Below are 72,089 nucleotides of genomic sequence, written 5' to 3'. Positions count from 1 at the left end.
CTGAAAAGATAGGCATCATCAAGGAAACTGTTTTTTTTTTTTGTTTTTTTTTAATCTTCAACAAACTCTGGCTTCTTTCTGACCCAATTTACCCTCAATTAGGGCTTGGTTATACAGCCTTACCCAGTGTTCTCCCAAGCGCCTTTTAGTCGGGCACACCACCCAGTACTTTGGGTCAAAATACAGGGGCCACCACCCACCTACAGCTTCTTCCCACTCAGCTTTAAAAAAAAAAAAAGTATAGGGAAAATACTGACCTAGGCCCCAATAAAAGGGAAAATGCATCAGAAAGTAGCCAGTGTCCGTCAGGATGTCATATCTCCAATAGAGATGGAATCTCTTTCCAGTTTTTAGTGCAATATTACCCCTGAATGAGAGTCCTTGCTTTCTTTTCCTCCTACCCTACCTCCAGAAAGACATATACCCTCCAATACCTAACCAGTGCCCCTCCAAAATATGCATACATAACAAAGAGGACCAATATTATCCCTAGATCAATGGAAGGCCTGGGATAGCTGATGCAATGGCTATAAGGGACATTGCAATAGCTATGAGACATGTCAGAGTGTAGAAAGCCAAACATCAAATGTACAATATTAGCAGGTATGGAAACTCTTATTATTACTAATTGAGGGTGAGAATAAAAAACTGCAGTAAAAGAAAGAAAGCTCCTCAGGAACCATTTTTCTAAGCTGAGATAAGCACCACCCCATCCTTCTTCCAAAAAAAAAAAAAAAAACTGCCATTGGCTGCTATGGTAGAAGTGTAAAAGGTTTCCTGGTTAGGGATCCTGAGCAGCAAAGTTGGACCAGTATCAAAGGGGACACAAAAAGCTTTCTGGCTCGCAAAAGTTACCAGGCAGGATTTTCATTTTTAAAAGTTTTACATAGATGCAGCTTCCCTTTAAGTACAGGGAAAATCACTTACCTTTTAAACCTTTAAAGCTAAGGCAAAATACCTTTCATTGAAATATAATATTTATTAGCTACAAGTAAAATGAATGCATTTTTGTGCACCAAATGCCATTGTAAATCCAGATACAGTAGAACCCCGGTTATGCGGAACTCAGATAACCGGCACCCGACAGCTCCGCTGTGGCATGTAATCTGCATCCAAGAACACATATCACAGCTCCGCTAGGGTTGCGGGAGCAATCAGGAGAGCGGAGCTGCCAGGAGAGCAGAGCAGAACTCCACTGATTGTTCCACTCTGTGATTGGCTAAGAAAAGAAAAACCCTAATGACGGCTCAAGTGTCATCAGGGTTTCCCTTTTCTCAGCCATTCAGCACTAGAGGTGAATAGGGCAAGTCTCCACATTTAAGTCTAGTGCTGAATGGCTGGGAAACCTTCGTTTCAAAGTAACCTCAGTTAACCGGAAACTACACTTACCCGGAATCGGCTATGTCCGTGGGTTCCGGATAACCGAGGTTATACTGTATTACTTGTAAATGCAGCAGTGACATCAACAAAAGGGCTGCATATAGGCAGTGCAGTGAACTGAGCTTTACCATGGACCCAGCAGGCCTACCCACTACAACGTGCATGTAGACTACAGGAAAACCTGGTTTTGTATTACTCTGTAGGGTGTAGGTACATGATCAGTCATGCTGCAAAAGTAGATATGGAGCAGTAGTGACCAGTCTGCATTACAGGAAGTTACAAAGAGTTGTGTCTTTCATGCTGTATTATTGCAGAGATCTGGGGAAAAAAAACAAGATTCAAGTAGAAATACACATGGCTCTTGTATTTATACAATATTGGATTTGCACAGAACTTAACATTAACCCTTGCAGGCCTGTTGGTGTTTCTCCCACAAACCCAGGCCTGCTTTTAGTACATTATACAGGAAACAATGGATCCCTTCCTTATCCCCAGGGGGGTTTTGCCTAACAATATTTCTTTATGACTATGTTGCACCAGGCGTTACACACCCACTCGACAAGTATTATAAATAACCACTCCTCCCCATAACTCTATGATCTTTGAGAATTCTCCATTAACAAAATTAGAACAGAGAAGTGAAAAAGAAGTGAAAGCCACTGAGGAGTTACAAATATCAATTAGGAAATACTGAAAAACAAGTTGAAAGACGCCATCCATTAGAATACCTCCAAATACTCATTACACTCAGAACACATCAGTCACATAGAAATTGTTCATTTGCTGCTTTTTAAAATCACAAAATGGTCAAAGTCAGACAAAGATCTGTTTTGTCCATAGCTCAATTAGACACAAATAATTAACATTAAGGTAATAAAAATAAAGAGTAATGAATCCCTCCATCCCTGAGTGCTGGAGCCCTAGTGCTCAGTTACTATCAACCCACTAAATAACGGTTTTAGGACTGGCACAAAGGAATTCATACCCGGCACAAATCTTGCACAGATGTAAAACTCATTGACAGAGGATCCCGCTCGATCTTTGCTTTTTAGTTGGTCGATTCAGTCGGAGTCTTAAATATATTTGTGTGCTATCGTCAAACAGGAAAACAAAACGGAGCACCCTGTAGGCTGCTGTGGGTGTCTAAAAGATAAGCAAGGTTTATTTGCCAGCACTGGGGAAGGTTTTAAAAGTACAAAGTTTAAAAAGTGGGTAACCCAGGCCAATGTTGGCATTTTCTGCACTAGTACGACACACAAATCATTTTCTGAAAAATACAACAGTTCCAAAGAAGGGCCCAGCAACAAGGGAGAAAAAAATAAAGATAACCAACGTGGCACAGCACCCGTCAGTCAGCAGGAGTTAAAAATATGGCAGCAGGGGACGGACTTCATTTTCCACCCACTTGGCTTAACGCCCCAGTGTGACCCTGTGTTTGGCAGGTGATGGGTGTGGGCTGGCTGACGCGCCGAGTGTGGACTGCAGGTAGACGGTCTTGTGAAAAAGTCGGTTACTGAGGAAGACTACCAGCGAGAAGAGGCGCAGCTGGAAGTGACTGTGAAAAAAACAAATTGAAGATTAATCAGACTATATAATCTTAACATTTCAATAATAACGTTACTGTGATGTTGTCTTTACAAAGGCCACAAACTGTTAAGCTATTGCAAGCATAGACAATACCAGATAGTTCCAGGTAGGGGAGAACATGCAACTTACTCCATGTGACAGTGCTGGAGTGATCACCAGTCCTCTATGGAGTAAGTTATATGGGGAGAGTCCCCTGCCCTGTGCCCAGGGTTTCAACTAAATCAATTAAAGCTTTACACGGGTTCTGATTTTGTCCCTTGGACAAGACAGAAGGTTCACTTTGACTATAGGTATTTGTAAAAACCAAGTTCTCAATATAAGCTGCTGGAAGTTTAATATCTGTAAAGTCAAGCAATATTTTCCTTTATCCTTTGTATTATTTTACAGGAACTGAAAATTCAGTTGTTTGGGCAAAGCAACCGTGTTTTATTAGTGTATACACAAACAAAGAATATGGGTCTTATGGGTTGTACAGCCATAGCAGGGAGCACCTTTTTTTTATACTATGCAGCTATACTTTGCCCATATCAAAGTAGCATAATATTATTACATAGTATTTATATAGCGCCATCATATTCCACAGTGCTGTACTGCGTTCATAGTCATGTTCATAGTCATGTCACTAGCAGTCCCTCAAAGGGGCTCACAATCTAATGTTCCTACCACAGTCATATGTCATAAATACAGTCCAAGGTCAATTTTGGGGGTAGACAATTAACATAACTGCATGTTTTTTTTTAATATGGGAGGAAACCAGTGTACCCAGAGAAAACTCACAGAGACACGGGGAGAACCTGCAAATTCCATGCAGATAGTGTCCTGGCTGAGATTCGAACCTGGGACCTAGCGCTGCAAAGGCCAGACTGCTAACCTCTGAGCTACCGTGTATAAGCCTGACATTGTACAGCTTTTTTTTAACCTGTGTCTGTTCTTTTTATTTCCACAGCATAAATAGGAAACAGGGAGAAAAATCAGCAAAGCGAGTTGAGGCTAATGAGAGTGCACCATAATCTTTGCTCATGGTCATGGCCCTGTAATGGGATCAGCAGTCCTACATAATAAGGACACACAGAGCCCACCCCTCACATGGCACATCAAAGGGAAGAGAAAAGCACCATTTACTGGAGAAGCAAATTTTAACTCAAAATAAGCTATTTTCGGAAGCTAGTTCTTTGCTTTATGAAGCTCCTCCATCACTGTCACCTATAGAAGTGTTTGTATTGTTCTTCTTCAATATTGCCTGATTAAGGTTGTCAATCATATGTCCCTACTGGAAGATTTCCCTAACAACCTGTTCTGGTAGCAGTACTGTAGTCAATTTGTCTGTCACCATCTTTCCTGTCTTTTTGTTCATACAAGAAATGTTTAGCAGTTGCCAATGGAACAAAAAAAAGACACAGGCAGCAAAAACATATTGCTTAACCCATCCGCACGCTATTAAAAATGTTTTTTTTTTCTGTGTTCCAATTTATGAGAGTTTACAACAGTTGAACCTCCCAATAGGGACACAGACAGCAACAACAACTTGAGGGGCTCTGATCATTCCCAGTGCCTCCCAAGATTTTGAGTTTTGACTGGTGGTGTTCTTAGACTACAGTTTAGGAAAGTCATAAATGGTAAGGAGACATGTGGCATCTTTTCTTCTAGGTAGGTGTGAATTGAAGTATACATAGGCTCAGAAATACTTACTACACTTTGTTAGGCGTTCTTGCTTCATTAGCACTGATAATGAAAAGTGGGAAGAGGATGGAGAATAGACAGCCACTGGAAGAGAACAAAACAGTTTCAGTCATTGCACAAAACCAAACCTAAGCAAAGCTGCATACATCGTTTTTCTTGAAAATGTGTGGTGATTACTCCTGGTGTAAAGTATGAATGTTATGCTGGATCAGCTCATGACTATCATATGCTTGATCACTTTGGCTCATTGTCAAGTCTATTTGCAATATACTAAACTGTATTCCGATATGCCTAAAAAAGTTATTCTTATTAATAAACAGTATTTAAATATGCCTTAACATATTACACAGCGCTGTGGGGGTTGCAAATGACAGACAGATACAGACAGTGACAAATGAGGAGAGGACCCTCCCCCCAAGAGCTTACATTCAGAACTACCTTTTCAGCCAGCCTGTGTGATGCAATCCATTGGAAGAGTGTGTATATGTGTATATATATATATATATATATATATATATATATATATATATATATATGAGTAGTGTAGACTATGTAAAGTCTTTTCATTACTTCCTAGACCCAAGACTGTTATAAAGTAAAAAGAATCAGGGACTTAAGTGGTCAAAGTATACTTTAGTATAGACACTGTATCTGGATTGTCAATTACAGCACAGAAATGACCAATAAACTGCTGACTCTTGACCAGCAGCATAGATAATAATAATTGTCCAAAATGTAAGCACAAAGCTACAGATCGCATAATTATCTATGGCTTTGCTAGGTGACCAGTGGCATTTACGTAAGCAGGAATCTAGGTCATTTGCATGTGAAGTCTGTATTATGAATGTCAACTAGATAAAGAAGCATTGGGGCACTAGCTACACAATTCATATTAATAAATTAGACTTAGCATAAAGCATTACATTTACCTGATGATATAAGAGGACTGCAAGGCTGTCAAGGAGGCCAAGGGTAAACCGAATCCAAAGTAATAAGGCCAGTTGCGTTCAATGTTGGATAACCGTTGGTGCATTTCGACTCCTACAGATGAGACAGCAAAGGATTATCACAAAGGGCATAAATACAAAAATAATACCCTTTTTCCCCTCTCAATATATTAATGGTGAAGAAATTACCTTTATTAAACCATCGATACTCAAAGCAGTACAATGAGTAGAGCAGAGACATGTGGAGAAGACTGATGAGCTGTCCAATCACATCAATCGGGAACAGACTGACGAACATGCCCTAAAGTACAAAAATATATGTGAATTTATAATACCATGGTGTTACAAAACTGCTTTAAAACTGAACCAATTTAAAAAAAAAAAATTGCGAGGCGATTGCAGGAAGACGAAACATGCCACATCCTGCCCGGCAAAAACATATTCTATCCTTCCACCTCCAGCAAATTTCTGCATACACTCCATAGCATGTCTCATGTTGATAACACTCCTAGTTCATTTCAGGATGTCATAAAGGGGTAGGCTGCCAAGGATGATATATGTTATTTGAGCATCCAATGTGCAATCACATTGCGCAACAGACATCGCAACAGTACCTTTACCAAGAAGTCCACAAAAAAACAAATCCCCAGAGAGCCAGTTTAATCTACAAGATTACTTGAATGGAAAGTTACTAAAAGATACCTGGATCAGGAAGAGAGCCTGGAGCAGGAGATTGAACAACATGTCGGCAATAATTTTACTGACACTAGGGAAAGGCTGTGCTTTTCTGCCGGACATTTCAAATGCCAAATCCGCTATGTCCTGCAAAACAAAACACATTGCAAGGATTTAATGTTAGTATTACCAGTAATTGGGCAAATTGTGTGATTTTAAAGAGAATGAGGTCACCCACCTGAAACCAAATGGCATTGACCACTTTACTCAAAACAAAGAGTGGCAGGACCCAGAGGGCACTAAACACCGATGTGAGGATAAATTCCAACCATGACCAGACATCACCATGCAAGGATGGATCACCTGCAAAGACACAATGGAATGAGGACATGCAGAGATACTTTCCCTCTGACCACAAACAATCGATTGTTAAGTGGGTCACTTTGACCTGCTAAAAGCACCTGATTGAAGGCACAGAGTCACTATGAGTTAGTGTTCATCAAAGTTCCCTAGTTCTTTCCATGATGAAATCACTGCACTTTACATCTAATTTGCTTTGTGTGAATGAAGGGCTTTACTGTTAATGGCAGATTGGCAATCAAGCTATTTGTAATACAGACCTAGAAATACTTCTTAGTGGACTATTAGGCTTTAGAATCTATGCAAAGCATAGTTATATAGGCAGTTTTTGTTTCATGCTACAGTGGGTGTGTTTATCCTAAGATAAAGTTAAGCGAAGCTGAAGTAAGTCTCAATATACAGCGCCAATGATATTTACCAATAATGCGAGCAGTGACAGACTGCAGCAAGGGGATGAACATCCGGTAGAACAAAAACAGACTCAACTGCAAAACAAAGTGAAGATAAGTTAGATGCATGGCTAAGAGATGGCTAACATGAAAATGTATATTAGCTATAACAGAATAAAAAACTGAACATGAGACAAGGAATAAAACTACATACCCAGAAGACGCCACCATTCCAGGCACAACACTGAAATATCCGGGTGACAATACGCGGTTCACTAAAGATGCAAGTGAAAATTGTTATTAAAAAGGCAACTACATGAAATGCTATCAATTTCATCTGAGCATATCATAAAAAAAAAACAAAAAACAAAAAAAACACATAAAAGCAATCAGTAGATTCCATTATCAATGGCTGAATTAAAGTTCAAATGCTGAATTCTTCAGTAAAAGTTGCACTCGGCTCTGCTCCTGTCAAAAAAGGTCTCCTATCAAATATTAGGACCAATAAAGGGGAAAGGAGCACGGAGCAGGGCAACTTTTTCAGGTTGAGATCTGTATATAACTTCATGCCATCAATATTATTATTGGAGAATCATTTTGTCCCACAAAAAGCCATGTTTGCTAAGGATTTTTATAAAGATTTGGTCTGCAGGATAAATATTCATTGTGCAGAGTTTTTTAATACAGATCCGATCTACTCACTTCTCCGGCTTCCTCTCTTCACTCTGAGCTCTCCGCTGGGCCAGGGCGCTACTTGCCCGCCTTTTTCTCTGCTCCTCTCTCCTCTGCTGTATTCGAGCATCGAGTTTAGAGATTGTACAAATTCCCCAAATAGAATCTTTAATACCCTACACAAAATAAATGTTTTTAATTATTACCTGCAATGTTCGTCAAGAATCGGTTCCTAAAATTTTAAGATTCAAAAACGGAAAAACACTGCACTGCAAATCCAGCATACTACAACAGTGACAAAGGTATGGATGAGTCCATCTAATTTATCAGTATTTTTGTGCAATGTATTGCAGCCACATTTCACAAAACTCCTCACTGCGTGGGATGGATGTGTCTGCCTCCTCTGCGCAATGTAATGATCGGCCATTTTTAAATCTGCAGCTTTCAAAATGCCTAGTGATCATCAAATGTACTTCCTGTTATAGAGTGAAAAAGCTTTGTGACTACACTTCTTGTCTCCCAGTTGAGCTCCTGCATTTCTAACTATTACACAGGCTTTCTATGCAGACTAGAAGTGGATCACACAACATGCAGGTATAGCCATGATCTAGTTGGAATCTATGAAGAAATAGTTACCGGTAAGTGGAACTAAAAACCACGATACCTGTCCTCATTTCATCTCAGGGTGCCGCCATATTCTTCCTTGAGACTATTTTTGACCATCTTGATTGGCCGAGCCAGGATGACATAACTGCACTGGTTGCTGACCGGCTGCACTGGTTGCTGCTTGCGCAGCTCACCAAAATGTGACGTCTGGCCAGCGATCAGTTATTGCAGAAGGAACATTGCCTGTCCTTTTCTACAATAGCCACCTACATGATCATGGATTTTAGAAAGTGGGACTTTAGTTCCACTTCCTGGTCATGGTGCAGCTGTTGCAGAGAAGTTATAATAAGAAAATTGGTAAAGAGCTCTTTAATTAGTCCCTATAAGCACAGAGAGCAGAGACCCATGGACTCGGCTCAATGCCATCAAGCTATTTGATGATATTGGTTAATTTTTTTCCCCAGAAGCATCAAGGCTGGTAGGCTGGAAGAGAATCCGCAGCTTTTTCTACTGAAGGTCCACAGCTACACCCCAGACATATCATCAGCTGCGGTGATCACATCAATTTCCATCTTTGCAGATTGCAAGAGGCAATGCCATTGCCTTGCTGGAGAACACAACAGCAGTCTGAGATGCCAGAGGAAAGTTTGTACCACAGTCTTCTGCAAAGGTATAATCATTAAAGAAAACTATTTTATAATGAATCCTCTGCCTCAATTCATCATTGACGATGGGTCTCCCCAGAGATTGCCATGACTATCAGTAGTTAAAGGAAAGGAGTTGTTTTCGAACTGGAGGTGCATGTACGCTGTATAACATCCCTTTAGATCTCCTTTCTTAGTCGTATGTGGAAATGTGATATTTGACACGGTCCACTCTTTCTACTGCTGCTGTGCTGGTTGCCGCAATGTTGAAGGACCAATTTTGATTAGCATGCAACTGCTTACATAGTTGGTCAGGTTGAAATAAAGAATAAGTCCATCAAATTCAACCTCTAGCGAAATAAATATATTCCAAATAAAAACCCTAAAGTCTTAGTTGATCCAGAGGAAGGCAAAAAAACAAACCCTGGTACAATTTGTTCCAACAGGGGAAAAAAATGTTCCCTGCATCAACAGTCTCTGTTATTTTCACTTTGAAGCTTTAATCCCCAGTTATATTTTGTGCTTCCAGCTTTTTCTTAAAGCAATCTATAGTAGTTGCTGAAACTACTTCCTGAGGGAGCCGATTCCACATTGTCACAAACCTTACAGTGAAGAATCCCTTCCTTATCCGGAGCTTAAACTTCTTTTCCTTAAGGCACAAAGAGCGCCCCCTTGTCCTTTGTAATTATCTTAACCTGAATAATACTTGATTGTGAATATATCAATACTTGATAGCTTTTATCCCACTTATTTACTGAGGAAGCAGACAGTGGTCTGCGAAACGCGTCAAAATAAACATTAACTGGGAATCATGTTTGAGATGTCGTGATTTTAATTATGATGTATGTTTTATCCTTTAATAAAAACTTATTTGGCTTTTTTTCTTTGTGGATTTGATGCACTAAAAGTTACTAACTCTGTTTATTTTTGTTATGCTGGAAAAGTTGGGATGTAGCATGTTTTTTATTAGGTATTTCATTATTGCTGGGGAACATTTCTGGAATTATCTGATGATGATCTCTGTAAATACATCCCTAAATCTCTGACGTGTGCACTGGGAACTGTACTTCCGCCATGAAGACCTGCAAGAGTCCTATGAAAGCTCTGATCAATTCACCAGGCCCCTGGTCATCTCCTTTGTCCTGGAACAAAAGTACCCCACGCTGGGGAAAGCAACTCTTAAAAGGGATCAGAGCACTTGTGGAGCACTAGTGGGGGAGGGAATGGAGAATAAAGAAGGGAGAAAATGAAAAGGGTACAACTTATAGACAAAGAAGAAATCCAAGGGGTAATGGAAGGGGGGTGTGCAGGGTGGGGGAAGGATTGTGCCAAAGGGCTTTTCTGGTGTGAGCCTTTCTTAATATCCCATGAAGGAAAACATGGGAATATCAGGACAAAGAAGGGAGAATAGGAAAGTAGTACAACTGATAGGAGAAGGATGGATCCAGGTGGAGGGGAGTATGGAGGGGAAGCCCCAAGGCTTCATTGACATGGAACTTCCTTAATATCCCATAAAGGAAAACATAAGAATATGCTGCAGCCATACTCATCCATCCTTCCCACCTCTTCTGCTGCCTCTCTTTGTAGTTCTCTTCATTGGCTTCCATTTCACCTTCAATTTCAAATTCCTGATTCCCCCCCCCAGCCGCTCACTACACTGCTTCACTACTCCAATGACCTACTAATGACTTCCTCACTCATAACCTCATCACACGCACGGCTCCAAGACTTTTCTAGAGCTGCCCCAACTTTCTGGAATGGTCTTCCCTGTCCTATTCCACTTGCTCCTACTTTTTGCTCTTTTAAAAGAGCCCTTGAAACCCAACGTTTCAACCTCACCCACCCACCTTCTTCTGTCTCCTAAACCCTCACTTCTTCCCACCACTTCATATTTCCCCTCTTATTGTGTGATACTTCCCCACCTCCTAGATTGTAAGCTCTTTGGGGCAGGGTCCTCTCCTCCTCCTGTGTCATTGTCTGTATGTCTGTCATTTTAAACCTCTTTTAATATAATAAGAATATCAGGATGGTTGCAAGCAATGCCGGAATAGTACCGGAATATAGACAAACGCAACTTTGATGTTCTCCCCAACCCCTTTTTAGCTGGGCGCACCCCCTGACACTTTTCAGTGACCACCTGGCTTTTTTTGGGTGGTTACTGAAGGGTTGGATCACAATATAAGGGCTGGTAGGGTATGTTCCCTGTATGTATCAATTCTCCATTAATGTGTCAAATGACTCCACCTAAAATGTTGCATTTGTGCATTCTTGTATGACCAGTTCATCCTGTATGTACAACACAACAGAAAAATATCCACATTTAAACTCCTCCTCCTCCTAAAATAGAAGATTGACTTACCCGAACAATGTCCTGGAGAAAGATTTTCAAGCTGTCGGCCATTTTTCACCTCTCTACACATCGACTGCTTGACTATCAGCTAAAATGGGAAAGGAAAACTAGAAGGCCACAAGCAACCATGATGGGGAAGCTTGCACACCTCTGGGCCCTACAAACAGGAATAAAGGAAGAATAAGAGCAGTGAGATCTGGGATTCAGTAGTTAGCATTCATTATGTAAAACAGAAATAACAATTGGCAGCGATCTAATAGGTTGCTCAATTTTCTGGTGCAAGGATGTGGCCCCTTGGTTCCCTATGTGTAGCCCTTGGGACCCCCAGGGCTCTCTTTCCTAATCTTTATAACAAAGGAGAACCCTTCAAGTAACCTTCAGATCTTTGGGAACCCCGGCCATAATTACTTTATACACAGCTCACAGTGTATATAGTATTAGTGTAGTGGTCAGTAGGAAAAATTCCTCTTACATTGCTCTCCAGTGGGAAGATGGTCACCCCTACAGATAGCAAATGGTTATAGGATCTTTTTAGCTATCGCAAACCCAACCCTCACCCAAAAAAACAAACTTAATCCAACAAAACTACACACAGACAACATAACAAAACACACAAAGTATACAAATGCTGCAACAAGTACAATGGCTGCAGATAGCAAAGTGCTGAAAACATTAGAAAGCGTCTTTGCAACAACATGTAATGTATTCTCTATGGAGGGGTCAGCATGCAAGTAGCATGTGTAATCGCTTCCATTGGAAAACTCATACAGACAATACGATCCCCATACACAACATACGATCCCCATACACAACAACACCGACATAACAAATCACACAACTGCAATGTATTCTCTATGGAGGGGTCAGCATGCAAGTAGCATGTGTAATCACTTCCATTGGAAAACTCAGACTTGCGACCCCCATACACAACAACACCGACATAACAAATCACACAACTGCAATGTATTCTCTATGGAGGCCTCAGCATACATGTTGTGTTGGAATTAAAGCAAAGGAAGGCTGAAGCATCCATGGAAGCTGTACTATCAATTCTATTAGAAAGCATAGACAGCCAATGTAATCCAGCTACACAACAACACCACCGACATAAAAATACACACGAAGTACATATCACCATAACATCCGCAATGCATCCTCTATAGAGGCGTCAGGACAAACGTTGTGTTGAATTGAAGTGAAGCAAAGGAAAACTAAAGCAGTAATGGAAACTGTACAATCACTTCCATTGGAAAACTTAGAAAGACAATGTGATCCACAAAACATCAACATAACAAAACACACAATGCATTCTCTATAGAGGTATAAGAACCAACTCTGTGTTGGAACTGAAGCAAAGCAAAGATGAAGCGTCCATGGAAGCTGTACAATCATTTCCCATGGAAAGCATAGACAAACAATGCAATCCACTGATACAACAATAACACCAACATAACAATACACACAAAGCACACAACTGCAATGTATTCTCTATGGAGGGGTCAGCATGCATGTTGTGTTGTAATTGAAGCAAAGCAAGGCTGAAGCATCCATGGAAGCTGTACAATTGTTTCCATTAGAAAGCATAGACAGCCAATGTGATCCAGCTATACAACAACACCACCGACATAACAATACACATCAACACAACAACCGCAATGATTTCTCTATAGAGTCGTCAGGACAAACATTGCATTGGAATTGAAGCAAAGCATCCATGGAGGTTGTACAATCATATCCATTGGAAAGCCTAGACAAACAATGCAATCCAGCTATACAACAATACCATCAACATAACAAAACACACAACTGCAATGCATTCTTTATGAAGGCATCAGGATCAACGCTGCGTTGGAATTGAAGCAAAGCAAAGTTGAAGCATCCATGGAAGCTTTAGAATCGATTCCATTAGAAAGCATAGACAGCCAACGTGATCCAGATATACAACAACACCACCGACATACCAAAACACACAAAGCTCACAACAACATGCAATGAATTCTCTATGGAGACGTCAGGACAAATGCTACACTGGAATTAAAGCAAAGCAAAGCTGAAGCATATATAGAAGCTGTACAATCCCTTCCATTGGAAAGCATAGACAAACAATGCGATCCACAGATACAACATCATAACAAAACACACAAAAGACACAACAACTCCAATAATACACAAAACAAACCCAATATATAAAGGTAAACACACAATGATACATGAAGATAAAAAAGTGAAGCACAATACCCAGCAGCACAATCACACACAATAATAAAAAAGATATAAATGGGAAGCACAATACACAGCAGCACAATAACACACAATAATAATAAAGATATAACTGAGAAGCACAATGCCCAGCAGCAGCACAATCACACACAATAATAAAAAAGATATAAAAGTAAAGCACAATACACGGCAGCACAACAATCACAATTTGGGGACACTCAGCAGCTGTTTGGCTGCAGCCATTATCATTAGTATATGATAATAAAACTTTCCACAATTCTAATACACATTGTCAGTGACAGTTCCAGCCTCCCCACACTATTATTGACGCTAATAAAGGTTATCACACAATTTTCATGGATGAATCTTGGGTGAAAGGTTTTGTAAACAGACCCCTCTCCCCCTCTCCCCCTCCCTTTGGCTGAAGTCTGCATAACAGGCACACAGGGCTTACACAGAGCTGCTGGTCTAACTCAGGGGTACATGTTTTTAGCCCTGGGGTTGCCCCTAGGAATTACCCACCTGGCTGGAGGAACCCCAATACCATCACAATACCAGCTCACCTAGAGCAGTCCCTTGGTTAGAACAATCAGGCCCTGTCCGTACTGCGCATGCCTGAACTCGCGTTGCCTGCTGGGAGTTGGAGTCCTGGTGACCATGCGCTGCATGTTGGGATTTGGAGTCCTAATGACCGCGCGGTGCACGCTGGGGTTTGAAGTGTTACAGTGTAATTGGTACTGGCATGCCATATAAAAAAAGGGCTAGGGGTGCAGAATAAAATGGCCATGGCACATATATTGCCCAGAGCCTAACCCCTTCAGGTTCCTTACCCCAAAAGTAGCAAATCTGAGGGTCTATTGGCAAGGTGCAGCGCACAATTGTGTGTTGTACAGGTTGACATCCGGCAACTTCTGGACCTGACCTGAATTCCAGATTTTTTACGGTTATATATGCTGTATACATTTAACAGAAAATCACTACCTGTACAATTCTTTTCAATGGATGCTGAATCCATAATGGGGCTATACAGCAGCAAATAAATGAGAAGGAATGAGGAAAGTACGTGTAAGCAAGACCCCCAGCTGATTCTGGAGTACAGTGTTATCAAAACATAAACGGCGCCTCCAGAAAACAGAGTAAATTTGAAAATGCGCTCCGAAATCCTTGAATGTCAACCTGTAGTAACGGACACAGCGCTGCACCATACAGATGTGACTTAGAACTAAGTAAACCTGTCATTCAACTCCTATTTTTAATTTTTTATTAAAAACTATAAACTGTATTGGATTTTTATTGATGTTTGTCAAGGAGGTTTTACATCATGGTGTGGTTTTTGTAACACCAAGGCTAAAAATTAGGAAAATGGCTTAATTATGTTATTTATATTATAGTAGACAACCCTTTTGTAAAGTAAAAATTCTGTGTGTTTGCAACACTCTTTTTTTTTTTTAAAAAGGGTGCAGCACCGCCCTCTAATTTTTGATCACCTAGGCGGTCGAGAATGAATGAGAGTGCAAAGCCTCCCGGGATACCAACGTCACGCATCCCGGGAGGGTCTTGGGTCTTGCATGCGCAGTGAGATCGGCAAATATGTGTTTTTGTCCTACGTCACCCAATCTCGCGCCTGGGTCGGGTGACGTAGGATGAAGAACTGGAAAAGGCGAAGATGGAGGCATCTGAAACGCCGGCCCTGGGACAGATGTCGGGGCAACGCGGGACTCGATGCAGCACACCGCCAGAGCGATTGGACTGCCCTGCGGGATTGAAGGTAAGTTAATTTTGTTTTTGCAGTTTTGGGTTTAGTTACCCGTCTTCCATGTTGATTCCCCTAGAGCAGCGGTCGCCAACCAGTAGTCCACAGAATAATTTGGACATTTTTTGCAATTTTATTAATAATTAAAACAAAAAGAATATTCTAATAAATTCTTATATTCTAAATGACAATTTTCGCCTCACTAACTGTACTAAAGGCAGAAAAACAAGGGAGGCGCAGCGTGACGTCAGTGTAGTGTTAAGTTGTATGAGGCAACCATGGCCGAGCCGTACACTTCAATATTGTTTCCACCATTACAACAGTCACCCCGCTCCGCCAAAACCGATTCTTATCCGATTGTTTTATTTTACTTGTTTATTTCTCAGAAGCTCTTTTAGGTAAGTATGACCTTAACTGTGTATTTTCTGTAACTGTTATATTTAATGGCATCAAATAGTTTGACTTTGATAACGCTCATTTCTTGTTTGGTCCTAGATTCCAATAAAATAATCCCATAATGAGTGAGAAAAAGCAAACAAATATTTTGCATTTTTTTATTAATACCAAAGATAATACAACTAATGATAATAGTAACAATAGTAATACTTCCCTTAACCGTGAGCTGATTAATGAATCAGAACCTCCACAGTCCTCGCCAGGCACCATTAGGACCATTATCTTTTTTAAAAAATTCATATTAATGGTCCGTGGGATTTAAAAGTATGAATTTAGTGGACCGTGAGGTCCAAAAGGTTGGCGACTGCTGTCCTAGAGTGTGCGGAAAGACAAAAGCCTTAGACTACATACACGCGTCAGATGGTTCTCATCTGATATTCTGCACAGAGCTGATATTGGATGAAAATCTGTCGTGTGTACAGCGTTCAACATCCATAGTTCCGTTGACCGTCCTGTCGAAACTACGGACAATGAATGACAAACGATCATAATGAAAGTGAAGAGGAGAGAGAGCAGTGGGGTGCCGCTCTGTCGCTCTGCATCTCCCCTCTCCATTGAGCAGAATAGCGCTATATGTACAACTCTCATTCATGCATCATGCAGTCTTTTGTTGTTTGAAAGAATCGTGAAAGATCCTTTCCAATGACAATTATTGCACGTGTGTACCCAGCCTTAGTCTGCTTTTTATATACTGGTCCATCTTCAATCTCAAAACACCACAATATACTGAATGTCGGGAGATTATAAAAATACATACTTCACACCCAGCTACAACAATGACTCCTCCAGCAAGACCCTGGGAACTTTGAGTACCTGAAATATCATGAGAAGGTTTGGCTTTTGGATCACCTTCTCACGAAATTTGGGATTCTTGGCATTCCTAGGATCTCACTTGAAGGACAAGCCTTTCCCAAACTTTGTACCCCAATTACAGGTAAAATACCCCTTAAGTTAGTGGTCAGTTGGAAAGATGGCTAAATGCCACCCCCTAAACAAAGCTAAAGTGACCTTGGAAAAAAATAAAAGGTTTATGTGGATAGAATTGGTTTGCACCATATCCCTTGGAAAATCATAGCAAAATTGTATAAAACAATGGAACTTTAAGGCTGCGTACACACGTGCAATAATTATTGTTAGAGTTACCAAAAAAGTGCACAACAACGCAGATGAACGTAGATTGTTGCTGGAGACGAACAACCGTCCCGGCGGATCTGATTGGGTGCCAAATTGTTTGCAATCTATTATGTGTACAGTAGTTCAGTGATCGTGGATGGTTCTGCAGTACACTTCCTCCTTTACATGTCACTTCCGTTCAAACGATCGTATCAAGCGTGCGTACATCATTGGTGGATTATATTTGAACAATCGTATTGTTACAGCATGTACAGAATTTTGCACAATATGATCGTTCAAAATAATCGTTGATCTGTCATTAGTAGTTCGATAATTATTGCACGCGTGTACCTAGCTTAAGGGTCCTTTAAAGTCTCATTGTTTGTACAATTTGGTAAAGTGAACTTTGCTGACTCTATTGACTTAAGACCTATACACAGAGGTCAATCATCCACAGGTAACAAACTTCTAGCAACTTCTAGCAACTTCCTAGAGTTCCAAAGATTGCTAAGGGTTCCTTGCAAAATTGCAGACTCACCTTCCATCCATTCCAGTGCCTGCAAAGTTCTGGAGCTAACATATACCATAATCAGTAATATGCCACCAATGATATTTTAACATTTTTGTAAGGTCGGCAATCTTCTTAGTTCTTTGATTATTACCAGTATTTATATAGCGGCAACATATTATGCAGCACTTTACAAAGACCATGGCTACGTCACTAGTTGTCCCTCATACGGGCTCACAATCTAATACCAACCATAGTCATATCTCCTTAATACAGTCTAAGATCAGTTTTTGAGGAAAAGCCGATTAACCTAACTGCATGATTTTTTTTAAGATGTTGGGGGAAACCCACACAAACATGGAGAGAACATACAAACTCCATGCAGATAGTGTCCTGTCTGGGATTCGAACTTGAGACCTAGTGCTGCACAGGCCAGAGTGCTAACCATTGCGCAAACCGTGCTGCCCTGTTCCTTATGTTTTTTTGTATTTTAAAGATAATATTATTATCTTTCATTGTAATTTTGTCATTCCTAATTTTAAAATGATCCACTATGACTATAAATAAAGTCAGGGATTGCATGCCTGAAAAAGGCTTCCCGGTACTTTACTACTTTTGGTATTTATCGAATCTGATGAAGGAAAAAAAACTGCTATGGTTGTAAATCACTTTGCTCACAATGCAGGGCTTGTGGTGAAGTTGCAATGCGGTTACCGTTTCCTCACAACCTTTAATGACTTCTGTTCATAGAATAAATGGGGGTGGTAGTGAAGAACCAGTGCAATGGTGGTGGTGGTGGGGGGCACCTTGCCAGCCACCAGGAGCCAAATGGGAACTGTTGTGCACACTGCCAGTCTAAACAAGTCCTAAAGTCCTGCCGTACAATTTGTTACCTGGATGCCAGGTATGAGAACAAGAAAAAAGTTGGCAAATGCACCAAAAACCCCTCTGGGGCATGAATGCCTGCACATGCCCCTCATCAAAATAGTTAAGAGATGTTTCCATTGTACCTTTCTTTTATGTATGCATATACTAAAGCCACTGTTGATTCTCAGACCTTGTTACTGAAGCTGGCCACATGCAATTATTTTTATTACACAGTATTTATATAACACCCACATATTACACAGCGCTGTACAAAGTCCATACTCATGTCCCTACCATAATCATATGTCATTACCACAGTCTAAGGTCAATTTTGCAGGAAGACAATTAACCTAACTGCATGTTTTTGGAATGTGGGAGGTAATCAGCATACCTGGAGGAAACCCACAAGAACAGGGAGACAAACTCCATGCAGATAGTGTCCTGGCCCAAGATTCAAACCTGGGACCTAGCGCTTCAAAGGCCAAAGTGCTAACCACTATGCCACTGTAGATGTTCCTTTTGTATTGTAGAACTTAAAAAAAAAAACAATGACCATGTAGTGAATGAACAATTACATTATACATTCAATAAACATTCATCAAGGTCAGATAGACTATTGGTTACATTGGTTTATCTAACATCCAAAAACTACCTAACTAACTTCATAACAATTTTTGTGTTAATTGAACTCCATAACACATTTTACAGCACCATGTTCTGGATTTCAGGAGTGCACACAATACATTGAGATTTCATCAGGTCTCCCATAGCTTCTGTTCAGTCTTTTCCTGAGCACGGCCTATAGGTGGCGTCTTCTCTCCTATATCATCCATATATTGCTTACATATTGTATACACAACTGTACCAAACCTAATACACACTATAAAAGAAATAACAATAATTAACAGTATTTATATAGCGCCAAAAAATAACACAGCGGGGTACATTAGATAGGGGTTGCAAATGACAGACAGATTCAGACAGTGAAACAGGAGGAGGAAAGGACCCTGCCCTGAAGAGCTTACAATCTATTTATATACTGTATATAGTGACCTCAGAAAGTATTCAGATGCCCTTCATTTTTTTACAGTTTGGATACGTTACAATTAATCAAAGTGAAAGTGAAAACGGAATTATGAACAATTTAGTAAATTTCTAAAAAGAAAAATCTGAAATATCACATTTATATACCGGCAGCAATTACAGCCTCAGGTCTTTTTGGCTTGTTGCTGTTTTTTTTACATAAATACACTATATATATATATATAAAAACACACAGTCAGCATATGACCATATCTATTGATGGTATGTTAAAATACTGTTTGCACAGAATTTTGCAAGCATCTTTTATTACCACTGCTTAAAATGTTAGATTGCAAAAAAGGAAGTTAGGATATTTATATCAAATCATCATCGAATTATATAAAATCTCATCCTATGTAGTATTCTCTCTAGAATTTTTTTAAGGTGAATGGGGAGAAGCTGTAGATGGGGGGTGGCTCCTGTATCGTGTTCCAACTCATCAGTAACCACCCAAAAACAGACGGGCAGTTACTGAAAAGTTCTGGGTGGTGCGCCTAGCTAAAAGGGGCCAGGGAGAACCCTGCTATATGCAAATGCAATTGAGACAGATGTTTGTCTCAACATATTATTAGGCAGCATGGTGTCAGTTACTGTATGAATTCCTCACTGTAAGTTAATCACAAACAAAGCAAAAAAAATTTTGGAGCCTAGACATTCATTAACTTCTGAAACAAGATGTTTTGATATGCAAAAAGAAACAACTGCAGAGTTTGTCTTGGTAATTAAAGAGGTACAAGAGCTTGCAGAATAGCAAAAGATTTCTTCTGCAAATCATTCGAACCACCCCCAACCCCCCATCAAGCCTCGGTCCTGTACACAAACAAGCAGGGAAGCCCGTTCATATCTAGGAGTCGTCTGTATGTTGGATATCCTTAATTCGGGGACTATCTGTACAGGTAAATCAACCACATTTCCTAATGAATAAGTGTATGCAAAGAACGGCAAATGCTGCTGTACATATAGCAAAGATACGATAGTCCACATAGCTCATAGACCACTGTACTGATTGCAGATGTGATCACTTAACGATTACACGCCTAAGGGCCATCATTTGTGGTCATCATGATCATTTGTTGCCTAACAACATTTGTAAACATGATATAGGATGACAGATAATCCTCAAAATAAATCCGTCAGCATGGATCATTTCCTGCACCCAAGAATCATCGTAGATTGTCATTTTTTGAAATTGGACAATTTTTTTTAACAATTTTTCAGTAATCATTTATCTTCAATATTCTAGCCTGTGTAGATAGCTTCGTTTTATATAAATGTCCAAAGCGCTCCTCCGATAGACACATGATGCTGATCAAGTGAGATATCACCAACGGTGCAGAACTAGGCCCGTGCATGACCTGTGCATCCCCCAATTTATTCCTATGGGGTATTTGTGCTCTTTAAGATACCATGTTTTGTTTCGGTTGGGTTAGGTTATTTATTTTGTGTATTACCTTTGATCTATTATCGGCTGTGCATAGAATGGCTTTTATAAACAAACTCATATGCTGTTTTTTGGGCCTTTTGAGGTGAAAAGCTGGTGATGTAATGGGAGACTGGAACAATACGAGGGGTTAGTGTGCAGTTTGCATTTCCCAGTGTGACTCTGGTGGGCCTTGTTTGGCTTGAACACCTTCAGGGATTTTCATATCCATGGAAACTGAGCCATGGGGGCCTGGTGGTTGAGAATGCAGCGCCGAATGCAAATGTGAACATTGCAATCCAGAAAATTACATGGCAGACACCTTGGGAAGAGCACAAATCAGCTGACGAAATATTATAGTATTATGGAATCATCAGCCTTTTATTTTTACAATGTCAGCATATTACTCACCTGTGAATATGCAGCAGTTGTTTCATGACAGTCTTTAAATCACATTCATCTCTTCTTCAGTGCAGCTTACGCTCTAAATCAGCCCTTTTCAACCTAGTTGATTGCTAGGGGGTTCTTTGAGAGCTTGCTAGGGGTCCCTCCAGAGATTTCTAAGGGTTCCTCCAAATATTGCTTGTGGTTCTTCTAGAGAATGCTAGGGGTTCCTCCAGAACATGCTATGAGTTTTTTTCAGAGATTGTTTGTGGTTCCCCTGGAGATTGCTATGGGTTTTTTTCCAGACTTTTTTCCAGACATTTTTTTTAGAACTTGCTAAAGGTTATTCCAAAGATTGCTTTTGGTTCCCCTAGAGCAGCGGTCAGCAACTGGTGGCTCTGGCCAATGGCCGGTCAGGAGAAGGACCCCGCTGGGCCTCTGTATGGATAACAGGCTCAGGAAAATGGGCCAGTTGTGACTCTGGTTCTGGCATCATGATGTCATTATGGGGGAATTTTCTTCCCTTTGAGTGACACCTGGCTCCCCGCATATGCGCAGTCCAGAGCCGGTAAATTTAGTGGTCTGTTGGTCCGAAAAGGTTGGCGACCACTGCCCTAGAGCTTCCGCCGAAGATTGCTAGTAATCCCTCTAGGGATTGCTTGATGTTCCACCAAAGCTTTCTAGGGATTCCTTCAAAGCTTGCTGAGGGTTTCTTCAGAGATTGATTGTGGTTCCCACAGAGCTTGCTAGGGATTATTTAAGAGATTTCTAGTAATTCCTGCAGAGATTGATTTTGGTTCCTCCGGAGCTTGCTATGAGTTCCTCCAGAGGTTGATATTCCAGAGCTTGCTAGGGGTTCCACTATAGATTACTAGGGGTTCTTCCAGACCTTGTTAAGGCTTCCTCCAGAGGTTGATAGTAGTTCCTCCAGAACTTGCTAATAAATTCTTCCAGAGATTCCTAGTGGTCCCTCCAGAACTTTCTAAGAGTGCCTCCAGAGATTGCTAGTCGTTCCTGCAAAGCTTGTTTAGAGTTCCTCCAAAGCTTGTTAGGGACTTATTGTCCTCTGGAGCAAGAGGGTCCCTCTCCCACTGATCATCAACATAAGAGAACCTACACTGCCCATCAAGTGATCACAACAAAAATAGCCTTCAATAGCCATTCCTCTTGGTGCATTTTGCACAAAAGTGTTTATTCATAAAGAAGGAAGATCACTCCTGATGGCTGTTGACAATAAAAAAATGAAGGGTCAATGGAGATTGTTAAGGTTCATTCTTTCTTTTATATGTGTGAGTACAAAACAGCGCAGCCACTTTGGGAAACAACAGAGACTGCAGTGGGGTATGTATGGTCACCCTTCTAGAGTCCCCATAGCTGTTTGCTTTATGTTGCATAGTTAAATAGTAAGTCAGGTTGAAAAAAGACATAAGACCGTCAAGTTCAACGCCTATCGAAATAAACATATCTCAGATATAAAACCTTATGGACATAGATGATCCAGAGAAAGCCAAAAAAAACCCTGGTACATTTTGCTCCAACAGGGAAAAAACATTTCTTCCTGATTCCATGAGATCCATGTTGATTAGGTGATCCCTGCCCTAGGTGCCCATATTAAATAAATTGTTTGATAATTTTGTCTAGATGTTGTGTGGTACATACATATTTGAAATTACACTGTTATCACCCAAAAAACATTTTATTATTAGGTCCCTGCAAAAAGAGAAGGGATTATTCTTACCCCCCCAAAGTCTCCTGTCTTTTCTTTATTGAAAAAACACAGCCTCTAACATTTTATACTTTCTAGGGCAGTGTTTCTTTATTTTAAATCTTTTTAACATGGAGGAACCCTTGAAATATCCCTTGGGAAGAATGCCACCCTTAGGCTACATACACGCATTCTAAGGAACGGATCCTTTCCAACGACAAAAGGCTGAACGAGCGCTGTACATACAGCATCATTCTACTCTATGGAGAGGGTAGGGGGGGAACGATGGAGCGGCGCCCAGCTGTGCTCTCCTCCCTTCACTTGCATTACAATCGTCATTCCTGGATCCGCCAGGATGGACCCATGAACGAGGTCAGACGTCAGATTCGCGTCCGATACTAGCCCTGAGGCAATTACCGGACAAGAATCATCTCATGTATGTACGTAACCTTAGATCATTGGCAGATAGACGGAACTGAGAGGTACAAATTACTCATTGCTCCACGAACCCCTAGCAACCTCTGCAGGATCCATAGATTTCAATGGGACCCTGGTTGAGAAATACCGGTCTGGGGTGTCAGACGCTTGTGTACCCCCATCCTTTGACCCCTACATTCATATTGCATCTTTTAATGATGTATAGATTGGAGAATGGAGCCAAGGGCATCTGACATTTGCATGCGTTGAAATCTATAGACTGAATAGAGGTTGCAATGCAAAGATGTAGGATGCATGGGCCTTCAAAAAGTTGAGTATAATTTAAATTTTTAGATTATTTTTTTTTTTTTAATTTCCCACAATGTCCTTTCAGTATGAGAACAAAAAGTACCTTCCTGGCCACACAAAGGCAGACAGAACAATTCCGTGCATCAAATATTTTCTTAATACTGCATACAGATAGCTGTAAAAATAATTACACCATTTTGTTTTTTAATAAAACGCGTAATGTGTGTCATTTGCGTTTCCCAGCGTGACTCCGGTGGGCCTTGTTTGGCTTGAACACCTTCGGGGATTTTCGTATCCATGGTAACCGAACCATGGAGGCCTGATGTATGAGAGTGCAGCACTGAATGCAAATATAAACATTGCAATACAGAGCGACATGGGCCGATCTGAGACACCCTGTGAGGAACACAAATCAGCTGACGATTAGTAATTTGGAGGTCTTGTCAGCAGAATAAAATGATCAGCCTCAATTTATACGTCAGCTGTTGTTTCTGATAACATGTCCGTCCCTCCTTCATTGCAACTTACAAATCTTTTGCGCTATACATAACAACAGGAATGAACACGCATTCAGAACATTTATTTATATTAGTCTGATCTCTTATAAAAGACCTAATTAATTAAAGCCCCCAGAGACTGAAGAAGATAAACTATCATGGGAGACCTGGGTGATCCAGCAAACCTGGAATAGATTTTTGCAATTAGGTAGCAAATCAGCAAGTTAGTTTTCAATCATGGACCAGACCCATTCCAGGTTTGCTGGATCACCCAGTTTCACCCATGATAGTCTATAGTCTCAAGTCTTTGAAAGCTTTAAAAATCAGGCCTAGTATGTACAAATTATGATAAAATATTAAATTCCCCTTAACAGTACCCTGTCACTATGTTAACGTTCCCCAGGAAAGCTATATCCAGATAGATGGATGTTCTGTGCAGCTGGTCAGAGACTTATATGCTATGTGTGGCTTGTAGGGGTTAAGACCCATGTGTTGCTTGTAGCTGCTCAGGGGTGAGATCCACATGTTGTATGTAGCTGGCTGGGGGTGAGATCCACATGTTGTATGTAGCTAGCCAGGGGTGAGATGCACATGTTGTATGTACCTGGCTGGGGGGGAGATCCACATGTTGTATGTAGCTGGTCAGGGGTGAGATCCACATGTTGTATGCAGCTGGCTGGGGGTGGGATCCACATGTTGTATGTAGCTGGTCAGTAGCTGGTCAGGGGTGAGATCCACATGTTGTATGCAGCTGGCTGGGGGTGGGATCCACATGTTGTATGTAGCTGGTCAGGGGTGAGATCCACATCTTGTATATAGCTGGTCAGGGGTGAGATCCACATGTCGTATGTAGCTGGCTGGGGGTGAGATCCACATGTTGTATGCTGCTAGTCGGCAGTGGGATCCACATATGGTATCCAGCTGGTCGTGGCTGAGATCCACATGTTATATGTAGCTGGCTGGGGGTGAGATCCACATGTTGTATCTAGCTGGCCAGGGGTGAGATCCACATGTTGTATCCAGCTGGTCAGGGGTGAGATCCACATGTTGTATGTAGCTAGTCGGCGGAGAGATCCACATCCACTTGTATGAAGCTGATCAAGGTTGGGACCAGTGTTGGTGCTTTTTGTAGCTGGTCAGTGGTGAGACCCACATGTTAGACCCACATGTTCTTAGAACCAATATCCTGCCATGCTTTTGCCCTTCTGAAAGCCTCTACACGTTTCACAGTTTCTTCCACTGCTTTTTCAAGAGGAGAAAGGGAGCTAATGTACAATAATTACTCTTGGCAATTCAGTATTAATATAGACATATTAAAAGGTACTTTTACCTTTTGAGATTCACATGTTGTATGTAGCTTGCTGGGGGTGAGATTCACATGTTGTATGTAGGTGGTCAGGGGTGGAATCCATACGTTGTATGTAGCTGGTCAGTGGTGAGAACCACTTGTTGTATGTAGCTGGTCTGGGGTGAGATCCACATGTTGTATGTAGCTGTACTGGGGTGAGATCCACATGTTGTATGTAGCTGGTCTAGGGTGAGATCCACATGTTGTATGTAGCTGGTCTGGGGTGAGAACCACTTGTTGTATGTAGCTGGTCTGGGGTGAGATCCACATGTTGTATGTAGCGGGTCTGGGGTGAGATCCACATGTTGTATGTAGCTGGTCTAGGGTGAGATCCACATGTTGTGTGTAGCTGGCTGGGTGTGAGATCCACATGTTGTATGTAGCTGGTCTGGGGTGAGATCCACATGTTGTATGTAGCTGGTGGGGGGTGAGATCCATATGTTGTATGTAGCTTGCTGGGGGTGAGATTCACATGTTGTATGCAGCTGGTCAGCGGTAATATCCACATGTTGTGTGGAGCTGGTGAGATCCACATGTTGTATGTAGCTGGCTGGGGGTGAGATCCACATGTTGTATGTAGCTGGCTGGGGGTGAGATCCACATGTTGTGCGTAGCTGGCGGGGGGTGAGATTCACATGTTGTATGCAGCTGGTCAGTATTGAGGTCCACATGTTGTATGTTGTATGCTCAAGGTTGAGAAGCGTGCTGTTTGTAGCTGGTCAGAGGTGAGATCCACATGCTGGTAATCAGGACCTCCATCAGAAATGTATGGGCCCCATACTAAGTAACTGGGACCCCCATGTGTAAAAGTTCCCGCATTGCAGAAGTCAAGCTTATTTCATCAGGGTCCAGTACAGACGTGCCTCTTGCCCCCTTCCTGATGGCAGACCTGCTGGTAATATCTGGTTAGGGGTAAGACTCACAAGCAGCTGATTTTGGTTGATTAATCTGATTTTAGCTGTATGCACCAACCACTTTCAATACCTTTCAATAAATAAACAGGGTCTCTTTATTATTTGATATCTAAATAAGTCAGTTGTAAGAAGAGACATCTGCAACTAAAATGTCTTTTATTCACTATGTTTTGTGGAGGGGGTGGGGGCAAGTACAGACAAATTTTATTAGGTTGACTCATATAAGCACCCTCCTCCAGGTAACCCCTCCTTCCCCGACCCCTAAAATAAAATTGTATATCTTATTTACAATAATATATATAAATTACATATTATTTATGTAACATAATAAAAATAGATAGGTATTACATTTAAAACAATATTCTTATCCATAACAGTTCTGATCAGAAGCTGGATGCAAACTCTTCCCAACATTTTTGGTTAATTTGCAGTATATTCTGAAATGAAATCAAAAGAATTTTAAAGCAGACATTGTTCCCTATCCTGCAAGCAAGCATCAAGTTGTTTTTGGTGTCTGATCATGGCTTTGTGGCTGTTTTATTAGCCAGCCTTAGGGGTATGTATGACCGCTCCGAATAAATGGCTTCTCTGACCCTGATTCCTATTTCCAGCATATGATTCATACTTCCTGTGCTAGCAAACCTTGTTATCTGTGCGGCTGAATGCTCTGATACTGGCAAATCCTTTTTTTTTTTGCTACTGTTCTGTGTCCTCCTTTATGCCTGACTATGGGAAGTGATTACTGCTGCCATTTATCATGGAAATGCATAGCTAAAATAGAACTATCCTGGGGTGATAGAACAGATAGAACTCTATTCTGATCTGATTGATGACCTCTGCCTTTCAACCCATTCCCTCCGAGTCCAGCTAGAGTTCCGCTCTGTGAATGGGAGGAATAAGGAACAAGGATCAGGGTGATCAATAAATAATTTCACGGTGAGTAATGGACAGCAATGGACAAAAATTGCCCCAGATGCCCCAGTACTTTGATCACATGACAAACTTTGCTTTATACATGCGTTACATTTTTTGAAACTAATAAAAACAATTCAAAGGAAAAAATGGCAAATGGCCAGTTGTTAGTAGGGGGAGAAATAATGCCCCAATATTGGTATCAGTTGGAGGAACAGTGCCACATCAGTCGTGTTGATGGGAGGAATAGTTTTCCTATCTTTAGTATCAGTGGAAGGAATAGTGCCCATCATTAGTGTTCAGTGGAAGGAGCAGTGCCCTATCAATGTTAGGCTATGTACACATGCCAAATGATTCTCATCCGATAATCGCCTCAGGGCTGATGTTGGATGAGAATCTGGCATCTGTACAGCGCTCATTAATGAACGAAAAAGGATCGTAATGAAAGTGAAGGGGAGAGTGCCGCTCCATCATTCTCCATCCTCCCCTCTTCATAGAGCAGAACGGCTCTGTATGTACAACGCTCGTTCATACATCGTGCAGTCTTTTGTCTTTGGAAAGGATTGTGAAAGATCCTTTCCAACAATAGTTATTGCACGTGTGTACGCAGCTTTAGTTGGAGAAATATTACCCCATCATTTGTGAGAAATAATGCTCAATATTGGTGTCTAGCTGATGGAAAATTGCCCCTTCATTGGTGTAAATGGAAGTAATAGTGCACCATCTTTGCTGCAGGGGGAGGAATAGTTCTTCATCATTGGAGTCAGTGGGAGAATAGGATCTCATTCTTGGTGTCAGTGGGAGGAATTTGCCCCATCATTGGTGTAAGTGAGAGAAATAGTGCCCCGTCATTGGTGTTAACGGGAAGAAAAGTGCCCCATTATTGGTCTCAGTAACAGTCTGCCCCATCGTTGGTGTCATTGGGAGGAACAGTGTGCCCTATCAGTGGTGTCATTGGGAGAAATAGTGCCCATCATCAGTGACAGTAGAAATATTAGTGCCCCGAGGCAAGCAAAGGGCTTTTGGGGAACACAGTTTGGAGACCACTATGTTACTGCTTTGTGAATTGAACCTATAAGATCCACAGTGAATTCAACAGCTGGCCATTGGTAAGCAACCAATTTGTGGGTCCTCCATCAGAAAAATTAGACTAGTAAATATTAATTAAAGCTCCATAATACCAGCTGCATCACATGTATGAATGATCAAGCAAATTCACATGTCCTATGATTTACCCCACCCCATGAATGCCATGATTTCAGAATTCTGACTGATCAACCGCCCAGTTGAGCACAAAATTGGCAGCAGACCTACTATTCCTTAGTGCCATTACCAAATATGTTCTGCCTTATTTGTTGTTAGTTGTCCCTCATATTACAGAGGGTTGCTAATTCTTTAGGGGATTGTGATTTTTAAGATTTTAAATAAACTGTATTGTGTACGGCCAATTTTCCAATTAAAACCAAAAGTCCTGAAGGCACTTTTCTTTCCCATGTAAAAAAAAAAAAAAAGCAAATTGCAATAATTGGTTACATGTATCATTTATTTGTTATTAGATATGAATAGAGGAAACTAAAAGAGGCTACATTGTTGCTGGAGCACCATGATTTATTCCACTTATTATTGGATATGGACAGAGGAAACTAAAAGTTGCTACATTGTTACTGGAGAGTCATGATATATTCCATTTATTATTGGATATGGATAGAGGAAATTAAGAGTTTCTACATTGTTGCAGGAGCGCCATGATATATTCCACTTATTTTTGGATATGGATAGAGAAAATTAAATGTGGCTACATCCTCTCCTCCTGTATCACTGTCTGTATTAGTCTGTCATTTGCAATCCCTATTTAATGTACAGCGCTGCGTAATATGTTGGCGCTATATAAATCCTGTTTAATAATAATATTAATAATAATTGTTGCAGGAGCCCTAAGATTTGTTCCACTTATTATTGGATATGGATAGAGGAAACTAAAAGTTGCTACATTGTTACTGGAGAGTCATGATATATTCCATTTATTATTGGATATGGATAGAGGAAACTAAAAGTTGCTACATTGTTGCAGGAGCCCTAAGATTTGTTCCACTTAAAATTGGATATGGATAGAGGAAACTAAAAGTTGCTATATTGTTGCTGGAGTGCCATGATTTATTCCACCGGCATGTCCACCTCAGAGCTTCCGATACACCTAAATCTTTAACTCTACATGTTAACGATATGATGAATGGGCCTGGGCTCAGAAATGACTGCTTTACCCATTTAGCAAAGCATTTTTCATGCTTTAGTGGTGCAGCTTGTACCACAAAGGCCCCAAATTCCACCATCCAGTCTAGCAATTTTGCCCTATGACCATCACCAGGCCGTGCACTTCCATTGGTGTGTCAGTCTAAGATTGATGGCCTTCCCCGGGTTGCAACCCCTTCTCTCATTGAGGACAATCGAGGCTGTGATTGCAGTGAATTAGACACATCTCACTGGTTCTATCTGCAGCTATTCATGCTCCTGCCTATCTCTAGCCTGCCCTGGGAGTGACTATACTCTTGTCAACAGTGTGATGGAGGTTATTGAATATTCATGAGCAGCTGAGGCAGGGCTGTGCCGCTGGATTGCTTCTCCTAGGCAAAGACTGAGCCATCATCACCATTGTATGCTGTATCTGTGTTTTTTGTTGTTGTTTTTGCAGGGAATATACTAGACAACAGCAGGAGAAAATACATGGAATAGGATGCTCGACTAGCAAGGACGCCTATTGTTTACTGCAGCCTTTATTCTGATGCGGAGAAGATTGTGACCGGATCTTTGTACTCTGCAGGTGCTGTTCTGACATTATGCTGCTTCAACCTTTTTCCCTAAGCTGAATAATCTTTTTATTTGCTATGGGCTATTTCTGTTGTTTGAATTTGCTCGTTAGTACAGGTCATAATCTTAGAGGGCCTTAACGATGGGTTCTCAGATGCCCCTGAGCTTTCGGAACCTACGTGGGGTCCTTGGATGCTGGTGGGGGGGGGTCATCATCTTGCATTTGTTGGTCCCCATGAATAGGCTATTTCTGTTGTTTGAAATGGCTCGTTAACGATGGGTTCTTAGATGCCCCTGAGCTTTCAGAACCAACGTGGGGTCCTTGGATGATGGTGGGGATCATTATCTTGCATTTGTTGGGTCCCCATGAATGGGCTGTTTCTGTTGTTTGAATTTGCTCATTAACAATGGGTTCCTAGATGCCCCTGAGCTTTCAGAACCAACGTGGGGTTCTTGGATGATGGTGGGGATCATTATCTTGCAGTTGTTGGTTCCCCATGAATGAGCTATGTTTGCTGTTTGAATTTGCTCATTAGTACAAATCATAATCTTAGAGAGGCTTAACGATGGGTTCTTAGATGCCCCCAAGCTTTTGGAACCAACGTGGGGACCTTGAATGCTGGTGGGGTCATCATCTTGCATTTGTTGGGTCCCCATGAATTTTCTAGTGTACAATGAGGTTCTTAGATGCCCCTGTGCTTTCAGAACCAACGTGGGGTCCTTGGATGCTGGTGGGGTCATCATCTTGCAGTTGTTGGGTCCCCAGTTTGATTTGCTCGTTAGCATAGGTCATAATCTAGGAGGGCCTTAACGATGGGTACTTAGATGCCCCTGAGCTTTTCGAATGTGTGGACCCTGGTGGGGATCATTGTCTTGCAGTTGTTGGGTCCCCACGTATGGGCTATTTCTTGTTTGAATTTGCTCATTTCTACATTTCATAATCTTAGAGGGCCTTTGGTTTGCAAGGTCTTAATGATGAGTTGCCCCTGAGCTTTCAGAACCAACATGTGATCCTTGGGGATCATTATCTTGCATGTCCCCATCCTCTTGTGCAGCAAAATTGTTGTATGTACCAAATGTGTGATCCACAACACTGCAATGTAATGCGACCTGCGTGTTGTAACGTGATAGATGTGGGGTAGACGTGGAAGGCTGTATGTAATATTTATGTGCTCCAGGTTAGCTGCATCGGGCAGGACCAGACAGGTATACCTGCAATCCAGAAGTATGGTTTTTGCTCAGCTCCATTTGTTTCTATTAACCCGTCATTCTCCCTATACTGCAGGAATGACACCGGGAACATAAAAGCAATTATTTATTTCAAGGACAACTGTGTATGATTGCTGGGAGTGAGGTTGGCGTTACGAATAAGCATGGAGGAGATAATTGTAATTTAGTATACTGCTGTGTACATCCTGAATGATCTTCTGCCAAGGATTCAGGCCTGCAGAAAATGCTAGGCTAGGCTTTTCTCAAGCCAAAAGGCTGTGGCTGGAGCTATAACCATAACATAACTAAAATCATAGACACTGGACATAGGCATCATCCTTCTAGTGTATAAAAACCCTAACTGGTTGCTTGACAATGTTGTATTATTACCAACTGTTGTCTCTTTTTCTACATTCTGTTTTGCATCTTCATACTGCTGATCTATTCCAAACTCTTTGCAGCTGCTTTCTGTGTACATTTATGCATCCAGCAATGGCTGCACCTTGTTATCTTCTTGGTGCTGACATAAGATCACCATACCTGTGCAATCAGCATTGGCAGGGCCCCTATAGTCTCCATTGGAAGTGTATGAGAAAAGGTGACAACGCAGCAGAGCAGTTGAGAAATAAGGATAAAGTGTTGTCACAGGAAGTCCCTGAACATGGCACGGTCGCCAAGTTTTATTTTAACTATGCTCCTACATAAAACATCAATAATGACTTTTTAAATTGCATTAGCATAGTGAAGATTCTATGTGATTGGGTTTATATTTACCCTCAGTGATTGAGGCAATGGACTGCAGTCCACCTTTACCCTGAGGGCGGCTCACACTGTGCTGTAATTACAGAAATGATTTGTTGTAGTAAAATACAATACGCCTTGAAGGCCGCCATAAAAATATGCTACTGGAGGCGGTCAGTCTAAATAATTAAAAAGATATTATAATAGGTTCACTATGCAGTGTCAGAGGTAAGGTAAAGGCCAGCTATATTATATAACCTTACATTCACCTTGGGGTCCATCTATAAAGCAGTGAATCTGACATTCATTAAACATTGTGTGGTATGTGAACAAAACTAGATCAGCTAAACCTTGGAGCACTGCATCACATTCAATATGAAATGAATGCATTAGCTTGCAACAAAGTGGGAAAATATTATTTGAATGTGTCTTGACAACCCAGTGAAAATAAATTTAAGGCATCCTATTCTGTGATTTTCCCACAAACTGTAGGTGAAGGATGTAGATCTGAAGTTTATTACATTTGTTAAGTATTGAAGGCTTTTACTGCTTTATTATATTCTGGACCAAGGGAAACAACTACATTTGAAATATTGAATACAATGTTTTATATTTATTTCCTGCCAGCAGTTTTAAGCTGCTTTCTAAGTTTTTAGTTGGTATGTTAAAAAGTCTACTGGCCACAGAGTTCAATATCTCAAGATCAAATGTTTCTTGTTGTGTTAACATGACAATGTGTGCAGATTCAAAAGGTCTGATTTTTTTATAGCACTCCAAGGCTGGAGAGGATGGACTTTTATCAGTGAAGCTGGGTGATCCAGCAAGGCTGGAATAGATCTGGTCCCGGATTGAAAACATTTGCAAACAAATAGCAAATGATGTTTAGGAAATAATCCATCCCAGGTTTGCTGGATCACATAGTTTCACTGTGGAAAATATATCTTCTTCAGCCTTGGAGAGCTTTATTAAATCAGACCCAAAGAGACATAGAGAGTCTGAAATACAACTATTACTAAAGCATAGAATACACACAGTGCTCAGTGACACAAAAAAGTCTGCTGTCCACAGAGCTCAATATCTCAAGCTCAAATTCTTCTTTTTCCCTACTCTATTAACGTTGTGTTAGGATGACAATGTGTGCATTTTCAAAGAGAGAGAGAGTCTGAAATAAAACCAATTTAGTTTATTAAAAAAGATCAAAGCAGTGGAATCTGTAAAAGCTGATTCATCTCAAGGGTGTTAGGTTGGTTAGAGGTTAAGGCTTTGTGGAGGCCATTTGAGTTTCTTCACACCAAACTCGTGAAACATTGGGATTGAATAAAGCTCTCCAAGGTTTTAGAAGATAGACTATCATGGGTAAACTTGGGTGATCCAGCTAACTTGGAATAGATTGCCTAAAATTATTTCCTTTAATTTGGCAAATGTTTTCACCCCGGGACAGATCCATTCCAGGTTTGCTGGATCAACTAAGTTCTCCCATGATAGTCCGTTTTCTCTAGTCTTGGAGAGCTTTATTAAATCAGACCCATTGTCTTTATGGAGCTGGCTTTGTGCACAGAGCACAGTCATGCTGGAACAATAACAACCCGTCCAAAATCTATTGTTATAAGACATCTGTTTCCAATGCCTTTATTTGTTGTAGCATTGAAGCAGAACTTAACCCCTACTTTAAAAAATTGCAGTCAGCCAGGCCTTTGTTGCAGAAGGGACAGGTGATGTTTCTTCTGCAATAAAATTAACCTTACCTGCCTGATTGCAATTTTTTAAATAAACTCACCTGTCCCCTTTCCTTCACGGGCGCCAACTTTTTTTTGGAGTTCTGATCTTTGACCATCTTGATTGGCCAGGATAATGGAACCCCGACTCACGTGCAAGGGATGCCAAGATACCCAACAAGTCCCAATATGAAGAGCTAAATCATTTAGGATAATGATCAAGCAGATATGTGTTTTATTTATTTTATTTACATCACCTGTCCTTTCTGCAATAGTGAAGCTACCTGATCGCATTTTTTTTTTTTTTTGCGGAGCTACAATTCCACTGGAAACATCTGAACTCAATAAAGTGCTGGGGCGGCCACCTACTTTGAGTCATATAGATAGGTATGATGGCCAAGTGGTATAAATGGGTCAAGAGGGTAATCTTTCAATTGATTTTTCCCTAGTGGACAAACTAAAGGAATATCTTTAGGAAAAAAGCCAAATATTGTCTTTAATTAAAGCTTCAATATCAATATATAAGCCATAGGAAGCTACGTCATAGCCTACAGCCACCAATCAGATTGCAGTGTTGTTGGAGATTTTCCAGTCGCCTAGGGTTGAGCTTTCCTTCCAAAATCATGCCACCCATCCCACATCACCTGCAATATGGATAGGGAAACTGACTCATCTTCCTGTACTTTGAGTCCAGAGTCAAATCATGGCAGAATGTGGCCCTTGGCATGAGATCCCTCATCCTATGATTGACATTGACTGCAATAGGCATGAAGAATATGTTCCACTGGCTCCATCAAACACCAACAATCTACAAAAATCCTTCTCTTTTGTAGCAAACATTTGCACAATGACCATTTGCACCTTCCGCTTGGTTTATTTCATCATCAAGGTTGCAGCTTGGCCTCCCGGACATCAAACAAGCCCTAGGCTCCTGTCCAGGTGTCCTTGTGGATGTTCTTGTGAGCGAGGCAAAAGCAGAGTAATAAGATCGTTTTATGACATCTTCCTTCATAACTCCTTCTCTGTGCAGCATTGCACCAATATGAAGCATAGATCCAAACATTTCCTAGGTTTGTGTTCTGTAAGAGAATTGCTATTGAAATGATAAAACAAATAGTCGGGTGGTCTAGAATTGCAGGTGTTGGGGTCTGCAAACAACTGCAAATACATAGTCCCAATCACCTAAATTCCTGATGCTGCATGCTGTTGGATTGTCATGTTTAAAGCACACAACATTTATTGTTCTAGAAATGATCGGACAGGGGGTCCTGTGAACTAAAATGACACAGAAAATAGATATAACCTGCCAGCTGTCAGCATGCTGCATTGTAGACTGTTGACTTTATTATTTGTATTATTATTATTATTAATAATAATAATAATAATAATAATAAACATGATTTATATAGCACCAACATATTACACAGTGCTGTACATTAAATAGGGGGTGCAAATGACAGACGGTGACACAGGAGGAGGAGAGGACCCTGCCCCGAAGAGCTTACAATCTAGGAGACTTTGGCTGTATTGTATGCTGACTGTGCTTCAAGAATTCCTCTTAACCCAAAAAGTGTAGATCCAAGAGGACTCTAAAAATAAGGTTTATAAAAGATCTCTTAGTACTGTACTTGTGGCACTACTTTCTTCTTACACTTTGATCCAATCATGGAATTTCTTTTTCCTCTTGGGCTAGAGGGTGCTTGGTAGTTGGGTTATATAAGGGCCCTGGAGACAGGGGTGGTTTTAGGGTAAGGCAAATTGGGTGATTGCTCATGGGCCCTCACCTTCTTCCAACTGACTGTATGGCAGGGGTGCAAGGAGCATTTAGAGCCCCACTTTATATTTGTCCCATTTTGTCTAAAACTATTGCTGAAGGGTGTAATGTGCAGAGGGCTAGGAGAACCTGTGAAAAGGTGATCTATGACTTGAAAGGTGTCTGGGGCTGGCATGGATGGATGGATTTGTTTCTCTCTATTTATTCTTCCACATACTGACCTACACTTAGGGTCATTTGGGAACAACAGTGAGCCCTAGTGTTCTGCTGAGGGCTTAAATGCAATCCCATCAACACCCACTTAAATTAATGGAAGGAGACAGTGACTATTTTTTGCACACAGTTACAGCAGATTGCATTATAAGTACTAAAATATATAAGTCCCTTTTGGTCATGCAGTTGCTTTTTAGGATTGTACAGCGCACTGTGAAGAAGAAAATTATTTTTTATGTAATTCTCAACTTTAATCCTGAAATGCCACTGTTGAAGCAAGTGGAAGGAATAGTGCCCCATTGCTAGTGTCAGTAAAAAATATAGTGCCCCATTGTTGGTGTTAGTGGGGGTAATAGTGCCTTGTCATTGGTATCAGTAGAAGACATTGTCATCTAAGGTTGATATCAATGGCAGGAATACTACCCCACTGTTGCTGTAGGTGGGAGGAATAGTATACAAACTTTGGTATTAGTGGAAGAAATAGTGTCATTGTTGGTGTCACTGGAAAGAATAGTGCCTCGTTGTTGCTATCAGTGGGAAGAATAGTGCCCCATCATTGATATCAGTGGAAAGAATTGTGACCCGCCATTGGTATCAGAGAAGGGAGAGTGCCATGTTGTTAGAGCAAGTGGAAGGAATAGTGCCCAATTGCTAGTGTCAGTAAAAATATAGTGCCCCATTATAGGTGTCAGTGGGAGTAATAGTGCCCCGTTGTTAGTATCAGTGGAAGGCATTATTACCTAAGGTTGATATCAGAGGTAGGAATATTGCCCTATTGTTGGTATCAGTGGAATAAATAGTGCCCCAATGTTGATGTCAATGGGAGAAACAGTGCCCCATTAGTCGTGCCAGAGGAAGGCTTAGTGCAAGGGCACAGGCAAGCAAAGCGGTCATTGGTATTGGAATATGACATTGATTCATTAGAGGCTGGCCCTTCCAATTACACATGTATTTATACTACAAAAACCTCATTGACAAATCATGTGAATTTTGTTTTTTTTTCATGCTATTACATATATTTTATTCACTTTGCAGAAATCTGTTTTCATTGGCCACTGTTAATCAATATAACAAACAATTAAACGCACCTTGATTTTATGTCTATGACCAAAATACCTTAATACTGCCAAAGCTGTGAATATTTTTTATAGTCACTGTATATTTTATTTAAAGACTTTCAGTTTATAATCGGTTGTAAAATCTAGGTTTTAGTGTATAATCAGTTTGCAGGCACGTTGTGCTTATTTAGGTGCTTCAATATTTCACTCTGAATAGGCTGAAGGTTTTGCTGCACATTGCTGTGGTCCAAATTTATGCTGAACAATATACCAAGCAATATATCACCCGGACATAATGCAATGCTGAATAATGATGAATAGGATTTCATAAGAGGACCCAAGGATGTGAGTGTTATATTGTATGCCTACCATTCTGTGTGTTTATGGAATCTGACTCGTACAGAAGATCCCCCTACGTTGTGAGATAGGGAAGAGGGACATTTTAGCTGACAGTATTTAGGGAAATGACACCCCCCGCCACACTACCATTTTGAGAACAATAAAAAATAATTACAATACAAATAAATACAACAATTACAAATGATTGGTTACTTCAACAAGTGTTTTTTTCCCGTCTACTTTTCTATAGAAATTAACTTTATAATAACATATGGAATATTTTGGAGGTTGGATGAACGTTCAGTGTAAAATAACTGCTTTTTATAGTTAATCAATACATTTTATATAGAGTTGTATATATGCACCCAAAAGGGACAGATCGAATCAGATCAGGGAGGAGAGACAGTCCATCTGAATCAGATCAGGGACAGTTGGGGGGTACGAAAAGGGGTAGTCCCTAGAAATTTGGGACAGTTGGGAAGTATGACAGTTTGGAGATATGAAGAGGGACAGTCCCTCTGAATCAGATCTGGAATAGTTGGGAGGTATGAAGAAGGAAAGTCCCTCCAAATCAAGAATAGTTGGGAGGTAATAAGAGGTAATAGGAGGGGTAGTCCCTCTGAATCGGATCTGGAATAGTTGGATGGTATGAAGAGGAAAGGTCCCCCAAATTTAGGATAGTTGGGAAGTCTGAAGAGGGATAGTCCCTCCGAAACAGGGACAGTTGGGAGGTAGAAGGAGTGACAGTCCCTCTAAATATTATGTGGGAGGTATGAAGAAGGAAAGTCCCTCCAATTCAGATCTGGAACAGTTGGGAGGTATGAAGAAGGAAACTCCCTCCAAATCAGGGATGGTTGGGAGGTATGAGGAAGGGCAGTCTCTCCAAATCAGATCTGGAATAGTTGGGAGGCATGAAGAGGGAAAGGCCCCCTAAATCTGGGATAGTTGGGAAGTATGAAGGGAGACAGTCCCTCTGAATAATATCTGAAATAGTTGGGAGGTGTGAAGAAGGAAAGTCCCCCAAATCTGGGATAGTTGGGAAGTATGAAGAGGGACAGTCCCTCCAAAACAGGGATAATTAGGAGATATGAAGAGGGAGAGTCTCTCCGAATCAGATCTGGAATACCGTAGTTGGGAGGTATGAAGAAGGAAAGAACTTCCAAATCAGAGATTGTTGGGAAGTATGAAGAGGGAGAGTCCCTCCCAATCAGATCAGGGACAGTTGGGAGGTTTGATATTTTAAATTTAGAAATTAGGACAATTGAGGGAGGTATGTCCCTTAGTAAAAAATAAATTATGCCCTATTACTCCCTCCACCATACGAAAAAGCTATCATTTTGATTATTACTTTGTGTCTTTTTACCCTTTTTCTAATATTTCTATTGAATAGAGGACACCTTTCCAATAAGATATAACATTCAGTGTCCCTACAGTAGTGATCTTCATTTCCTTCCCAGATGATATAACAGATAATAAGGATACATTACCCCAATGGGGAAAAACATAAAAATCTATGGCTTGACGCCATCCTTGCAAGTTCTGAATCAGTTAGTATTGCTGTGTAGTACAGTGTGCTAAGAGGTGAGACCTGACTGTGCTGTTTAAAAAGGGCGCCTAGATCACAAAACAAGCTTCACAAAATAAACCTTAACATTTTGTTAATGTATTATAAAGCTAAACTCCAGGATAAGCAGTCATTGTCTAAATACAAGAGCCATGTGTATTCCTGGATCTTGGTGTGCATTCTATGTGTATTTCTTCTAGATATGTGCAGTAACCCAACATGAAGTTTCCTGCATTAGGACCAGTCACTTCTTCTCTTTCTTCTTGTGCAGGGTCACTGGTCTTGTATCCGCCCCCTTCTGTAGTTCCGTACAGGCAGTTATTATTGGGTGGAGCTATTGGGTCCATCCCACAGCTCTGCTTTCTGCAGATGCATTATGCAGCACAGTGATGATGTCCCTGCTACATTTATATAGCAATAACTGGGTTCATATAGACATTTGGTACATAAAAACTGAATTTATATCCTTTATGGCTTTTAGAGACTGTATTTTAGAGACTATTTAATTATTAGGTTTGTGTGTTCAGTTTTAATATTCTATTCGAATAGATTTTAATTTGCATTAATCAAAAATGCTGCTTTAGTCCCACATTCAGTGTTAATCTGCACCTCTTAGTGCCTCACGTCTTAGAGATGTTATATAATACCGTTGTTGAATCCCCCCTCTGTATAAACAGGAAACCATACAGCTAGAAAAATGCTGGTATTATTTCAGTAAAATAAAGAGAAAATGATGTGATTTGTAGAACTAGCCTCCCTTTCAATGCTATGTTTTCTATAGAAGTCATTTAAGGTAAGGAGGCAATTAGCAAGCGGTGCAGGAAAAGCTCAGATCTGGTGGTTAAAGCTCATTAACTTGTTCTCTTCATTGTGCAGTAATTGTCTGATACTGCTGGGGGTGCATTCATAACCCTATTTAGCAAATCATTTCTTTCAGAAAATGGACGCTGTAATTAGCACATGTAAGTCAGTTACATGGGATATATTTACTGCTTGCAACGTTCCAAGTTAATACAACTGACAGGGTATTAGGTCAAGAGGCAGAATTTAGTTAAACCCAATCCACTACAGATTCCCATCTTTCTCAAATGTATTTTTCTTCTGAATCCCACAGTTTTGGTGGCTATAAATTATGTACCTATATACTCAAATATAAACCTGTCCAAATATAAACTGAGGTACCTATTTTACCAGAACAAAACAAGAGGAAAAAACGGGACTTGATTATAAACCTAGGGCACAAAATGCAGTTATCGCTGCTAACATTCAAAACATTAATCAACAGAAATAAAAAATATAAATAAATAAATAAAAATGTATTTAAAAAGAGGAAAAAATAAAATCACATGGGTTCAGTCTGGTAATCTTTTTTCTCCTTTACAGGTTACAGAACTTTGTACTTTCAAGTTGGTTTTGATGGATCACTGAGCCTCATTTATTAAAGCTCTCCAAGGCTGGAGAGGATACACTTTCATCAGTGAAGCTGAGTGGTCCAGCACACCTGGATTTATTAAATGTAATTTGCTGTTTGATAGTAAATGTTTTCAATCCTGGACCAGATCAATTTCAGGTTTACTGGATCACCCAGCTTCATTGCTGAAAGTGTATCGCCTCCAGCCTTGGAAAGCTTTAGTAAGTCAAGCCCACTTGCTCTTAAATTATCTTATGTGCATCAGTTGGCCACCAGTAGATGGTGCTGTGTCTTCATGCAAAGTGTGTAACAAACTCTAATACTGTCTCAAACAATAAGACAGTGCCATCTAGTGGTGTGATCAATTCATACATTTTTTTTTCTATTGGCTGGTCAAAAGATATTTAGGTGTATACAATACTTTGTCACCCTAAAATTCTGTGCTGCCTCATTGTAGCGGTAGCTGTTGATTGACTAGTGTCTATATTTTGTACACATAGGCAAACTGAAAGGACCGGTTTCCTCCCAGCCTCCACTCCTGAGGTACTCAGAGATGGAGGCTCCTTTGGTGTGCCTGGATGAGGAGTTTGAGGATGTCAGGTCCTACTCTGAGGACAGAGAAGAAAAGTCGAGAAATATCTACATGTCACCCTCTCGACATCTGGAGGACGCCTCTCTGTCTGAGCTAGAGAATTTCAGTTCTGAGATAATCAGCTTCAAGTCCATGGAAGATCTTGTCAACGAGTTTGATGAAAAGCTTAATGTTTGCTTTCGAAATTACAATACCAAAACAGAAAACTTGGCCCCAGTAAAGAACCATCTGCAAATCCAAGAAGAGGAGGAACGGCTGCGGGATGAGGAGTAAGTAACAAAATTATATCAGATTTTACTGTTGGAATGCCCAATGGCCAATGACATGATGGCTGACAATTATTTCTAATATTGGACCCCTTTTACTAACAGTAGGATCAGATTGTATTACCCTCAGGCTTAAAAGCTGAATTTCAGACAGGTGTAAATATTGTTATTGGAGTTGAATATTCTTTAAACAAAAGGATGGATCTCAATGCATTAGTAACATGGTATAATGGAGGAACAGATTTCATGCAGAGCCCTGGAGTGTCTGACTTGTGTCTAGAACAGCTTTTATCAAACTTTCTATCCCTGAGGAACCCCTAAAATAATTTTCAGGTCTCAGGGACCCCCTACTAAATCAATTTTTGGGAAGTCAATGGAAAAAAGCCTCCTAAATTGGTAGACATTGGCCCCCTATACAATGGTGGATAGAATTACACCATCATGGGCACCTAAAACATAACTGGAGTCATGGAGTCATACAACTGGCTCTTCCAAATGTTCTTTAGTCCAGAGCCATACAAGCTCGCATCACATGGGAAGTCAGTCCATCACAGTTTGAGGAACCCATAGCAAAATCTGGAGGAACCCTGCTGAAAATAGCTGTTGTAGATAATAAACCTGATACATTGGGCCTAATGTATTAAAGCTCTCATCAGTGAAGCTGGGTTATCCAGCAAATGTGGAATGGATTTATTCAAAGTCATTTGCTATTTGCTAGCGAACGTTTTCAATCCTGGGCCAGATCCATTTCAGGTTTGCTGGATCACCCAGCTTCACTGATGAAAGTGTATCTTCTCCAGCCTTGGAGGGCTTTAATAAGTCAGGCACAATGTATACGGTAGTATTTCAAACAGAGAACTGCAGAAGTGCATTATTACATTATCATACTCTTTGCTTGCCCTTCATACCCACTCGATGTGTTTTAAAATGCACACTCAGACAATATAACCATACAAGCATATTTAATGATCATGTCATCAAAAACAAACCCTTTTTCGTTAAATGGTGCCTGCATGTTCTTTCACCATGTGTACATACCTATTGCATGTTTCCAATTGTATCATTTAAATGGACATTTTTTGAGCTAGTACCTGCATGTGGCCAGCTATGACTTCATTACCTGGTCATCATGGTCTACACCAGTGGTTGCCAACCTTTTCAGAACCATGGACCACTAAATTTTCCCCCAGACCGCGCATGCATGGGGAGCTCAAAACAGAAGAAACTCCCATAGTGACACCCCCTCTCCCATCGCAGGTCTGAGCCTGAGACACAACGTGCCCGCTTCTCCGAGCCTGCGATCCATAGAAGGAATATGGTCCACGTCTCTGGCCGGTCCGCCCTACCAGCGGGGTCCTTCTCCTGACGCTACTCAGGGGCGCACCTGCCAGAGCCGCGGACTGCTGGTCTACACCATTCATGTACTGGTTGTACTCATGAATATGAAATGATTTCTTTGGGGTGTACATTCAGGTCATTTATTAGTGGTCTGGTCCTATGCCAAGCTTTCGATGCTTTGGGAATCATTACTGTAAGTACTAAATATGATATGGTGAGCAAAGAGCAAAGCTATTAGTTTAGAGCTTCGGTTAGTTGTATTCTTATAGGATCCATGAGTAGACATAGGGACCTGCAGATTGCGACTTCTAGTTCCACCGTGAAATGCATAGGCGAAGTATTTTCTGAATTGTGTCTTCCACTCATTGCCTGTATTAGAAGCTGGTTTCCTGGCAGATTAAAATGTTTTGTAGCTAAGCTCCTGGCACTGCTCTGTGTCTGTAGCACAAACATCTGCCATACTTGTCTAATTATTGAATATAATGCACAGGAAAACGACTAAAACAAGAGCATCTGCCTGTGTATTTATTACTGTCAGAGCTGCATTGACTGCGTGCACTTTCTAGGAGGCGTTATTAGGTCTTCATACATTCACCCGTTACTGTATGATTCATCCTGGTAGCTCCCATGTTAAAGTGGACCATTCTCCACATATACATAAGTGCCCATTTCTACAAAAGCATACAACAATTATTACAATATAATTATTACAATATTTCTTCCGGCACTGGCGACGTAGAATGGCCTCCTGGATTAGTTGCATCCCCAATGCTCTCAGCTTTTGTATCCAATATCAAGATCCCAAAAACATGCTCACCTATTTTATTTACAAACCCATGGACATGAGAAAGTAAAACACAAACCTGGCGTGATCTTATAAATCACATATTTGGATATTTGGCATGGACGTCATTGGTGGTGCCGTACAGAGAAGAAGCTACCATTGACTTACCAAACTGCACCATCCCGGATGAATCATTACCATCTCTTTCTCTCATTTTTATTTTATGAAACTATGTTGGGTTCAAATACCTGTTCACTTTGTGATGAACCTGCCAAAATAAATTAATACAGAACCATAATACCCATGCAGGTGATCTGGCATGGACATATTCTCTGTACCAGGACAAGAAAAAAGAAGCCAGCCACCAATGACATATAGAAATTAAAATGGTGGTGCAAGCTTTTTATTGTGGGTGGACTATTCCCTAGGACTTTTAAAAATGTTATATAACTGAGGCAAGCAAACAAATCAAACTTGAGGTTTCCAAGATACCTAAGGCCAAGTTTAGATGGACGGTAAAGTTGCAGTGTGGTTACTGCTTCTGTGTTTGAGATGCTACATGTAGCGTTTCACCTGTGGCCATCCATTGGGAATGGATGGGGTGGTAGTTAGCTGTTCAGTACCACCTGGTACCACCCGCTGTCAAATGTTGAAACGCTGGTTAATTAAAAACCAGTGCAGCAAATGGAGTGGATAACAGGCTGGCATGGTGCCAACCACCAGTAGCTGCCCGGGTACGTCTGTTCCCACCACCTATCTGAACTTGCTGCTGGATGTGAATGTAAAGTGTCTCTGTCTTCTTGAATCTAGCTGTTATTTTTGGTTGTATGTTATAATATGGCTTGGGCTCAAACATTGCATGCTGTAATGATTGCCCAGACCCCAGTCAAACCTTATATTGTGTTTTTTTTTTTTTACTTTGTTTTCATGCATGCATTAAATTGCAGCAGTGCTTACATAACATGTGGCGTAGTTTTATGTCTATCCTTTCAAAAAAAATCACACTCTCTAATTTTACTGCAATGCAGTGTTTTAAGAGGAACCATTGGAAACGAATTATTTATTGACTGCTTACAGTACATCGCTGTGCATGTTGCAAAGCAGGTGTATGCACCTAATATTATTAATATTACTATTATGTTATTTACTGAGCTTTCCTAAGCTAGGAGGAGTTAGCGGTTCTGGCTGACCGTAGTAATCCAAAACCACCGCCATGGTTCACTGACCTCTAGATGCCAGAACAGCTGCTCATCTATGCAAAGCATTCTGCCCTGTGGTTCTTCCTACAGTGCTTGGGGATCATTGCTGGATGTCTGCCCACCAGCCAGCTTTCCTTCTGCACCATCGATAATTCCATAGTGATTGTTCCTCAGCCGCTCTTGTCTGAATGACTTTTATGCAGCTGTAAAATCACTGGGTCAGGGCCTGACCTGCAAACCTTATGTGGTACTTGCAGTTGTTAGATTACGTTTTTCTTGGCAGGATTTTCTGAGGTTTGTGCAGACAATTTATTATAGGGATGTATTTAACCTTGTAAAAGGGCAATATACATTTATAAATATAACAACCTGTCCCAACTAGTATGGAGGGACTTTCTTCTTTCCTCCTCAATTGTCCCTCTTTATGGGTATGTATATATACTGTATATATATATATATATATATATTTATATATTCATAAACCTAAATCATTTCTAAAAGCCCATTTCTAAAAGACATTTAGCAATCATGCCATCAAGATTTAGGCCACATCCCAAAAAAGTCATATATGAAAAAGTTTTCAGAACAGTTCCAGGAAAGCGGGACTGTCGAGGACTTATGCAAGTATAAAATCACATAAGAACATTTTATTTCAACAAATCAAATATTTACATAATGATAAAACCAAGTAGGCATCAGATTAAGTAAGATTGATAGATCTCAGTGTTACATAAAATAAATGTAGTTTGAAACACAAATCACCCCTCCAGAGTTTGACAGATGAATTGCACAATGGAGAGGGACATGTTGTTCATTGGACGCGTTTCGCAGCAATTTAGAAATGTATGCACCTAACCAATGATTAATTTTGTATGATCTCCGTTTAGCAGAGGTGCCTACATGCTGTGATCTAAAAAGTTTTCCTATCACATATCTCCAAAATTCAGAAAATGTGCCAATTATCACATATGCCTGGCTTCTGTTAGGTTAAGGAATGATCTTAAGCAACTTTTGGTCACAGCTGCCATTGAATCTTTATAAATCACTCATGAAGCATACAAATGTTGCCTTGTTTTATAATGTCTTCCCATTTCAGATCCCAAATTAATTGTGAGGCATTATGCTAAAAATGTTACTCACTATACACAATCCAATTGATTCTGATGCTGATTTACTATGTTTGGACAGAAAACATTTGCAACAAATCAATGATGACTGTTGGATTGAAAAAATTGGCAATGGTTGCTAATATTTTCTGCAGGAGATTCTTCTCCTATTAATCTATGGGCAGCTTCTCCAACATGGTTGGTAAACTTGTTGGGTGATATATGAAGTCCTCCAATGGCGTATCTTCACTGCCCTGTTTAGTATCTCCTTTTTTATATCTGTATTCTACTGTCATTGGACAAGTGAGGGATGCGCATAGATCATTTGATCCTAAAAGTTGTATTACAATGTTGTAGCTTGTTGAATATTAATGCTGTTCCATTTAAACTGGTCATTTCCATTACTGTTTGTCCAATTCAATAGAATCAATTCTGTAGAGGAGTATCAGGCTGGCATAAATGTGATTGCTATCTGTCATCATCAGGACATGCAGCATTTTTACTTTAAGTGCATTATACCTGTTAATTCTATAACTATTATAAGTGGAAGTTCTGTTTGTTCTCTTTGCTGGCTGTGCTGAATGTTCCAGGAAGATCTTTTATGGCTGAAGAAATCTGTGCACTGACATCATTATAATAATGTCTCCAGGGCAAGGCTGGCCCATCCGCTATGCACTGACAAGTGTCTTTCATTCCCAGGGTCTGGGACGCCCTCACGGATAACTACATCCCCCTCAATGGTGACAAATGGAGAGAGCACAATGAAGAGATTCTGAACGGGAACGTGTCTGATTCCGAGGTATTTCCCTTTATATATCATATATTTTGTAAAAAATACATCCCTTAGCTAATAGTTTTATATTTATTAACAAGTTGAAAAGTGGGGAAAAAATGTGTTCGACTTCAACCAATCATCGGTTTTCTTGTTGTCCATTGTTTATTATCCAGCCACAATGCTCTCTCAGATTAGTAGTTGGCATTGTGGCTCTTGGAGCAGTTTCCATTGAAAGTGGTTCCATTGTGTGTGTATTGTGTATGGGAATAGATGGGGCCTAGGATTGCAAGGTCTGATATTGTGCATGGCCTAATGTTTCCAATAAGGCATTGCAGGCTATGTCATTACTGTACAAACCAGTACAATAAATGGCAGATTTATCATAAATGGGCACTGTAAACCTGTTTTACTTAAACTGACCAATTTTGACTTGCAGCCTGCAAAGCTAACACTGCACTTAGGTGAATAGGACGAAAAGTTTTCCCAACCTGCCTAACTTTCACATTTATCTAAATGAAGAAGTGAGTTAAAGCAGAATTCAACCACAATGGGGGTGGCGAGCCTTTCCCATAATATGCCAGTATGCAGAGCAGGGGCGGATTTAGGGAGGTGCAAAGTGTACCACTACATGAGGGCCCCGGATGCTTCTCAGCCAACTAGGGCTCCCACAAAGGGTCCAAATCATCATCAAGGGCTACCTAAGTCAGTTCTGCACAAGGGCCCTCTGTTGGCTATGTCACCACTGATGTAGAACATACTTTTAACCAGAGATGTGAGGTCAAAATGTTCAGGATCCTTACCCCAATGCAGTTATGCCATCTTCCTCTATTTCTCCCTCTGTTCCCTGCTTGCTTCTCCCATTGAGCAGGCACCAATAATTTACCTCCCATGCATGCACCCTTGAATTCTTATATTTTGGATCCCTACTCTATTTTTGTACATTGTACTGTGCATCACATAAATAAAAGAATTGTTTGAACAGAAGAAACCTATGAAGTCTTTTCTACTAAAAGACCCAACATACCTGCTGGCACATAAAGTCTTTATTGTTTATTTTCCTTCAAGGTGTAGGAGGAGAACCTCCGCAGGCACCATCCTATGGAGAAGTAGCAGTCATGATATTGCAATATGTCTTTCTCCAATATTTCTCCCTTCTCCATCAACCAATTGGACAATTGTCATCTCAGATATTTGAACACTTTCTGAAGACTTCCTAAATTCCATAGGCTTATTGGCAATTGGTGTGGTTTAGCTTTTTAAGTTCTGCTGGCACTCAGGGTTTGTTATTAATATTACACAGTATTTATATAGCACCAACATATTACGCAGCCCTGTAGAAAGTTCATAGTCATGTCACTAGCTGTCCCTCAAAGGGGCTCACAATCTAATGTCCCTACCATAGTCATATGTCTTCATTATAGTCTAAGGGCGATTTTGGGAAGCCAATTAACCTAACTGCATGTTTTTGAATTGTGGGAAAACTGGAGTACCTGGAGGAAACCCACGCAAACACGGGGAGGACCTGCAAACTCCATGCAGATAGTGTCCTTCTTTTATCACAAACATTTAACTGTGCTGACTCCAGCTTTGCATTTGGCATGCAGTACTGTAACCCGGTCTTTCATATTTGCCATTGCAGAGTGTCGGGTCTGCAGTACCAAGGAATTATAGGAAAGAGTATAAAGCCAAAAGCCAATCATGATGGCTCAGCAGCTTTAATTACTCTTGCAGTGTAATATTAGCTGAGTCTGTTTCTATATAAGAAAAATAGGAAATTGCGTTGCAGTATTTCTCTGGATTAAAGATCAGATTGAATGTAGTAGATCTATGCAGGGAAACTCTATTTTCATTGTGAAAAAATCTAATTGGCCAATTTTGCACTAACAATAGCATTGCATGTATCATACCCCATAGCTGTATTGGTAAAACAGTAACATGGTGTATTCCGTGTACATATATCATTTGCTGTGGTTGTAAGGAAATAAATAGGATTTTTGCTGACAAAAATATACAGCAGCTGCAAAAAGAAAATGAATCATTAGTAGCAGAGGGCACTCTTTGTGTCTGGAGGAAAAGAAGTTTAAGCTCTGGATAAGGAAGGGATTCTTCACTGTAAGGTCTGTGAAATGTGGAATCAGCTCCCTCGGGAAGAAGTTTCAGCAATTTTCTAAAGATTGCTTTAAGAAAAAGCTGGATGATTTCTGGAAGCACAGAATATAACTGGCTAATAAAACTTTAATGCAAAGATAACGGTGACCAGGGAACATCAGATTGCCTCATGGGATCAGGAAGGAGTTTTTTTACCCCGTTGGAGCTAATTGTATCAGGTTTTATTTTTTACCTTCCACTGGATTATGTCCATAGGGTTTTATATCTGGGATATGTTTATTTCCCTAGTGGTTGAACTTGATTTACCTATGTCATTTTTCAACCTGACTTACTATATAACTATGTAGCATTAACTACTTTGTGACCAGTCGCTCTGCATGTATTCTGCTTCACATTGCACCGGGCTGGTAAAAAAGAAATCCCTAGCTTAATGACTTCTTGCCATGCCAAGATTTCGGACACCTTGTACCCCCGCCATCATGGCTCCCAACATCTTACTTATAACCGATCTGAGAATGGATTGCTGTCCATCATCCTTCATATCTGTTGCTATAGAAGCAGCTTACGGATTCATCTACAGTAAGTGTTCTCAACAGTAAATTGCTTGATAAGCATCCCTGCAATCAATACTTTATAGTAAACCTCAATCAATGGCTTGAAATCTTCTGCTGTACTTTGAAAGGTCTATCCATATTTCCTGCTGAATTCACGTGTACAATTATATTCACATCACAAAGCATGGAGATGGATCAAATCAAATGTTATAACAATCTGAAATAGCTTCTCCGACTTGTAGTCAATGGCAAATTGTGAAGGTTCTTCTTCCCCCAATTATATGGGATTTAGGCACCAGATGGTCTTTTTAGGGTTGTGGCTAGGTCCAAACACTGAGTACTGTATAGCATGCAAATGCTATACAGTACATTCTTTCTGGCTGGTGGATTTCACTTTAACCTGAACCGTGTATGCAGCCAAGCCATTAAAGGGGAACTAAACCCAAAAGTGCACAAAACAAAACACTTACCTTCAATCCCACAGGGCAATCCGATTGATCCGGGGGTATCTTACATCACGTCCTGTGTCATCCTGGCATCTGTCTCAGCGCCGCCATCTTCTGCTTTTCTTCCTGGTTTTTCATCCTACAATACCCAACCCTGGCGCGAGATCAGGTGACGTAGGATGAAAAAAAAAAAAACTTTTCGATCTCACTGCGCATGCATGAAAATTATTCTTTCTCACAAAAAGTCTCCTTCCGTGCATGCCTGAGATGGCACCCAGGAGCCTCCCGGGATGCGTGATGTAGGTATCCCAGGAGGCTTTGTGCTCCCATTCATTCTTGACCTCCTAGATGATTGAGATTTAGGGGGCGGGGCTGCACTTTCTTTTAATTAAAAAGGGGTCTTCCACTAAAACATTTTTACTTAACTTAAAAGGGTTGTCCACCCTTTTATGTTAAGTGAAATTTTCTGAGTTTAGGTACGCTTTAAGTGGCTCTTTCCAATGGAAATGCAATATTGTAATCAATGAGCAACAGGGCTGAGCAGTTCATATGAATTTTATTGGCTGGATGAATTATTCCTACAGAGTTAGAATTAGACACAAAGCAACATGGCCTTTCCAACTTTGACCAAGTTGCGTGTATACAATTCTTGCACACATGGCACAGTCACTGATGTAAATGACTAGTGAAGATCTAGGCTGTAGGTTCTGATGGCTTCAACTTATTTGGAACCCCTAAATAAACTGGTAGCAGGCTAAACACACCTTTTCCAGCTACCCCTAGAACCCATTCATCATGGCACTTTATAGGGAGTGTGTGTTATTGATTTTATAATGGCAACTGACTTTTCAACTGTTTATGGTGTATAAAATGTACTTATGCAGTCCAGCTTTGGGCACTAGTTCAGAGGAGGGAAACTAAACCAATAAAAGGAATGGTGGAGCTCAGCTATGAGGAGAGATTAGCTGAACTGAATCTATTCTCCCTTGAGAAGAGACATGTAAGGGGGGATATGATCACCCTGTATAAATATATAAACGGTCCATATAGAGAACCCTCTTCCCAATTATTCACTTTTGGATCATTACAAAGGACAAGGGGGCGCTCTGCGTCTGGAGGAAAAGAAGTTTAAGCTCCGGATAAGGAAGGGATTCTTCACTGTAAGGTCTGTGAAAATGTGGAATCCGCTCCGTCAGGAAGTAGTTTCAGCAACTACTATAGATTGCTATAAGAAAAAGCTGGATGATTTCTAGAAGCACAGAATATACCTGGGGATTAGGGCTTTAGGTAAAGATAACAGAGACTGGTTATCCAGGGAACATCCAAATACCTTATGGGATCAGGAAGGAATTTTTTTTCCCCTGTTAATGCAAACTGTACCCGGGGTTTTTTTTGCCTACCTCTGGACCAACTATGACTTAAAGGTTTTATATCTAGGATATGTTTATTTCTCTAGTGGTTGAACATGATGGACTTATGTCTTTTTTCAACCTAACCTACTATGTAACTTAATGACTAATTTAGAGCTTTCCGACTTCCCAGAGGGAACAACGTCTGGTAGAGGAGCCAAGTCCCTTGTACTTCTATAACTTATGTAAGAAATATCCAGCTTTATAAATGTAGCTTCATAAGATCATTGATGGGTGTGTGAGTAAATATTTTTACATAATGTAGATGTTGTTCATTGGCAGTTCCCTCTTAATTGCTTTCTCAGACACTCTCACGATTCTAAAGGGAATTCTGCAAATGGCAAATAATGAGCAGAGTTTCTTGTATAAGAGCCGGATATTTCTTCCAGGCTGACCTTGCAAAAGCAAAGCTTTTACTGGAAGAGAAGATGCTGAATTGGATGATCGCTGTATTGTGTTAATGTTAGGTAGAAAGCAAAGGGTTAAAAAAAGAGATCCAAATTATATTCACTTTTCAAAATGAGATAAACATTCACTTGTAGCCAATTAGAGCAATGGAATGGATGTACATGGATGTATAGGGACACAGCTATCCTTATAGTGCGGTAGAGAGGTTACACTTTCATCAGTGAAACTGGAATGGATTTCTTCAAAGTTGATATTTGTTTTGAATCATGGACCAGAACCATTCCAGGTTTCCTGGATCACCCAGCTTCACTGATGAAAGTATATCCTCTACAGCCTTGGAGAGCTTTATTAAATCCGGCCCAATGGTCCTGATTTCTCTCCAGGACTGGGGAAGATAGACTATCATGGGAGAACCTGGGTGACCCAGCAAATCTGGAACAGATTTCCTAAAACTCATTTGCTAATATTTGGCAAATGTTTTCAATCCAGGACCAGATACATTCCAGATTTGCTAAATCACTCAGGTTCTTCCATGATAGTCTATCTTCTCCAGTCTTGGGGAGCTCTAAATATTCAGCCTAGTATGACAATAACAGACAATCTGGGTTTTTCCATTAGATATATAGTTCACTGGAAATCATGTAATTGTCCTTCTAGGTAAGCTGGGACTTGAAATTCTGCAGCAGCTGGACCTCAGGTTGTACATGGCTGCATATAATAAAATATAATTAACAGGTGTGAATGTAATGTAGTTTTGTGTGTATTTTCTACTGCATCATGGAGGTGTGCTTGACCTGCAGTTGACCACCTTCCGACCTTCATTTGACCTGTTTCTAATGGGTTTTGCATTCCTATAGACTATGGAAATACAAAACCCATTTGAAGTGAACACAAATCCTGACAACACAGGATGGTAAATTTCATAAATAATCAGAATACAAATACAGAACTTATACAATATAATACAGAACATAAAAGGAAAATAAATCTGTGCAGAATCTTGTTTTTCTCCAAATGATGGTTTAGGGTGTAGACAATAGCTGCATTGTGCTGAGGATTGTTGTGCGATGAACACGGGAGTCATTGAATAAAACGGTTCCGTCATCTCATTCCAGTTCCATGAAAAGGAGGAGGAGGAGCTGAATGAAAAGAGTGAAAATGATTCCGGGATACAGGAGGAGCCCTTGTTAACGGCAGACCAGGTAACGGGCTGACACTTCCAAGAATTAGGATTATATTTATTGTAAGAGATTATTATCTGCAGCAAAGCAACAGTTACATTATAATCATAAAGAAGAATGGAAGCTGATTGTTATAGGCAAGTCGTTTCTGTTCCTCGTTGTCTTAAAGATTAATTCTGGGGTCCTCCCCACAAACCACCCAAAGCTCCCTTTCATTTTAATTATACAAACCTCTATATATTCCTAGCACCTGTCTGTGGGGTTTGACTGGTTCCACATATCACATCTAGGCGGAAATACTTTCACCATGGAATAGATTGAATGATAGACATGTATATGCCCACCGATGACATTGGCATCAAATTTACTGCACCAAATATTTGAAAGAGAAGGGCTGTAGACAGGGTAAGAGAGGGCTTGATGACGCTTGTAGTATATCTGTCCAGAAATAGGGTGTGATCATAGAAATGACTGGAGCTTCCAATACAGGTTGAACAGTATTCAGGGGGAAATAATTAAAGTGATGATTTTTAACTTAAAATAATATGTTTAGCTTAAAAAAGAATTATTATTTTTTATGTTTTTATGTATGCTTAGGAGGGAAATTGCCTTGATGTAGTTATTGTTATCAATTTATTTTATTAATTTAAAACAAACACTTTCATTTTATGTTTAGCAGTTCTATATTTACATGTGAGCAGCCATATTTCTGCATTGCATTGCTTTCTTTCTTTCTTTCTTTTTTCACTTTGCTGCACAATGGTTTTGCTTTACTGCTCTCTTTCACAATGTAATTCTGTGGGCCGACCCATTGTAAACTAAGCCCTCCCTGCGTGGCTGATGGCTTATCTCAACATCTGTAGGGGCAGGAAAAGGAATAGTGAGTGATTCTAATACCGAGCTCCCTCTTTTTGATGTAATATATTGCAATAGGACTTTAATTAAGTGCTGATAGAAAACATACTATACCCTTTTTTTAAAGTTTAGAGACTTTTTTAGAGGTCATGGGGCGGACTGCCGTCTCCCAGGGGTTAATTTAAAGTCCAGGCAAATATTACCTACCCTCTAATCCATTCTGCATGTTCTTTTTACCTTTAATACCTTAACCTGCAATCCAGATCCCTTGTCAGTTCGGGTTCCAGGTGCGGGGGTGTTACAGATGTGCCCAGTCGCTGCGCCTGTGTATTCCTGCAGACTCCTTTATTGGTGCCTCAGAGGACCCCACCAATGAACAGCCAATAGGAAGTGTCCACTTTATGTAGCCAGTGATGTGGACAGCCAATCAAACCCTCTTTTTATACACATAGAGGACTTGGGACTGGATTGTCACATGACTGCAGCCTTAGGTATGTTAAAATGCCATTTTCATTTATTACCCCAGCAGAGAGATAATCCTGGAAGTAGCAAAGGAAGCCAAGAAGTACCAAAATCATCTAAATTAGGATAAACCTTCTATGATTGGCTGTTATGTGCATGTGGGCCTATTATTTGCCCAGAGACCATCTCGAAATGAACATTATATCCATATCTTTTGTAACCACAGGATATCCTCTCACCCACAGACTTTTGTTCCTTTTCTGTTGCTCAGCATTCAAACCTTTGCTAAATGTACCATACAGCGATGAATAGAGACAAATCGTTCTTTGTTTTCATTGTCCTGCTTTGTGAAGAACATTTGGATTCTTTTTAGCTTTTGTGACTTGACTGAGCTCTGCTGCAAACATCCAAATTTATAGAATGATTTAGTAAATTGGTATTCTGGTTCCAACTTGTCCGATTGAGACTTTGATGTATGACGGTTTCCGGCATTTAAATAGGCTGTCCCCGGGCTTAAAGGAAACTTAAAATTCATATACAGGAACATTTGCTGGTTTACCTGCTAAATGACGAGCAATTATCTACAGCCAATCATTGCAGACTTTGCCTAATTTAGATTGCTTTGTTTTTTTTTGGCTTTTTGCTATTCCCAGGATTTGCTTTCTTTTCTTTCTGTTCATTAGATAGAGGTAATGGTGATTCTGATTGGTGGAGAACACATAAAAAATTGCATGGCTGAACTAGAAACTAAATGTGCCACAAATGCAAATCACAAGACTGACTGTACACAAGTACAAATGCTTTGGCAGGTACAAACTACAAACACACCTGCACGGGCGCTGTACACACGCCAGATTCTCGACTGATATCAGCCCTGAGCCGATTATCGGACAAGAGCTATTGGATGTGTGTACGCAGTTTTGGTATTAAATGGTTTAATCCAACCCCTGTAACTTAGACAATCGCTTGGCCTGTTAAAGAATGAAAGAAAAAACCGATAAGGAAATAAATTATAACCTACGAGCAGCAGAGCACAGCTTGCTCCACAAGTTAATAAATATCTAGGCTCTATAAAGTTGTTTTTTTGTTTTTGGTTTGTTTGTGATTAACTCACAGTGAGGATTTCATACAGTAACTGACACCACACTGCCTAATAATATGTTAAGACAAACATCTATCCTAAATGCATATATTAAAATGATAAACCTGTTCCCACTTACATACAAATTCAACTTAAGAACAAACCTACAGTCCCTATCTCCTATGTAACCCGGGGACTACCTGTATATACATAATAGAATGAAATGGTATGGACTTATGCCTGGGGCCACATTCTCCCTGCGTTTAAGGTGATAAAAGGTGAGAGTTCTTTCAGACAACCAAGTTCTTTTGCCACCGATCCAAAAGGAAGAAATGGACAGCTCAATACACACCAGCACTCAGGGGAGCCTTTGGTTTGCCGTGAAATGCTTCCCATCATAACAACATTGCCTGCGGCATACAAAAAACCTCAAAACATTTTGAAGGAATGCAATCGGTGGATTCGCTATACCCCATTTGTATAATAAGAACCCCATAGGTCAGCAGGCCAAACCTTCTAGCAATAAATTGTATGTTATATAATATCCAGTCTTCTCCATTTGCTCTTCCGCATCATCCAGTAACATTTTCTACTTTTTTGAATTGTCTGATATGTGTGACCTATTTAACGTTACGCTATTGTCGAGGTTGTCACTGGCGCTGCAGGTCTTTGAGTAATAAGCGGTTGCTCAGCGTGGAATACGAGATGCGAGGCTGCCTGCGCGGTCAGGTGACAAAGTGCGTCAATGCATCTCATCGTGTACAGTGCTGGGCCCGATTGTTGCTATGGAAACAAAATCCGTCAGAGTCTCAAGACATTTATCACATCAGGCCTGTGTTTACCCGTCAGCCGCTAGCTTGATATTTGTTTTTTGTCTCACGCTGGTGGTGCAGAAGGTTTAACAAATCCATCAGTTCTCCGATCTGTCTAAGAAAAGGGACTGTATAATCGGGATCAGTCCCTGGATTGTTCCATGTAAACCCTGAAATAAAACATTTAATGTGTTACAATCATTGCTGCAAACATAAATAACACAAGGCCTGCAAACAGAACTGCGAACATGCTGGAATCTGTTGTTCTTCAGCAGCTTTAGGGCAAAATCTCTATTCTGCACTTTACGTACTGATTTATGCAAATCATACCGCATTACATTATTGCAGTGTATGGCTATGAACATTTGTTATAAAGTAGTGCTGCTTAATACAGAAATAAACCTTAAAACCTTTGAAATTTGCAAAATGGCTGGTTCCTTATTGCAGAAGTGCAGACCCTTGCACAATAATCACCTCTCATTCATAATCATCTCTATATTGCAATTGATTTAAAAGAAATCTCAATTCTATTTACATCAATGCCACCACATCCCAGATTTTTCAAAAGTTCAAAAAATTATAGGGACTTTAAAGGCAGCAAACAATAATTTATAAAATAAAAATCATGTTTATTAAGGTTATTATTTTAAAAGACATAGTGAGAGCAAATATAAAAAGATGCCTCCAAATATCCAAAACATAAAAACATACCTCCAAATATCTACATTCAATTTTGCAATTCTCACCCAAACAAGACAAATATATCTATAGATCTCACATTTACAATAACAGTATAGGGGCAAACAATCAATGTAGGATATCAATCATAATAGTTTAATTTCAACGCGTTTCACATATAAAAATCTGCTTCATCAGGAAACAATATATGTATGCAGAAAGGAGGTAAGTACTATTAATGTACCTTCACCTCCACTTTTTCCTGGATGAAGAAGACTTCGGGTGGGAGGGGGGTGCTGCAATTACAAGTGCACATATGTCCACACGCATATAGTTCAAGAGATAATAACTTTTCCTTTTTAAATCAGACAATTTCAACCTACATTGAGTGTATTTTTTTATATAGCCCTCAGGGCAAAGATGTTGGAGTCAATTCAAGCCAAAGGGATAGTAGAGAGTTGGATAATATAGGAACCAAACGTAGAACCATATATTCCGCTCCAAAGGAAAGTATCTGATGAAGCGGATTTATATCTGTGGAACGCGTTAAAACTAAACTATTATAATTGATATCCTACATTCATTGTTTGCCCCTTTACCATTACTGTACACGTGAGATCTGTATTCTTATATATATATATATCTTTGTCTTGTTTGGCCGAGAATTGTACAATTGAATTTGGATATTTAGAGGTGTATTTTTTATATTTGCCTTCGCTATGTCTTTTATATAATAACCTAAATAATCATGATTTTCATTTGATAAATAATTATAATAATTATTAATTATTCATCAATTATTGTTTGCTGCCTTTAAAGTCCCTATAAATTTTTTTCTATAATATATAATATATAAGCATAGCTGTCTGCAAGGCATAAATGAACTCTAGTTCTCATGCTTGACATCATTCCGGCTTGGCCATTCAAGATGGTTAGAGATCCCATCATCCGACATCAGCAGAATAAATGGCCGCTCAGCTGTATAGCGCTGCTCCATATGGCACTAGTTTTCTTTGCAATTACACAGCAATAATTTATTAACCACTTTGTGACACGGCAGGTATACCATGTAGAACTGTTTGACCATATGTAGGCTTTTTCTTGCTTTCTATATTTCTGCTGGGGGGATTTTTTTATTTTTTTTATCCATTTAACTTGTTACCCCCACAGGAAGTGAGTGTATTTCTATGGTTATCATTGGAATAGAAATAAAGGGAATTCACCTTTGGGGGAATCTGATTTTAGTTACAATTGCCAAACATTGAATTAATAACTTGGAAAGAAGTTTACTGATTCTTTCTTTGTGGTGGACCAGGAACAGAAGTGAAATCTCCCTGGTGGTTCTCAAGTAATTATGTAGCACCGTCATAGCACTTTACAGAGTTCATGTCATGCCACTAACTGTCCCTCACAATCTTACAATCTATACTATACTATACTAAATTTTAGGGAAGCCAATAAACCTACTATGATGTGAGAGGAAACCCCTACAAACATGGGCAGAATGTGCAAACTTAATATAGATATTGTCCTGGCCGAGATCCAACCCCGGGATCTCCAAGCTGCAAGGGGGAAAGTGGTGGTGATAACCACTGAGCCACCACATCCATATTCCTGATGTCAATATACAACGTTATAGCTACAACAACATTTATAACATTGTGATACATGATGTAATGTAATAATACTTTGCATGAGTCCTCCCCATGTAAATAAATGGCTCTATACAACATGCATACTGTTAGCCATGTCATTAGATGTGCCAATACATTGGGCCTGATTTATTAAAGCTCACCAAGGCTGGAGAGGATATACTTTCATCAGTGAAGCTGGGTGATCTAACAAACCTGGAATGGATTTCTTCAAAGTCATTTGCAATTTGCTAGCAAATGTTTTGAATCCTGGACCAGATCTATGAAAGTGTATTCTCTCCAGCCTTGGAGAACTTTTATAAATCAGGCCAATTGATTGAGAATCTTGGAGATATAAATTAGCTATTCACATACGGATGTAAACCAATGGTGAAAAGTTTTATAATAGATAGATCTTTTTTACTTTATTGTCAAATTCCCTTCCACTGTAATCATGTGTGAATTGTGTGGTTTGAAGGTGATAGAGGAGATCGAGGAGATGATGCAGAACTCCCCAGACCCGGAGGAGGAACTCGATGAAGAGGACAATGATCTGGAAGAAATTTCCACTCACTCTGACTCCGTCCTCTTACAGGAAATGCAGGCCTTGAGCAAGACCTTCAACAACAACTGGACCGCAGAGGGTAAGACCGGTCCTCTAAACCGTCACAATATAATGTAGTAACGTGTATTATTATTTGTATTATTACACAGTATTTTTATAGCACCAACATATTACGCAGTGCTGTACAAAGTCCATAGACTAATACAATGCATAATATATAATATTTATTATACCTGGACTGCTGAGGGTAAGACTGGTTTTCCAAACCATCATAATATATCGTAGTAAGGTGTATTATTACATATTATTTATATAACACCAACATATTACGCAGCGCTGTACAAAGTCCATAGTCTAATACAATGCATAATATATATTATTTATTATCCCTGGACCGCTGAGGGTAAGACTGGTTCTCCAAACCATCATAATATATTGTAGTAAGGGTGTCTGTATGTAATATAATGCATAATGTATAATATTAATAATACCTGGCCTACTAAGAGTAAGACTGGACCTCCAAACCATCACAATATGCTGGAGCCTAACATTTCTTTACTATCCACAAGGGGTTGGGGTAAGATTGGGTGCCACATCCAAACTTTCTCCACAATACCTTTATCATCAATAAATAGACTTTAAAGGCACTTCTTATTAAATCACATCTTTCACAGTTTAAATAAAAACACGGCAGCCTAAAAGACACCTCCAGCTTTCCCCCTGATTTGTCTGTACATAACTTTTGGCAATGTGAACTTCATACTTTTATCTCAAACTTTTTCCAACTCCATGAAGCCCCAGATATCTATCACATCACATGTCATATCTACCCCTAAAGAATCCTATTAAAGGTGAAACGCGTTGGTACCCTAAGCGTTTGCAATTATTTACTTGTGTTCTGGGACTACCTGCTGCGAACGTGAGAACTTTATCTTACTGGGTAACACTTTTTGATAGTAATGAGTGTATAGTGCTTATCATCAGGCCAAAATCATGCTTTACATGTAATGTAATGTTGTTTTACCCTTATATAAGCTTTAAAATAAAAATAACAGTGACGTTGATCCAGGGAACTTCTGATTGCCTTGTAGAATCAGGAAGGAATTTTTTCCCTTGTTGAACCAAATTGTACCAGGGTTTCTTTTGCCTTCCTCTGGACCAACTGTCTCCATGTGGTTTTATATCTGGGATATGTTTATTTACCTAGTGGTTGAACTTGTTGGACTTTTTTCAGCCTGACCTACTATGTAACTATATATGTATGCATACTTTTAGTTCACTCTGTAAACATGAAGTTTGAAAAAATATATTGTTTGTGGGGATGAGCGAGATTGCCTCTGGCATTCCCGCGAAAATGTCCTTGACCTTCCGTTGGGTCCACAAAATTTAGGTAAACTGATTTCGCAAAACCAGGATTACAGGAGGATTCTCAGGGCTGCATTTATTCTTACAGCCCTGGGAATGCTCCTGTTTGCGATCCCTGGCACTAGAGGTTACTGTTAATTGGGATCACAGTGGAACTGCAGATGAACTCTCAATGGAGTTTCTCCATTGAGAGTTCATCTGCAGTTCAGTTCCCACGGTCACTGGGCTGATAAGTACAGCCCGGTGACCGTGGGAACTGAACTGCAGAGGTTAATTAGCTTCTTGTGCCCCGGGATCGCAGTGGATTCTCAGGACTGCATTTGTTCATGCAGCCCTGGGAATCCTGTGTGTGATCCCTGGCACTAGAGGTTAAATAGAGACAAGTCTCCCCATTCAAAACCTCCAGTTTTCTCTAAGTGGCTGGAGAAAGCTTTCCTCGCACACTGAGCTGATCAATGAATGCGATTGGCGAATTTACACCGGGTGTTCTCGCTTACAATTTCGACACAAAGCTCTGCAAGACTGGAGGAGATAGACTATCGTGGGAAACCCGGGTTATCCGGCAAACCTGGAATGGATTTCTTAAGAATCGCTATATTGCTATTGCTATTATTTGGCAAATGTTTTCAATACTGGACTAGATCCATTAAACGTTTGCTGGATCACCCAGGTTCACCCATGATAGTCTAACTTCTCCAGTATTGAGCTTTATTTTAATAAATCAGGTCCAATGCTACAAATAAAAGCTCCAAAATTTGCCAAAGTAAACTGTAATTTTGCTTCACCTGAAACCGAACATTGATCTCTGTTCAGCCAAACGTTCTTCGAACCAAACAGACACATGTTCAAGCAATGCTAATAGGGATTCCTAACTGAAAAAAAGTCCCAATATTTTGTTATCTGTGTCCAATGAGATTTGAAAATTACAGTCACATGGCTGAAAGTAAAGCTCCTTATCTTTATGTTATAGCCTTTTGAATTCAGCCTTATGCATGCTAAGTGCATTTCACCATTCACAGACTGGGCCTGATTTATTAAAGCTCTCCAAGGCTGGGTGATCCAGCAAACCTGGAATTGATCTGGTCCAGTATTCAAAACATTTGCTAGCAAATTACTTTGAAGAAATCCATTTCAGGTTTGCTGGATCACCCGGCAGAATTACAGCACAATGTGCAAACATAACTCGATCATCTTATCCACAGCCCATAGACAATCATATTATGAGATGGTATGAACAGGGTCCTCTCCTCTTCCTGTGTCACTGTCTGCATTTGTCTGTCATTTGCAACCCCTATTTTTTGTACAGCACTGCGTAATATGTTGGCGCTATATAAATCTATTTTATTAATATTAATAATAACTGCAATGCCAATAGCTATTGTTACACATGTGAGCTCCGAGCGCCACCTGCTGGAAAATAGTTGTAAGCAGGAGTTGAATTTACTGTAGACAAAGAACAAATATTGCAGCGCATTCATCTGTGACGATGCTCAAATTTGTCACATTTATATGTGGAACTAATATTAAATATTATTAAAAAAAAAAATGACCTTTGCTTATCCTTAGTCGCAAAAAAATGCAATTTAGGCCTTGTGCTTTATATGGGAAAATATAATAAATTGCATATTAATCTCAATGTAATAATATATATTATTAGAAATTAAATAGAAAGAGGGGAGCTAATGAGTTTGGTTTAATAAAGAAATATAGGCTGTTCCCATAATAAATTGAAATATATCCTTGCAAAAATGATCATATTTAGCTCATATTGTAAATCAGAAGAAGCTCCGCTGACTTTAATCATCCATCAGATGCAAGAAAAAAATGTTTTTTTTTTTTAATTCCCTGCATATGATTTGGTATTCTTTACAGCGAAATATTCGAGCCTGATTTATTAAACCTCTCCAATACTGGGGAGGATATGCTTTTATATGTGAAGCTGGGTGATCCCGCAAACCTGGAATTGATCTGGCCCAGGCTTCAAAACATTTGCTAGCAAAAAGCGAATGACTGAAGAAATCCATTCCAGGTTTGCTGATGACCCAGCTTCACTGATGAAAGTGTATCCTCTCCATCCTTGGTGAGCTTTAATAAATTAGGGTCACTACTTTTATTGAATTTTCCCTTGCAAGGTGATAATTAACCTTGGTGAGTGAACATCTCTGATATGTTTATTCTTATGACATTTCTCCATGGCTCCATGTCTTGGCAGCCATGAGAGAGAATGAGAAAAATATTGGTGAACCAAAGCCTTTGTATTACACAACACCCCTATAGAGGTTTATATGAATTAAATGTAACCCCAATCATTGCAATCACACATAACCTTAAACATGTTAATGTCCCTTTAAGGTCATTTTCATTAGGTTTTATTCTTCTGCTTTTATTAAAATAATAATTCATGAATCCACCATAAAGATTTTTAGGTAATGCACCTGTTATAGGTGGCAATGTATCGTCCCTGTGATCTAAACGCATTCCTGTATTGTCAGTCGGTCACATAAGCAATATAAGTGACCCTGGCAAAGCATTGGAATATTCTGCCATTGTCACCATTAGAAAACCTGCACTGAGCAACTGCTGGGAGGAAATGAATATAGACAGGAAGCTGGGGGGATTGGAAGCACTGATATTATTAAAATAGATAATATTAATAATAATAATTATAATAATAGGTAAAAACATGTTTGCTAAAAATAATAAACCATGGCACAACTTTAGGATCCGAAGTCCTCCACTTAGGGTTTACATTGACTTTAACAAGGTTTGTTCATCGGCCTATAAAGAAGGCACTCGAGCAGCAGAGTTTTTTTATGGTTGTGGAAGTCATTATTGATTTCTAATAAAATGTTATCATCTTCCATATAAGTGTAGTTTGTGCTGATGGTCAGCAGAGATGGAAAAGTTGATATGAATGAGAATGAGATTCTTTGCTTGGATAAATTGTTCCCGAGGGCTAATAGGCTACATTGGATTTGGAAACATGGGTAGAACACTTTAGGGCTGGCACACAAGGGCTGATATTCACTTCACAACTTAATCAGATCCCAAGTGAATCAGCAGTCAACTAACCATAAGGAACCAATTGGATAATGGATCAGAACGGTCGGTTAATTGGCGACACCAGTGTACTGAGTCTAAGTAAATGAAGCTGTGCTCACATCATGTCATGTGTACAACGGCTTGAGCAAATCCAATATGGAGCCCTGTGGTTCACCTGTCCCCATGATTGGAGGGGCTAAATATTGTACACAGTGCAATGACTTCTGATTGGCTGACTTGGGGATCTCCGAATGGTTGGGGTATACTCCACCATAGAATTGTATCATGAAATAAAATACAAATATATTTGTGGATAGCACTAATAAAAGTTGTCTTGTTGAAGTCTCAGCATGGTCGGGTTAACACATGTGGTTAGTTGGTGATTATGCCGGTAGCCCAGCATTGTCTTGCAGTATTTTGCTCTCTAGCAAAGTAAAAATGGTGGCAAATAGATTACAAGAACATCTAGGTAGATGGATACTCTACCTGTCTCAAGGCTTATTCTCACTCAAGGCATTTTGCAAATTGCGCACATGTTGCCTTGCAATCAGCAGTTCATGCCCTTGTGGTGCCCAATGCATGGTGCATGCCATGTGCCAAATGGCAACATATGGCCTTGAATTGACACGCGCTGCTCTATAATGTGTTGGAAAGGTGTGTTTAGGGTGCCATGAGGGATGGTTTTAGACCTTATAGGGCTCTGGACAAATATGAAAGGCCTGTACTCTGCACCCCTGCCATTGTTTTTAATAAAACCCTAGAGAAGGTGGGCAATTGTCCAGTTTATCTATCCCTAAAACCAGCCTGGGGTGCCATTAATAATGAGTGGCACCCAAGCACACCACATGTTGGACATGCACATGGTTCCCCATTGAAGTGTATGTGTGACTGGTGTAGACATTTTACCATGACATGGGTTGGCTTGTGGTACGGGGTTGGGTTCCAGTTCCCATATAACCCCAAATCATGCTCCTAATTGATCTCTGCAATGTATAACAATGGATGTTCTCCATCTTCTGACCACCAGCAGGCCTTCAGCACATGAGTAGCGAGGAGCTGACCCAACTACTGGAGCGCGTGGAGCACGCCATCTGCGAATACTCGGAGGAGCTGGTGCAGCAACTGGCCAGAAGGGATGAGCTGGAGTTTGAGAAGGAGGTGAAGAATTCCTTCATCACAGCCCTCCTGGAGGTGCAGAACAAGCAGAAGGAACATAGAGAGCTGGTGAAGAAGAGGAGGAAAGAGAAAGGGCTGAGCCTGCAGAGCAACCGCACTGAGAGACACGGCCAGATGCCCATGAAGGTAAATGGGTGATTACCCCAGATAGGATTGTGTGTCACCCCAATATTGTACCCATCATGACCTTTTCTGGCTTTTTCTGCAGCGCTTCAGCATGGAGGGAATCTCCAACATCCTGCAGACCGGAATCCGACAGACGTTCGGGAATTCTGGGAATGAGAAACAGGTGAGTCTGCAGAAGATAATGGGATAGGAGATTCTTTTATTATGGGGACCCTGGTTAGGGTTAGACCAACCTTCCATTTTTATCATGTGGGAACCCTTGAAAAAACTTTCAGGTCTTCAGGAAACCCCTCTTATAATTACCATATCCACAGATCTCAGTACATTAATGTGGGGGTCAGTGGGAAGAATTCCTCTTACATTGCTGCCCATTGGGAAGAATGTCAACCTTACAGATCATTGGTGTAAATTACAAGTTCAATTTGCTCAATGAACCCCCAGCAACCTCTGGAGGAACCCTGGTTGTGACCCTTCCTGTTGGGAAAAGTTACCCCCTTTATCTGTCTTGATGACAACTGTCAAGTTAGGGAAATTCACAATTTTGAGTTGTCATCAGAACAATAGGAGAGGGAAATCCTCTAATGGGGACACCTATGCTAGGAATAACTTCAGGATGAAAAGTTTGTTCTCTTTAGAGAGACTTTCCCTAATGTCCAGTTACACGTTTAGGACATGAAGTGATAAGAAACCTCTTTGTTTGGGTGCAGATAGTAAATAATAACCTGATGAGGGTTTTACCCTTTTCTTGCATTATACAAAACTAAAATAAATGGCTCTGATTTATTAAAGCGCTCCAAGGCTGGGAAGGATACACGTTCATCAGTGAAGCTGGGTAATTTAGCAAACCTGAAATGATCTGGTCCACAATTAAAAACATTTGCTAACAAATAACTAAGAACTTCTAGGAAATCCATTCCAGGTTTGTTAGCAAATGTTTTTAATTGTGGACCAGATCATTTCAGGTTTGCTAAATTACCCAGCTTCACTGATGAAAGTGTATCCTCTCCAGCCTTGAAGACATTAAAATAAATCAGGGCCACGGGCTTTAAGTGCAGGGCCACCATTCCTAAAATACAGGAAAGTCGATGCAAAATTTCCTTGAATACACAAATTATTGGTGATGATCAATAAAATAAAAACTAGAAAAGTTCTCGGATCCCTTCCAGGTCTAATATTTCCATTTTTTATGCAGTATTTGAACACAGTCATCCCCTATGAGAAGAAAGCAACACCCCCCTCCGTGGAGGACCTGCAGATGCTGACAAACAGTAAGTTTAGGGTTAATATTTTGGAATAATAATCCTGCTTATATTTTGTATATGTCCTCTCCTCCTGTGTCACTGTCTGTCATTTGCAACGCCTGTTTAATGTACAGTGCTGTGTAATATGTTGTAATATGTTGGCGCTATATAAATCCTGTTTATTAATAATAATAATAATAATAATAACTACACTAATTAATTCATATTCTTAGCCAATAGGTACAGGTTTTTGCTGCTGTTTGTGTGGTGCAATACTGCCCCCATGTGACAGCACAGCAGTATGCAGTTGCTTTATTCCTGGATTTTTCAGTTAACGGATTGCATGATGGGAGCTCTAAAAAAATGATAGCTGACCTCCATGAAAGCACAAGGCCAAAGGGAAACAGTGCTTGGTCCTCTGTTTTAATTGGTTGAGTCCTTTTTTGCTTTTAAGCCATGGGCCTATCTTAGGGGGTAACAAAGCATGTCATAATTTTTTTTATGAATTTTTTTTTTGTTTTTTTAATTTTTGGGTTTCTCTAGTAGGGCTAAGCACATACACACATTCCTGCCACTTCCATGCCTATTCAAAATTAATGAATAGTGTCATGGTTTTTATAAGGGGTCATCAGCCACCTCAAACTGCCCCAAACCTCCCCAATTGATACCTTTTGGGTGGTATTGGGCATGATGCTTCTTAAAGCGTCTGCTTAGTGACTGTGATTATCTGTAATGAAGAATGGATATCTGCACCACCTCCTCACCATATGTGTAAATTGGTCCTACGGGCTGAATCATTCCAATGGCAGCTGATGGGTAATTATGGGTGGTGGAATGCCTACCAGTTATTTACTATATGCCCATCCACTGCCCATCAAACACCTACACTATACTTTAACATAATAATAGTGCCCACGCTCATTATCTCTATTTTAACACATAGAGGAGGTGGTAGATGGGTAGATAATGAGCAGCTGGAAGGCCTTTATCCACCCATACCCACCAAATAACTTCGGGGGGCTGCCCATCAGCCACCCTTCTGATTTAGACTTTTACAAAGCAATGATAAGACAATAAAATGTTACACAGACCAGAATCTCGTACATGACACTGACAACAGGTCCTGGCACCTAGACACATGGGCACTCATATTTGTCGCTATTTAATGTACAGCGCTGCATATTATGTTGGTGCTATATAAGTCCTGTTTAATAATAATAATAATAATAATAATAATAACAATAATAATAATAATATAATAAGGGGCATGAGGACAGAAATAAGGACTGTGAATGTGAAAGTGATCCCCTGACTGGCTTTCCTGCCAGTCAGGGGCTTAATGATCTTTAATACTGATTTGTCTCGATTAGCACTATGGAATGGTAATAACAGTTTGTGTTTTCTCTGCAGTATTGTATGCAATGAAAGAAGACAGTGAAAAGGTCCCCATGTTATTAACGGATTACATTTTAAAGGGTAAATCATTTCTTTATAGGTATCTGTTGGAATAGCTTGGCCTGATATGTGTGTCACTTACCTATACCATCATCACTCCATTTAATCATATTCAACCACATGTACCAAAAATCATCATATTTATCAAAGGTGCGGTTCCTGGGCAGCTGACTTTTCCATTTTTAATCCCTATAATAATATCTAAGTTGATTGCTAGTCGGTTAGGCTTTGATTACCAGCTCCAGTTGATAACAAGAGCACATAAGTGCCAAGCTTTTGAGCCCTGATGTCTAGAGTGCACGGTTCTGTATGTCCCACCTCCCTTTCACTATTGGTCAGCAACAACATGCATCATAGTAAATGACCAATGGTGAGGTTGGGGGAGTGGCCACAGTGTGACTTTGGAGTTGAAGTCGAGATTAACATAACTGAGTTCTCGGAACTATGATCTCTAAATTTCACAAACTTGCAAAAACTGCACCACATTTCTGATAAATGTTTTAGATCACCGTCCAAAAGTTGGGTTGCTGTGTTTTTTTTCCTAAATACAAGATTTCTTATCAAATGAACATCATCAATTCAAAGACATACAATATGCAAAATAGGAAAGGTGCGGGGCCCAACTTTTTCAGTCTCTTGGATGGGGAGATGAGTCTCTGGGGCCTCTGGCGAGCCATGAATGCCATGGAGACATAATGAGCAGTAATAAACTGCTTTCATTTATTGTTTTAAACCAATATTATTTATTTTTATATTAATATTACTTTTTTATATTTAATTTATATTTATTTTAATTTATATAATACTATTTCATATTAAATAAAAAAAGATTTTTTTTTACCTGTGACCATAATTAACAATAATGGATAAACTAATGTACGTTCCCTTTAAAGTAAACTTTAATACGCAGGGGCTGCAGTTGTTCACCTGCTTTTGAAAATGCTATATGCCTGCCTGTTACTTCTGGCCATCTTTGGGTTTTTCTGACGTGTTCTATTCTATACTTCCCAAATTGCAAAACTTTAGCAGAGGTTCCTGCCAAAAAAAAAGAGTGAAAGCAGGATGTAGTGTTCTTCAAACAACGACTCGTTTCATAGCTTTACATAACACTTCTTCAGGACATATGTAGCGCCTCCATACCTTTCCTCCTAAAGATGTAGAGCTATGAAACACTTAGGGCTCTATTTATAAACAGGAAATCGGACATTGTCATGTGAAGAAGTTCCAGGTCAATGTGTTTCAATGGGAGTAATAAATTCCCACCAGGGAATGGTGGGGGAATGTCTGATTCCTTTTTAAATAGAGCCCTAAGGCCAATCTAAGGCCAAACAAGACATGATAATTATCAAAGTCAAACTATTTGATGCCATTAAATATAACAGTGAAAGAAAATACACAGCTAAGGTCATACTTACCTAAAAGAGCATCTGAGAAATAAACAAATAAAATAAAACAATTGGATGAGAATCGGTATTGGCGGAGCGGGGTGACTGTTGTAATGGTGGAAACAATACTGAAGAGTACGGCTCGGTAACGGTTGCCTTTTGACTGACGTCACGCTGCGCTTCCCTTGTTTTTCCGCCTCTAGTACAGTTTGTGAATTTAGTGCAATATAAAGGCAAAAATGCTCATTCCGAATATAAGGATTTATTAGAATTTTATTTTTGTTTTATTATTTATAAAACATAAAAATTGCAAATATTGTCCACATTTTTCTGTTGTCCACCAAAATTTCTCACAGACCACTGGTTGGCGACTGCTGCTTTAAAGGACAGGTATGGAGGCTCTGCTGAAGAAGGGATTATGTAAAAAACATGTTGGTGTAATACGGTTCTTGAAGTACACCACAACCTGATTTCACTCTGTTTTATTTTTAATTACTGAAATTAATAAAATTCCATGCATGAAGAGCGTAACAACCTTGTATTATCCTTTCTATGGCAGGAACCTCTGCTACTATTTTTAAGGACTTTTACTGGCCTAAAACCTAACAGTATTACAAACCATCCAAAAACTTCTGTTTTTGGAAGCCTTCTTTAGAGTTTAGTTTATCTTATGACAGTATGATGTGTATCAGGGAATAAGCATCCTCAGCATCCTGGGATAGGTGGGCCAATGATAATAGATCTTCACCAAGGTATTTTCTCCATTATATCACCCCACGTAAATGCAATTTTTTCCATCTGAAATATATTCTTTTGTTTTTCCTCCAGTGCTGTGCCCAACCTAACGTGTCCTCTCACCAGCACCGATCAGGGAGAACATATGTGTTACATCAGAGGACTGCATGACATAACATTTAAATTTGCATTGAATTAATCCAAACTACATGCCGGTATTATTACCTATTGCTTTTCTCATCAATTTAATCCCTTCCTGCTCAGAGAAGCCCGGAATTTACCCCCTTTTATATTTTGTGTTGACCTCTGAATCTTCTACCAGCACATCTGCCCCCTGTAGGTAGTGGTCAGGTGTGTCCATAGCAGACTCCTACCGGGAGGTCTTGTTCAATTGTCATAACCAAGGTCAAATTATATTTTGGAAAAACTTTGTGTCATTAAGCCATCTTAAATATATGTTATCGCTTTGAATGAAGATAAAGTATTATCAGTATTTTCATTCCTGGAGGAAGAGGAGCAGCAGATAATACAATCCTATTGGTCCCTTATGAATGAAACCAGTCATTGAGTTATCAATGGCTGAGTGTTCCTATCCGTCCTCCTGGCTCTGTTTATCTGTACCGGGTTAGTGTTAATGGAATCTGCTCCATGCATCTAATTTATAGTTGGTTCAACATTTTTTACCTCCAGTTTCGTTGCCGAACTTCAGACCTGTCTCTTGTACCTTGGTGTCTATCTTTTCCTTGTATTGAGTTATTTTGTGGAAGTGTCGGGAGAAGATACCAGATTGTATGTCACGTGTGTGCGCTTTGCCAAACAAGTAGCTTTATTGGAAAGCGTTTCCTTACCTGAGTATCACCAGAAGTATTATCATCTGCCCCCATCACACTCTAATTTATCATTAATGCAGCAATACGGTACCTCAAGACGGACAGATGGATGAGGTGGCGACTGCGCCACAAGGGAGGTCTCTGTACATTGTAGTGTGTTAGAATGTATCTTGCGATATATTTACATGATAGTAAAATAAAACTCATGTAGTGAATTCTCAGTGTGTGCTGTGTTATTATTTGTGAATGGAGTATTAGAAGTCAGTGAATGATTCCTTTCACTTATGCCAATAAAGAAGGTGCCACCCCCAAGCATCTGATGTCTGGGTATCTAACCAACTTGGGTGCTAATCATTAAAACTTCTTCAGGCTCCCTAGCAAGACCATAAGAAAAAGAACCCATCTGCACTCCAAGAAACCCAATGTACTATAACAGTGTATCTATCAGGCAAAAAAAAAAATCAATTAATCAATGACAAGTTTAAAGCGTACCTAAACTCATAATTTTCACTTTACATAAAAGGATAGACAACCCTTTAATGTAAAGTAAAAATTCTGTTTTTTTTTGTGCAACACCCTTTTTTTTTATTTAAAAAAAGAGTGCAGCACCGCCCCCTAATTCTGGATCACCTAGGCAATCGAGAATGAGCGCAAAGCTTCCTAGAATACCTCTTTCACGCGTCCCGTGAGGCCCATGGGTGCTCCTTCTCTTCATGCCCGAGCATCTCGGGCATGCGCAGAAGGAGCCTTTTTGTGAAAAGTGAAAAAAATTGCCGATGTCACGCAAGCGGAGTGAGACCTGCAAGTTTTTTTCCAACCTACGTCACCCAGAGGAAGAGTTAAAGATGGCAGAGCCCAGAGTGCTGGCCTGAAGATGGATGCTGGGACAACATGGGACCCGATGGAAGAGACCTCCAGATGGATCAGAGTGCCCTGTGGGATTTTTTGTGTTTTGGGGGGTTTTGAAATTAGTTTCTTTTTAATTTAAAGATGCTTTTAATTCTAGAGATGGCACTTTTTAATACACTGGATTTCTTAGAGTTTAGATTTTTTTTTATTGTTTTCTTCCTGAAGACTGCTATGATAATGCTTTATTTAAAGAGACTGAGTTAGCTCTGAAGGAACCTGCAGCTGTACATTTGGCTGTCAAACTAAAAGTTGCTAAGGGTTATTTTTGAATATTTTTGAAGTAAACCTGTGAAATAAAATACATATTGCATTGGCTGTCCTCCTGAAAATGCTAGCTGTCTGGCTGTATAGCTAAACTCCTGCCTGATTTTCTGTGTTCCAGAGCACTGGCATATACCAACATTTAACCATTGAGCTTACCAGTGGTTAGGAGGTTCCTTGTTATACCCACATAAGTGTTTGTAGCTGACATTGACAATTTATGAAAATCAAAAACAAGTGAAAACGTTTCCCACAGTAATCAGGCATTTTCCTTTGCATGATTCTATACCCAAAAGTCTTTCATGACATAAGATGGTTGGGTACCCATTTTATAGTAGCTGGGGAAGCATTTCATTAACTCCATCAGCATCAGATTCACTTATATCAGTGTTTCTCAGCCTTTTTAACATTGAAGAACCTTTGAAACATTTAAAGGCAAAACATGCTCATAAAGTTTTGGATAAAAAAGGGTTAGGGTTAGACCAACTTTTCTCAACATTTTTAACATGGAGGAATCCTTGATATAACTTTCAGATCTTCATCTTCTATAATTACTATATACATGGCTCACATTACATTAGTGTGGTGGTCAGTAGAAAGAATTCCTCTATTATTGCTATCCATTGGCAAGAATGTCACCCGTACAAAAAAATCATTGTGCCTCTGGGGGAACCCTGCCTGAGAAACCCTGACATAAATAATATTCTCCATTGCCTAATAAAGTCCCCCTATGACTATTTGCAATGGATTACGTGGCATTGAAAGATAGTTACAATCATGTAGGGTAATTTCAGAAACTACTTTGGTCCAAACCCATATTAGGATTATTTTACTAACCTTTAACAATTAATTGTCATAATGATAGGTTTTGTTAAGCAATGAGAATTCAAAATACCAGGCCAATGTCTAAATACAATTATTGCATATATACACAGGGGATTTATATTTATAGGAAGCTGAATTCTTGGTGAAATTAGCTTCCTGTGTTGATGAATGACAACCTGCAAAATAGAAAATTGTCCCGTGTTATAGTATTATGAAGAACTGAGCCATAGAGAAAAAGAAAGGTAATTACAAAACTTGTCTTGACATTTTTTTCTATCTAAATCAGCCCCAGTCCCCAGCCAGCATGGCTTAGTGTGGCACCCTTGCTCTCCATGTGGAAGTAGTAGTCCCTCTACAGAGGTCTGGTACACCTCCCTACTCTGTCAGAGCTAGAGCTTTCCAATCAGCAGGGAACATAAGGGTTGTTGATTGACAAAGATCTGCAGAGAGACCATTGCTTCCA

The 72,089-nt window shown here is 40.0% G+C and overlaps 2 protein-coding genes across 6 annotated transcripts; one reads left to right on the top strand and one right to left on the bottom strand.

The window, feature by feature from the left end:
* Window positions 1–1,723: 1,723 nt before the first annotated feature.
* Window positions 1,724–14,166, bottom strand: EI24 (EI24 autophagy associated transmembrane protein). Of its 2 annotated transcripts, none has more exons than XM_072425814.1 (11): window positions 14,074–14,166; window positions 11,300–11,447; window positions 7,721–7,866; window positions 7,233–7,293; window positions 7,048–7,114; window positions 6,508–6,632; window positions 6,297–6,416; window positions 5,784–5,895; window positions 5,577–5,688; window positions 4,657–4,731; window positions 1,724–2,935 (listed from the first exon to the last, which is right to left on the bottom strand). In XM_072425814.1, exons 2-11 carry the CDS (start codon window positions 11,339–11,341, stop codon window positions 2,791–2,793), a joined length of 1,005 nt encoding a protein of 334 aa, XP_072281915.1. In that variant the 5' UTR covers window positions 11,342–11,447; window positions 14,074–14,166; the 3' UTR covers window positions 1,724–2,790. The 2 variants fall into 2 exon arrangements, with proteins under 2 accessions (XP_072281915.1, XP_072281916.1); XM_072425815.1 differs by having other exon boundaries at window positions 14,033–14,103.
* A 15,546-nt stretch (window positions 14,167–29,712) lies between these two features.
* FEZ1 (fasciculation and elongation protein zeta 1) lies at window positions 29,713–69,846 on the top strand. Of its 4 annotated transcripts, none has more exons than XM_072425990.1 (10): window positions 29,713–30,014; window positions 40,526–40,886; window positions 46,010–46,109; window positions 52,127–52,213; window positions 58,307–58,355; window positions 63,714–63,985; window positions 64,068–64,148; window positions 65,178–65,253; window positions 66,637–66,702; window positions 68,895–69,846. In XM_072425990.1, exons 2-10 carry the CDS (start codon window positions 40,579–40,581, stop codon window positions 68,909–68,911), a joined length of 1,056 nt encoding a protein of 351 aa, XP_072282091.1. In that variant the 5' UTR covers window positions 29,713–30,014; window positions 40,526–40,578; the 3' UTR covers window positions 68,912–69,846. The 4 variants fall into 4 exon arrangements, with proteins under 4 accessions (XP_072282091.1, XP_072282090.1, XP_072282089.1 ...); XM_072425989.1 differs by having other exon boundaries at window positions 63,711–63,985; XM_072425988.1 differs by having other exon boundaries at window positions 29,714–30,014; window positions 58,190–58,355.
* The last annotated feature ends 2,243 nt before the right edge of the window (window positions 69,847–72,089 follow it).

The sequence above is a fragment of the Pyxicephalus adspersus genome, chromosome 11 (genome assembly GCF_032062135.1).
Source record: "Pyxicephalus adspersus chromosome 11, UCB_Pads_2.0, whole genome shotgun sequence".
In the NCBI taxonomy this organism is placed as follows: domain Eukaryota; kingdom Metazoa; phylum Chordata; class Amphibia; order Anura; family Pyxicephalidae; genus Pyxicephalus; species Pyxicephalus adspersus.
The sequence above is the reverse complement of the archived record's forward strand: the minus strand, read 5'-3'. Positions and strand labels throughout refer to the sequence as shown.

What these genes read in the sequence shown, in the direction of transcription:
- FEZ1 (XM_072425987.1), top strand. Translation starts at nt 40,579, where the DNA reads ATGGAGGCTCCTTTGGTGTGCCTGGATGAGGAGTTTGAGGATGTCAGG. An exon ending in CAACAACTGGACCGCAGAGG is followed by an intron (nt 58,356 to 63,710) that starts GTAAGACCGGTC and finishes TCTGACCACCAG; the next exon opens with CAGGCCTTCAGCACATGAGT. An exon ending in CCTGCAGATGCTGACAAACA is followed by an intron (nt 65,254 to 66,636) that starts GTAAGTTTAGGG and finishes TTTTCTCTGCAG; the next exon opens with TATTGTATGCAATGAAAGAA.
- EI24 (XM_072425814.1), bottom strand. Translation starts at nt 11,341, where the DNA reads ATGGCCGACAGCTTGAAAATCTTTCTCCAGGACATTGTTCGG. An exon ending in GAAGAGAGGAAGCCGGAGAA is followed by an intron (nt 7,294 to 7,720) that starts GTGAGTAGATCG and finishes TTGCATCTTTAG; the next exon opens with TGAACCGCGTATTGTCACCC. An exon ending in AGGCTCTCTTCCTGATCCAG is followed by an intron (nt 5,896 to 6,296) that starts GTATCTTTTAGT and finishes TTTGTACTTTAG; the next exon opens with GGCATGTTCGTCAGTCTGTT.